This window comes from Leuresthes tenuis, unplaced genomic scaffold, assembly GCF_036924035.1.
Source record: "Leuresthes tenuis unplaced genomic scaffold, fLeuTen1.0.hap1 SCAF_5, whole genome shotgun sequence".
Taxonomy (NCBI): Eukaryota; Metazoa; Chordata; class Actinopteri; order Atheriniformes; family Atherinopsidae; genus Leuresthes; species Leuresthes tenuis.
In genome coordinates, this window is record NW_027325359.1 from 9,010,435 (window position 1) to 9,068,624 (window position 58,190).

A 58,190-nucleotide genomic window follows, 5' to 3' on the forward strand; every position below is an offset into this window, starting at 1 on the left:
GTGCATTTTACTGTAACATCTTAATCTGTGAAGTAAGTGGTAACAATACCACTTCCCACTAATTTGATTGCCCTGTAATTTCATGTTGGAATGAAGATATCAAATGCCTATAACAATTCATTATGAACATATTTCTCTCTTTTTAACTCCACCCAAACATTAATTCTAGGTTCAGTGTCTGTGACGGTCACCGGTCTAATTGAGACAAGTTAGGCCTACAAGATATTTAAAAAAAGAAAAGAAAAGAAAAAAAAAACGCTCCAGGGTAAAGAGATGGCGCGTGTTTGTCTTGTGGGTGTGTTCTCCTCCTCTGCCAACATTATTCGTCCATTTCACTGTGGATGTTCTCAGTGTCAGCTAAGTTTCCACAGTGGTGTGGCTGTGTGAGGCTCGCTGCGTGCCGGGGCCTGTTTCCTAAGCCTACCATTCTGACACACATAAAGGTGCTGCACATCCAGGCTTTGTGTCACGGATTAGGAGAGCAGATACATTGCAGCCACAGAGAAACGCACTGAAAAATGCTACTTCCGTTTTCCCACATACCCACACAGTTGAGGTGAACGGTAAATTCCTGGCGATATGACACAGACTTGTCAGACGTGCAGTGAAAGCATCAGCAGCTCTGGTTCGTGTTGGGAGTCGAAAAAGTGAAATCTAACACCAGCACATGACATGAGAAATGGTTTAAGAGATAATCCGGGGCGTCTGGGAATAATTTAACTAGCCCGACAAGTTAAGAGTTTTATCACAGAGCGGCACAAAAGGCATCCACCTCTTTCTAACTGTTTTTTGACCAAAGAACAGCACGAGCCATCAAGTCCAATTAGCACTGCACACTTCTAGCACGACCCAGAGGTTCAGAGCACTGAACTGAGAGCAGCAGGGAAGGATTAAGAGCCTCTGAAGCAAGGTAGTTAGAAAAAAAATACTGTAGGAATGGATTAGATATTTACACTAAACCATCTGTACTCAAAATTCAGTCATCTTTTGGAACTGATGAGTGTTTTATTCCCCCTCTTTGTTTTCACAAAGCTTTTATTTGCTCACTAAATAAACAGTTTTATGAAAGATGCTTTATTCTCTGCATGGTTGTATATCAGTCTCTGATGTATGTTTGCATGGCAAGCTTAAGAAACAGAACTTTAGAAAAAAAAAAGGACTTAAAACAGTGCATGAAAGTACTGATTAAGCAAGAGTAAAGATCGTTTTTGTCACCGCATGCACATGTCAATATAATGAATGATTTTTAATGTCTACACCAAATAAGCCTTTCTCTCCGATTTGTTTGCTTTGCTTTCAGTTGGGCTAATAAAAGCATGAATCCTGCAGCATAGATGTCAGCAGCGCTGTACGCCGCTGTGAGGCCTGTCTGTGCTCATCTCTGGATCCTCCAGCTCTCTTTTCATACAGCCTTCATGCTTTCTGTATCTGTCTGAGTTATCTCTGCCTGCTTTAATTTGAACCATTTGTCTGTGCAGTTCCATCTGGGCGCCGGAGATTTTTTTTTCTTACTCCTCATTGTGTGGGGGGGAGAAAAAAAAAAGGACTGACAGTCGCCTGTGTGAAACCAGGGCTTCGATTCTTTGTCAGCCTGCTGCATTGTGACGGAAGACTCTCAGGTGCAAAAAGCAGGATCTGATAGTTGAATGGACAAATATTTTCTGAATGCACATGCAATAGAAGGGCAGAATCTAAGAGACAGAGAGAGAAATACCTCACTTTTCTTTTCTTTTTTTTCTTTCCCCTGAAGTAAGCCCATGGGGTGCTTTGATGGGTGCAGGTTATAAGTAAAGATTTTAAGGTATGCGTGACATATCCGTGCACAGCTCTCATCACTATGGCTGCTTTAAATGTATTTGGAAATGATGTCAATCAAAAATGTTAAAGAGCGTCAGTGAAACGGTTTGGGCAGAAACCCCAGATTAAAGGGAGCACAAGTCTTGCCTATGGGAAATGACAGAATGGCGTTGGTTATCTTAAATGGATGATATATTTCAGATTTTCTCTGCAAAGGTTGCACTTATCTTTCCAAGAATTTGTTGATTTCTGGTTCCAGTATACAAACACACCTTAAAGCAGATCATACTTAAAGACGCTACAGGTATAATGTCTCCCGGCATTATTGTCTGTACTTTGTTTATTTTGGATTTATTCCCATCTCTGTGCCATGCGCCGTCTTATTTCCCTCTCTGATTTGTGTGTTAGCTCTTCAGATAAGAGACACGGTGTTTTTACTGCCGGTACCCTGGAATTTGCTGCAAAGATACAACTGGGACCACAAGTGCAGATCACCTTTCTGTGAAAAAGCAAGCGAGAGCAGCTGGAAAGTAAGCAAGCATATGTCAACCATCTGGAAAAGTCACCCAGCACATTTTGCATCCTCAGCACTGAGACAAAGGAGTTGTTTTACTGTATGAAAATCTTGGTTTCCCTTTATTTCTGCTATAAATGAAGCAGAAAACATTTCTCTTCAAGTTGGTTTAATAGTAATCGTTATCTGGCCTTCAGCCCACCTCTCATAAACATCATTTGATGTAAATAAGCTTAAACTGTGTGACCCAACTGGCCTTTGAGGTTCCCACTACACTTTGATTGTTCAGCACTTCCTAACAAGCTCCAACCGAGCCTCACCTGGCATAGATCAAAAGGTTGTGGGTCTTTATTTTCTCACTAAAGGCCAGAAAATTTGTCATTCAGAGAGGGAGACGCAGGAAATGTTCAAGTATTAATTGAAGAGGTTCCTCGCAAATGGTCTCCCAACAAAAATGCTAATAGAATTGCTCTTGGCTGCTTGTTACAGATGTGATGAAAAGAAACCACATAAGAGTTTTTAAACGCTGTTCATTTCCCATCTCTGCGCACTGACTCTGTTTATGATGTCAGTTTCAGAATATGAAGGAGGTTCCAGGTGCTGTTCAACCATTTATCAACAATTTCTGCACACTGACCCCACAGCAGACAGAAAGTGCAAGCTCGAAACCTCACAGCACCTAAACTTGGCAGGTTGCTAAAAGGAGCTACCATGATTTGTGCAAGGACCAGCTAGCTCCAGTTCAAACTCCATACCAGCTGCTTGGCAACAACTACAACCACTATTCTCTAGGGAGACTTCACTATATCCACATTCAATATATATATATTATAATATATATATACTCTATTCAACATCTATCCATCCAGCAAAACATTTGAGGGATTGAATATATTAACAGAAATCTAAATTGACCACTCTTAGACTAACGCATGGACGAATTAGAATGAAAGTAGTGGTAATGCTATGGCAAGAGTCCATCCTCAGACAAGCAAACAACGTGTGTGAATCATTTGTTTCAGTCAGGAGATGACTGAGATTAAAATGCTCATTTTCTCTGTGGTTGGGTAAAACTATGGAAACAAAACTCAAGGTACTAAAATGATGTTGGTGTTTTGCTGCAGGCTACAATCTGGATATAGTATATATCGATAAAGGTATAATCTGGAGTAACGGGGTATAGATTAAAGTTTTATCAAATATCAAGACATTACATGGAAGTGATTATTTCTACATGCACCTAAATAGTACGAACAAAATCACGGTGCTTTGTGACTCCATAAAAAATTTAAAAAAGGGTACGTATCTTTTCGGTTATGCAACCCGTCTGATTTTTGCCCAAGAGTTCTTGGCACCTCCCTTTCAGCCAATGCAATAAGTATATTGTATATAAAGCAGCATCAGATATTAAGGCACTACAGCGTGAGTGACGTTATAGCTTCCAGTAAACAGCTTTTAGGTTGGGACTGATTTGCTGGCTGGTTTAAAACAGTCCGTTTTTACTTCTCAACCATTTCTGCATTTTTACCCATGGAGACCCACTTGGTTCAGTGTGCAGCGTACGGAGCAGACAGCTCCAGATCAGCCTGAATCTCTTTCGATGTCTTACGTTCTGTTTTTTTCTGTACTTTACGCCAATGCGCACACACTTTGATGTGGTCCTAAGAGGCACTTCGCATTGAGTTTCCTCTGAGGGCCTCATCCTGCAAGAATATTCACAGATGTATGATTGTCAAACTTGATAACATTACAAACGTCTCTGCCGATCACCTTTTTTGATCTTTGAAATTTCTTATTTTATTTTTCTTTTTGCTACGAGCAATTATTAATAGTCTGAGACAGCGCTCTTATCTTCATAGAAAAAAAAGCTAGAAAAATTAGTCTCTTTTCATCCATAAAACCATTATCCATGTGTTAAAATATTCAGATGACACAAAAGTGGGTCATTTGCATTTATTTACAATGTAACACAATTCAAGGACTTTAGTACACAAAAAAACAACTTAAGTGCTCACCCAAAAGTGCGAGGTGCAATTTTCAGACTCTCCCTGGCTCTTCACACCTTCGATAAAGCTGAAGTGGCAGCTCCAGGTCCTTTCAGGGCACTGAATATAATAGCTATGTGCTAAGTGGATGGCTGGGTGCTTCCAGCCGACTAACAAGAGACAGCAGCAGCCTCGGGCTCTCCTGCTGGCAAAGACCCGTCAACGGCAGCGCCGGGAAAATTAGATTTCTCTGGTCACATTTTGAAATCTGTGCATTTGATCTCTAAAGAAACATCTCAATTGAAAGTGTTTGTAGACCATATTCACTGCTCCTTTATTTACATACTATACCTTTATCTGAACACGCAAGGCTTGTGCAAACACATTTTCTTGGATTTTCCGATATCTACATTCCATTTTGTCTTTCTACCCTCAAGCTAATTTGGCAAAGGAACACCTACTGTTTAACAGCATCATATGATTTTTTTTTTAGCCCACTTTTTAGGAGTATTGAATATATGACAGTACACAGGTCTTCTGTGCAGTTTTTAAATCAGTTCTTTTGTAGTCTTGGTTTTGCAGCTGAAGGTTTATGTGCCCAGACAGTTACAGTATGTGTCTGTTGGGACACACAAAGCTGTTTCTACGTATATCCGATTTGAACTAATAGATCATTTGTCATATAATTGAAATTTTACTATCCCAGGGAATGTTCCCGCTCAGTTTGCTATGATTGACACAAATGAGAGGAAATGTAGACAATCCAGGGGCAAGTAGAGGCATACAGACTGAGGCTGTCTTTTCATATATTAGTCATGAAAACCACCGTTCACTTTCACTTCTTTCCCCACACAGAGTTTAACGTTCACCATTCACGAACCAACTAGAAGCGGAGAGGTTGCAAATCACATGCAAATAATTCACACTGCACTAAACAAAGGGGAATTACACCAGAGAATATTTGAAATTAATAGACCTAACTTATGGCTCTCATGGAAAAAATGAGAAAGAGGAAGACAGTATTATCTTCCATTTCATGAAATTGCACAAATCTGTTATGACTGCACAGACATCTTACTGTGAGGTTAAATAGTGGCGACTTCTATTTGAGCTTTAATTAAAGTTTCTGGTAAGAGGGGCAATGTGCAAGTTGAGACAGAGAAGATAAAGTCAGCGTGGCCTGAAGGCAACATGACTCACGGATGTTATTTTGGCTCTTGTATAAGGACTTTTTTTTTTTTTTCCGGGGGGGGGGCTCGAGTCTCCTCCTGTTTCACAAAGAGTCATCAGTGAAACATATACAGGCTCCATCATCATTTCACTCCTCAACCAACACCTGACCAAACAGCAAACGCCACCTCCACTCTCTGGAGCCCAGCGCCCATTCAGCTCACTGTTAATTAAACTCACTGCACATCCAGCACAATCTGATGTATCTACATAGCAGATCAAACTTTTATAGCTTGTTCACCACCATGTTCTATATATGCATGTTCTTTTTTTTTTCTTTATGGGGTTTGATCCAATTAACCTGCTTCAACTGCAACAGCGGCGGCAGAAATTAGAGTATCATTTTACATTATACATGCGCAATCAATAACAACATCATTTAGCCCGGAGGTGAGGTCCACTGTCTCATAGGGATGATATTTATCGCCGAGACTTTTTCCTGTAATTAGACGTGCATGAGCTCTTCAATTACTCAGAACCCAAAGCGCTGACATTTCCACATCTCATTAAAGAACCATAGCACACTTTACAAAGATGAAGTGGACATGGCTGTGCGGGGGATATGGAAATGGGCGATGTAGCACGGTACAGCCCCGCTGTCCTCACTAATAATGGAGGCTTTTCTGAATCAGATAATGGGAAATAGTTCCTCTTTGGCCCGCTGTGGGGACAGCATACATCTTAACGAGCTTCAAATTAATCTTTTCTTTCAGCCACTACTGAATTCCACTCATCAACAGTTTTAAGGAGACTATGAATATTTCAAGATGAAAATCTTTTTTTTTTCCTCCCTGGCCTAGAATTGCAAATTCATTTCCCTCCAAAATATACTGGATTGTTGGATTGTACTAAAATCTTACTGACCCATGTTAATGGTTTAAAACTCCAATAAGAGTGCCTCATAAAATGTCAAATTAATATAAATCTACTTTACAGATAGTTAAGTAAAAATGTCAACATACAGTATATTCTGGTGGGAATAGCTCCAAACTACATTTGATGCTGGTCTTATTTTCTTTAATAATGAAAAGGAACTGGAGAACTGAAATGTGAAATTGAGGATGTGGGGTTAGTCAGAGGTGCTATTTTGGCAGGAGAACTGTGAAATCAATGTGTGTGGTCAGAGCAATAATGAGAGGGAGCTAAAGAGCAGCTGGGACTAAAGGTGATCCATTAAAAACTGGCAAGATCACAGTGCCATAGTGAAGACTTTCTGGTTGGAATGGTACAAAAATACATTTTCGCAAGTGTCACTATGATAAACGTTCAGGTGTTTGCTTGTGGTAGTCAACAAAAAAAACTCTTGGAACTCTTCTCAAATATATATTCACCGTGCATCTTGAAGAACCAACGTTTCTCTGCAGTACGAAGGCTGCAAAGTAATTTCAGGCTGCCAATAATCTGCCTCCACTTGCACCAGCTTTTTGCTGCTGGTTATTGTAACAAGACGGGGCAAAAGCCAGGGCAGTATGAAGCCCCTGCAGCTGTGCACACATGACAACACGGCAGGACACTAGTAAAGTTCAACAACCAAGCAGAAGAAGCCAAAACATAAAAGAGACGTGAGGAATTCAAGTCTGGCTGCTTATTTTCCAAAAAAAACTGAATCCCCAGACAGTGTGAGTAGCGTTCACTTATGATTCCCTGTTTGGACAGCATGTTGGACTCACACTGGGGATCAGCTTGTTGCAATGAAGTCTTCATTCTCCCTGTGTGAACCGTTATCATCGGACTGCATTTATATCTCTCCAGAATGGCTAAGCTGGGTTCAGATGAGGAAAACGCTGGTTCTGAGAGGAAAGTTGTCTTGTGTTGTATCTCTGCAGACACACGCAATGTCAGCCACAGGCATGTAAACCAAGTGCTGCTAAAACAGCTGTGACCGTGCAGAAGATAACAGAAGTATTGGTTTGAACAAATCGTCCATGTAGTCTGATTAATTAGTCCAGTATGCACTTTTTTTTCTGTATAATTTCAGCACCAGCTAAATGGGGGTGAAAATTGTCTGGGTACAAGGCAGTAGAAAACAAAGGAAATAGCTGTTGTAATGACAGTGGAGACGAATGTCGGCATAATGCCAATATTTTCATTATTTCCACAGTGAGAAGTAAAACCTCATCCAATTCTACACTCTTAATCTGAATATATTGATAGTCCTCCACTTTTTGTGCATAATCTCAGAAGCAGGAAATTAAAAGGGCAGCTGTTTTATTGAGATAAGCCTCCGTTTTCACTCATGCATTTATTGCATCTTACATGCAAATGGAGTCGTGGCCGCTCACCAACATGCTTTTTGTAAAAACCCCGCCAGGTGCTAAATTGTGATCATCAATCACAGTTTAAACCAGTTGTCCATTCACCAATGTTTCTCCCTACAATTTGGCCCGATGTGATGCGTCTTTCGTTGAGATTGGTCCGCTTTAGCAGCAGAGCTAATTTCTTGTCTTGCGGTCCGTGCACACTCTGTCCACTCTGCTCCACGTCTGGAATGACACAGAGCGCATAAATCTCTCTGGATCACAATGTGGCTTCAGAAAGGGGCGGAAAAAAAACGGAAAAACAGCACTCACCTTCTCTGCTTAAAATGAGAAAAGAGGTTCTGTAATGAGGGTTTACACATTCAAGTCTCTTCTTCTGTGTGCACGGACAGACCAATTTGCAAGCTGCCAGCATTCTTATTGTCCCAGACCTTTGGCACTAATTCTACACACTATCAAAGCTCCACATATCACCCCTTAATAGATTTTTTTGAATTCATGCTCACACCTTATTACCAAAGAGAGTGATGCTGGTTCTACAGCCTCTCTTTATACATGCCAATCATGTAAATGAAGCATAGATCTGAATCTGTTTGTATTTTCACTGCCTGCCAGAGGGACTCTCAGTGGTTAAAGCCATTCTAATTGATTAATCTATTAAAGAAAACAAACCTTTTATGGGTTTAACAATAAAAAACGCTCCTCAGTCACAATCGATGCATGTGGAGAATCTATGAGACGTGTTTCAGTTGAGAATACAACACATTATGTATGTCAGTTACGTGCACGGTTCCAACATAAATGGAAATCACTTCTTATTGAAGCCTGCCGGAGAGTAATAAAAGGCTATATTAGCATTGTTAGCAATGGGGATTTCAGTGAAAAGAAAGCAGAGCCACGAGCACATAGCTGTGTTAGCATAAGGTTTCTTCAAGGTCTGAAAAATTTCTTCAGATCGACCACATTTCTAAATAGGATCACCTGCAAGCGCTGTAGGCCGGTGCTGTAAATTCTTCATCTCTGAATTGAACGGTCCATTACTTACTCCTTTTTTTATTTTTTTGGACATTTTTTACTTTCTTAATTTCTCAGAGCACTGAGTGAATTTTTCGCTTGATAGATTACTTAAACTGTTAATTTTTTAGCTTAATAGCCGTTGTTATGAATTAATCAGCTAGCTGTTTCACCTCTGTTACAGGATAGGGTTGTGAGACCGTTAATCAGCTCCACATTAGACTGCGATGAGGGAGAACATTTTTCCAGGTGATATAATGATCCCAGGCAGTCCTGTCAACTCTTCCCGAGGCATTGGAGCACAAGGCCTCTGCCAAGAGAAGCACAACACACTGTGATGGGCTAATTGTTATGCAGCAGGAGCGCAAAAGGCAACTGGAAGGTCAGTTAGAGCATTATGATGTTTACTAATGCATGTCTGTCTCAGAAGTACTGCAGTAAATGACAAGTTTCCCACATTTTTAATCTACTCCCAGCATGCAGTCCAGCTGTTCGGAAGCACATTGTTTGTAAAGGGAGGGGATTGAAAAAAGGGAGTGAAGCTGAATCTGTGCAACTAAGATCACTGTTGATGTCCTTTCCCGTAAGTCACTGCTGAACGTCAGATGGGACAGTGAAGAAACACAACATGTGACACACTGAGGAGATCACCAGACAGGGAGGCAACGGCTCATCTGCATTTGCTGAAATTACAGAATGTGGTTTATGATTCATTCTATTGCAGAAATCGTGTAGAAATGTCTCATAATTCTGCATAAATCAGATGTCAGGCTTGGTGTGGATATGCAACTTTTTTGTTTTTTTTCCCAGTATTACAGGTTTGAGATATAGAATTTCCAGCTGGATCACAAACCTTGTAATCTTTTGTACATTGGTCTCAGGTATTTTCTGTTCTGCTGATTTTTCTTCTGTTTCTAACACTTTTCCGTGGAAAATCACTGCAGACTAGAGGAAATCAAAGAGGGCCCCAAGGGTGGTGGCTGAACCGAATGCTTTTTGCTAAGAACATGGCTGAGCGTTTATTATAAGAAAAAAAAATAAGAAAAATAAGAAGCAGAAACCAAGCTGCAGTGCACATGTGGAAAAAAGAAAAATCCAAGCATTTATTAATAAAGTGCCACGTAAAACAGGCCTGTCATGTTAACTTGGCGTAATACCTCCGCAGGACACGTGCACCAGCTGTGATTGAGATGGGGCCAGCATCCGGCACCTCCAAAGCCCTTCTCACCCTGGGGTGTCACTCTTTTATGTTGTTCCGTTACATCAATATAAAATATGCTGCCTCTCAGTGGCCATCAGGGGAGGACAGGGCTGCTATTAAATGAGTGGATTGTAGGGGTCACTTTCTTGCTGGATGCACAAAAGGATGATGCAACATGACAGCTCTGTTCAATAGTTCTGTGCAAATAACAGCTACTGATAGAAGGTGAAATCATGGGCTCATTAGGTAATGTCAGGTCTCAGACAGCTCTACATCAGCCTGGCAGGCAGTGCGTTTCCTGATCATTCTGGTGCTTCAGTCAGCTACGGAGAGTCACAGGAAAACTGGGGCATGGAGGGAATCTGTTATGTTGTGAAGGCTTGAAAAGCTTTAGAGCAGGGAGGGGGGTTGTGGTGGTATTTTCCTGCATGCAGTGTGATCCTAAAACACAGGTGCAGCCTCTTTGCGGCCCTCTTTACCTTTGAGCACAGCCCACCCCCTCCTCCCAGCTGCAAAGTGTTTGTCCATCTGATCCTCCATTAAATCCTGATTATTATGGATTTGTCTCTTTCAAACCTGTGATTTGCAAAGATGAGGAACCGATGGAGGTTAACTGGCGATGGATTTGTTTGTTGGTAATCAATGTGATGAATTAAGACTGCAGCTCCGCTTCACACTCAGTGAAAGGTGCAGAAATGACATCCAAACCACGATGCAACAAGAGTTTTCTGATGTGGAGCAGAGAAGCAGGCCCCTCCTCACCAAACTTCAGTAGAATGACATGTGTAAGCAGTACTGACAATGTGTGGATTTTGGTTTCAGCTGATTTTATGGGGTGGAAAATATTCAGCTAATTTCTGTTTGGCTTTTCAGTGCAGTTGCGACCTAATCTGCCAACCCACTTCTTTCCAAAGCGTCTGAGAGAAAAACTACGAGCAGTGTGACCGTGTGTGTGTGTGTGTGTGTGTGGTGGGGGGTGTGGGGGGGTTCTGAGATTTCGGGCTTCCATGCGGCGTCACGCAGAGTCGATCATTGTCTCTCTCACACTTTCTAACTAGCCATTTCACAACATCCAGACAGTGGATTGGGGCTGTACGCAGCAGCAGCAGCTTTGCCCTCAGGGTTCTTTTCTCTCCCCGTCGTCGACCATAACTAACAATTTGGATTCGGCACGCGGATGAGACCAATTACAGGACTTAATCTATCATAATGTCTCCTTTCCGATCGGCTGATAGTGAAATGAGTGAGGCTATGGCTGAGGGGATCCGCGTCCGCAGGGTGCGAGAAGTGTATTTTTAAATAACTGAGCACTTTGATTTGACTGCAGAGCAGACTCGCAGAAGCTGATCGCTAGGCATCATGTACAGGCTGGAGGACTTTACACTCAGAAAGCCGCTGAGTGCGTTTGATTTCGGATTACTGTGACAGACTTCTCAAAGAGGAGATTTTTTTTTAGGAGTCTGCTTCCTCTCGCTCCTGTTCGCTGTCCTCCGGGTTTCTGCAGGACTCCAGAGTCGCGGAGAGCCCATGCAGCCGCCAAGGTTGGTCGATTCTTGTTTGTACGAGACTAAATTTCAATGTATGCATTATTGCACGAGTTTCTTTAACTAGACTACAGTCAGTGTTGTGCTTTCCATACATGTCTACCTCCAAATATCCCTGTTTTTCCATATTTTTTTCGGCTTTTCTGCAATAGTAACAACCTGATCCACCAGTGTCACTCAACAAACTGCAACTGTACAAACTGTATTTGCATGCTCCACTTCTAATGCATACGGAAATACGCTGCTTTATTCACTACAATTCCTGGATTTATCATAGTAACTAAAAAAATATATGTAACATGCATTGCATAAAGGAGGATTTTCTCCGGCGCAGCGCAGCGGGACGAACGCGCCTGTTGGATGAAGGTTTTCACCTTTTAAATCCTCCATGCCTGACAGCCCCAATTAGACCAATAACCGAGCTGTCCATAAAGCTCAAATTTAATGACAGGTTTGCTTGTCCTCATAAAGCCATGTGCGTTTGTGTCATGGTTTGAGGCTTCATGTCGGAGCTCTTAACAAGCGCCATCTGTTGGAAAAGAGGGCCTGTCGAGGCAGATCTACAGAAAATGACAATTTAACACTGCTCGAAACGCACAACACCACCCCGGCACATTACTTACACTTTAACATAGGAAGAATCACAGTGTCTAAGCTGTGCTTGCCGTTGTTACCCAAACAACACACATTAACAGATGATTTAAGGGATGTAAAGCAGCTTTTCATGAAAAAAAGAAAGGTGATCACATTATACCCACTGGATGCATGGATATGTTTAATTATTATGTCATGCACAGCAAGTGGAGGGCAGAGTCAGACAGATGTTTCTATATAATCCCAATTGATAAGATTTTATTTGCTGAAATCAAACTGTGTGCTGATTAGTGTCTCTCCTACATTATCACTTTACAGACAAGAGGAGGTCTCAGCCTATACTGCTGTCACCCCATGAAGTCGCCGTGACAACAATTAGGGCCATGGCGACTGATCATTTTCATCAATGCTTATTTTGTTCATCTGTGGAAAAACATACCACACAATAGTTTAAGAACAGAAACGCTGCAGTCTTCAAATAGCTTGATTTGTCCAACAAGCAGTGGACAAGAATTCGTTTTCCAGTGACATAATCGTGAGATTTGGGGAAACTGGAGCCAAAGATGGTTTGAATAAAGGATTCAACCACTTGAACCAACTGTCAAAATGGCCAACACCTTTCAACTGTGCAAATTGGACATAGTGGCACAGCTCTGACTCGAAGTAGAGATGTCCCAACTGTGCGAGTAGCAGCAAACTGTGTAGAGACGTGTGCAGCAGAGCACAGCATACCGCCTACTCCTTAAATCTGATGTAGAGATGCAAGTACTCTGAGGTTTTTCCACCCTGCAGTGGACCCCAACACTTGATAAAGACGCCTACATCAAAGCCTTGGGGGTGTTAAAGGACAATTTCATTTCGGAGTTTGCTGCAGCCACAGTATCTCTGCCACAGTCCAAAAATATTCCACAATTCATCAAAACATTTCAGCGAGCAGCTTAGACCTTTCAGCTGCGCTCATTCATTTCAGATGTGAAAGCTTGGCATATTACTGTTGGAAGTAAGTCTGTACAGGGCCACCCTTGTTGAAAACATGTGTAGGCTCAGACCTCATTGTACATGAACATATCCATCACCCACGAGAGGGACAGCAACCACAAAGACATTCACCACTATGTGGAAAAATACTGTACTGCCAGCCACAAGCCCGAGTGCGCAGCCATCCGTCAGGTAGTATTTAGGGTTAAATGGCAATGAAAGGCAACAGTAATGTGGTATTTGTGAAATTTAACTAAAAAACAAAAGTTTTTAGTGGAGGGGAACAACAGCTGCATGCTCTTTTGAGGAAATGTTGTAAAAATCCATAAACCTGCAAGCGAAACTCATGTTCCAAGTAAAAACTCTAAAGTAAACAAACGGCAGGGATTCTATCAATCAGGATGAAATCCATTCTCTTATGGTTCTTCTCATTGATTCAGTAATGTGAATGTTAACCTGTTCATGCCTACTGGGCTCGAGTCTGCTTACTTCATAAAAACTGGGTTAAACTACAACAGGTTAATAAGAAGAATGTTTCCCTATAGAGCTGGAGGTGTCATCACAAACACATAGTTCATGCTTACAGTACTGTTCTGGGGTCATTTTTAGTAGTTTAGCAGTCTGAAGACAAGCTTACATCACACCACATGTACAATTTAATGCTAATTCTGATTATTAAAAAAAAGATTAAGGACAGATAGCCTTTCAGCTAATGAATAGTGTGAGTTTTGAGGTTATTTTGTGTTTCTACTTCACATCAAGGAGTGGCATTGGCTTTTTTTTTGGGAGGGGGGGGGGGGGGGTTGTGAGCTCATTGCCTCTAGAATTATAGCTGCGGCCCTGTTTCTTTCTGAACTTGGAGTGGCAAAAGCATTTCACTCCAAAAGCTTTAATTCCAGTATCAGACTTTCTTTATATTTACCTCCCTACTTACTATTTCTATAGTAGTTTTAACAGGATCATGCACACAGACAAAACGTTTAGCCCTCTGAAGCGAAAACAGCTTGATATTTTATCGTCTAAACTGTTATGATACAGCTTTACGTCACGTTTCATGCTAAACTAACTGGGGCTCTGCAGACCTGATTTTCACATCTCATCGACTAAACCATTTATCCAGGAAATAACTAGCTAATCATTCAACGAAGGAGGCCATAGTTAGTTGCACCCCTATTTATCTATTGATTTCTTTTGTTGTTGTTGTTGTTCTGTTCCAGCATTCACTGAAATGAGCTGTTAACATTGTGGTAAACATTAAAGCCCAAGGTGTTTTATAGCTGCATTTATCCAAATGGAAATGTTCTAGATGTCTTTGGCACCAGTTTGCACACATGGTCCACAGCTGAGGCCTACCAGAGAGGTCAGTTTAGCACCGTTTAGCATAGTTTAGACTAGGTGTACGTGTCGCAGGGTATATAAAGTCTGTGTGAAGTGAAAGTGAATGGACGTGATTTTTTTTTCTGTTTTTCTCCTCTATCCTCGTGTCTCCTCGCACTTGTTCAGTGGAAGCTGGCTCCTTTTTTCCCCCATTCCCCCACAATGAAGTTATTGTGTTGTATGCATCAAAACAAGCCTTTCTTACACATGGTGTTGTGGACGACCACTTCGTGGGTTGTTAAAAGTCGAACAAGTCCGCATATTGAGGTGTAATGTGAGACTTACAGAGAGAGGGGGGGGTGGGTTGTAAGGGGCAAAACGGGCAGCCGTGATTGGTTCAGTGTCCGCTGGCCCGCAGAGGCTGCGCCTCCTCGGCACTCCCTCCGCAGCCTGCCGAGCTCCGAGCCGTCCGCGCTGCACTCAGTGCCGCCTGTTAACGCTGCCGGAGCCGCTGCGTCAACTTTCATACCGAAGAGGGCAACAAAACAGCGTCTCTCCGGGCAGTGATGAGAAGACGGGGCTCTGGCTTCGGAACTCTTTCGTGTTTTTTTCTCCAGCAGGGCTGTCGGAGGCTCCAGCTAACTCTTCTCCACTGTTTTTTCCTTCATCCAATGTGAGCAGGGAGAGGAGTGAAGTGCGACCCCGAGCTGGATGGATGGTTATGGGGGAAAGAGGGAGACCCTCGGCGCTTGAAGTTTGCAGAGTCCTCGCCGTGTTTTTCTCGCTTTTCCCCACCGGTAAGACACACACAGCACCACTCTTAAAACCTTTTGCTAAAATCACAGCAGGCACGCCTCACGCCGACACACTGAGGATAATGTTAACTAGCTACAGGTGAAGTTGCAATCACAACTTAGCGTTAGCTAACTTGTAGTCCTTCGCGATGTTCGCTGTTTTATTGCTTTTTGACCGTGGCCACCAAAGTTGTCCGGCTCAACTACTGCTTATTCAGCATTTTTTAGTTAAATTAACAGTGAAGCATTTGGTTTGGTCGTCCAGAGTTGTTTTTGTTGGGGTCTGCAAATGGGTTCAAATACGGGTAAACGTGCTGTAATGCGACGGGGCGATCCGTGATAAAGATCTACTAGATTACAGCGATTATGGTGGTTTAGAGCTAAGCTTTAACCCGCAGGTGTTTCCACCAAAACTTTGGGGAATTCTACAGTTCCACATCACTGGCGATGATTGCTCTTGCCGTTGCATCGTAAGTTGGACTAGTTTCGGTAGTTTTCCCTTGTTTTCTTAGAAAAGGGTATTCTCGGGGGTGCTGCAGCTCTCCAACGTCGTTGTTTTTTGGGGGTGGGGGCATGCTTCAGCATTTCTTTTGCTCGTTGAAAGCAACTACTTTTTTTAATTATTTATTTAATTTTTTTTCAACGTTTACTTTATTTTTGCAGTTCTGTAACGAGTGTTTATTGATCCGGTATATTTGAGATGCCACAATGGGAAGGCAGCAGTTATATTTCGAGTGGGGACCAGGGTTGGGTCAGGTTACTTTAAACCTCAGTTACTTGCTTTTCGATTGGATAACCCCCCCCCCCCCCCCAAAAAAAAAAATCACATATGATCTGAATGCCTTTTGGTTGCTTTCAGTCCAGCACTGAACGTGCTACACCTTGTTCTAGATTGATTTTATTCTGGTTCAGTCATCTCAAAACATTCTCTGTGGAAATTAAATGCGTTTTGCAATCTCAGCATTTACGGATGGGGAGCTGATGAGGAGTAAAACTTGCTTTAGTGGAGAATATTTGAAATCCGGCGTGGATCAGAAAAACAGGCGGGCAGAAACGGTTCCAGCTGTACTGTCTTTGCAGCCATATTTTAAAGATGGCATCGAAATGTGATCAGGTGATTTCACACCTTCCCTGTTAACCTGGGCTTATTATAGCCACTCCTGTCATAAGGTGGCGGACTCTCAATTGGATATCATCTTGTTGCCACCCAGGACTGGAGGGAACGCCTGAGTCTGCTCACTTTAAACCCAACCCCCTTATCAGTTCCCCTCTTAAATCCCGTGCCGTCAAACAACAAAGTGATAACGTGCTGATAGTTGAGATCAGATTAGTTTATTGCCATCAGTTGAACAGTGGTAGTAAGTGCAGAGGGGTGCTGGGGTTAGAGAGAGCCACAGATTTCAAGAGTGGGACTTCAAAGTGTTCTGATGTGACTCTCCCCCTCCTCGAGACAGTTGGCGAAACAGCCTAAGCAAATAAATGCTTTATTAGACGAAGGTGATACCCGTCAGACACGGTGTTGCAGCGAGTGTCGCATCTCAGAAATGTTTGAGGTGGTTTTTTTCTGGGGGGGGTGTTGCTGAGAGTCAGTCGGAGGGTGTGTAAAAGCTGGAGATCTGCACACTAGCAGCGTTATTTATCAGTAAAAGTGCAGATTAGGATCCAGATAGAAGTCACCGGGTGTGAAAGGGAAGTACAGCGCTCTATAAATAGCATCATGCCTTACATCCAGGCTGATGCTTGGATCTGCTTTTTGCTGGTGTTTTTCTTTTAAACGTGCTATGACGCTCTTCATTTCTGATCAAAGGCTATCTAGATGGTGGACAAATTAAAGTGCGAATGAGATAATATGTGCAGAGGTCTTGGTTGCCGTTTGTCATATTGGTGGATTTATTTTATTGTATGTGAGAAAGAAGACAAGGCCACCCTTTAGCAACGCAGGCTTAAAGAGAAACAGTAATGGCTGCCTGTGCGTTCTCGTGGCTCTGCTCATATGCTTTCTGATTCCACCCTGACAGTGAGTCTGCAGTGCAAGATCCTCAAGTGCAACGCCGAGTTTTGGGCCTCCACCTCAAACCCTGGACCGGAGGAGGAGTATTGTGCGGCGGTGCGAGCGTACAACAGCTGTGTGCGCCGGACGGCTCGTACCTGCAGGGGTGACCTGACGTATCACTCCGCCCAGCATGGCATAGAGGACCTAATGAACCAACACAACTGCTCCAAGGAGGGGCCGACATCCCAGCCGCGCGGCCGGACCCCGCTTCCTCCTCCTCTGCCTCCGGTCCTGACCGACAGCCAGGAGCGCTCCGATGGCCCGGAGGTGTGCCACTATGAGCGCAACACAGTGCCGCCTAACTACACCCACTGTGGCTTCTTTGGAGACCCGCACCTCCGAACCTTTGGCGACGACTTCCAGACATGCAAGGTGGAAGGAGCCTGGCCGCTCATCCATAACAAATACCTGTCTGTGCAGGTGACCAACTCCCCTGTGGTGCCAGGCTCTTTAGCCACCGCCACCAGCAAGGTGAGGATCATTCTGTTGTTCCCGTGTGCTTGTTTGTGTGGTGGAAGCAAATAATCAGCCAACAAGGCAGTCTGTCTTCATTGAGTGCCAGTGTTTTGTTTTGTCTGACCTGCAGCCCGAAACCCGAAGGATGTCGGTTCATTACGAGCAAACTCAACCGGGATCTCATGGGCATTTCTGCTTAGAAAAAGAACATTAATGACGACTTATTATTTAGCAACTGTTGACAAATGTCTCAGGCAATTGGTTCCTCTGGTATGCGGTCAACAGAAAATGATCCAATGCAATTATTAGAATCAGTCGTGGGGCAAAAATGCTAAACATGCTCCAATATCTGAAAGATGGAGCTGCTTCTATATTTAGAATATCGCTCGTTTAAAAAAAAAAAAAAAGCTTGGGAACTAACTTATAGCCTTCCCTGTTTTTTACAAAGTGGTTGAGCTTGTATGCTTTATCAGAATGGGAATCACTCCGTGTTCTGTGCTTGTGCGAGTCTCCTCTTTCATGTGGTCAGAGCTGCAGCGGGGCTGCTTCTCTGTCAAGCTCGGGATGCCAGTTAGCGTTTGGACGACAACAGATGAAGAAGTCCAACCCAGCGCGAACACGTCAGGGATCCTGATAAGCCTTAGAAATGGCATGCTGCGCCAGAGCTGCATCAAATGTTAACACAAGGCTTCATTTTTCACTCCGGCTCAGCCCAAAGTGCAGTTTCTCTGCATAAAACTGCAGATACTCCTCCCCCCACATGATGAGATATTTGCTTTCATATCTTTATCACACATGATTATCGTTGTTTTGTTTCATGGTGTAGTGGTTAGTTTGGATGGCTGCCACGTCTTTCGGTAAAAGTTGGGGTCATGAGATAAAGTTGGCCCAGATCTGGCAAAGCTGAGGATCATAACTGAAGTGCTCAGATGAAGGTATAAGAGGACTTTGTCCTTAATCACGTTTGTAGAAAGCGCAATTTTCTGTAATCAAGGATTTCTTAATGACAGACTTATTAAGCATTTTTTTTACTTTTATAGTCATTCCTTTTTTTTTTCTATGTTGCTATTCTTGGAGGCGAATGAGACGGCTTTTTTGAGCCCGTGATTCTGGACAAAGGGAAAACAAAGCGGCGGCCTGTGCCACCTGTGCAAACAAGGCCCTTCTGGTAAAAGATCTGCATTAGCAGAGCGCCGTGTTGGTCCACTGCTCTCGCTGCAGCAAATAAAACCCGTCTTCGTCCTAATGGAGCGATAACAGAGGCTTCTGCCTTCTTTTTTTTTTTTTATTATTTGCTCTTATCAAATGGTTCAGAAATGAGCCGGGGAGAAACAGATGCTAAAGTAGACGGGTAAAGGGCAGTGAGACAGAACTGGTGCAACACATGAGTTGTCAAGCTAATAGAGAATTCTGCAGCCCCCCTACTTCCTGTCCTCTGTCTCTAACAAGCAGACACCAGAGTCCCCTTGGCTGTCCTCGTATTGCTGCTCTGACAATGGCTCATTGGTGTCCCATGAAACCAAGCTTGGAGAGTCCTGACCAGTCTCCCTTAATTAGCCACAGAGTATATCGCTGTGTCCTGGCCCGACGCCACTCCCTGGAGCATAGTTCTGGGGGTTCACAGGCAGGTTTTTCAGCGCTATGAATGGATCGTCTTTGTGTCTGCAGACTGAGGCCTGATTTTACATGGCCGGGACTCATGTTTTTTGAGGGCGTTTACCTTGGCCTCCCCCCATGTTGAGCCAGCCCTGAAATGCGACACTTAAGTGGGGTAGTGGGGGTAGACGGCACATATTAGCACCAACTTGTTCCCCATTGCACGAGTAAAAACACTTCCCTTTTTGATTTTCATGTTTACATTCACTGGAGTTTACTAAGATTAGGGACTCAGTGCGCGAGCTGAGACTTAATGTGTGGAGTATGAGCCTGTTACAGAGTTTTTGCATTTTTTGTGCTGATAAACTGTATTTTTCTCTCCTCCCGCAGCTGACAATCATCTTCAAGAACTTCCAGGAATGTGTGGATCAGAAGATGTACCACGCAGAGACAGATGAGCTCCCAGCTGCGTTTGCGGACGGCTCCAAGAACGGAGGCGATCGGTACGGGGCTAATACTCTGCGAGTGGTGGAGAAGGTTCCCGGGCAGCATGTGGAGATCCAGGCCCGATACATCGGAACGACCATCGTGGTCCGGCAGGTCGGGCGCTACCTAACGTTTGCCGTGCGGATGCCGGAGGAAGTTGTGAACTCAGTGGAGGAAGGTGACAACCAGGACTTATATTTGTGTCTCCACGGCTGTCCTGCCAACCAGCGCATCGACTTTAGGAACTTCAGAGCTCGCGTGGCGGAGGCCCACAGCGCGGGCCGGACCAGGAGCAGCACCGGGGCGCACGGCTTCACTTACCAGTCTGCAAAGGCCAAGTGCAAAGAGCGGCTTCCAGTGGAGGATCTGTACTTTCAGTCTTGTGTGTTTGATCTCCTTTCCTCTGGAGACATAAACTTCACCATGGCAGCCTACTACGCCTTTGAGGATGTAAAAATGCTGCACTCAAACAGCAAGAGATACCATCTCTTTGAAAATGATGCTCTGAGCAGCGCAGCAAAGCGGGGAAGAGATTTACCCTCAGCCTCCCTCCTCAACCTCCTCGCCGTCTTATTGTGGATTGTGTGTTGTGCAGTTCGCCTTTAGTTTGTTTACAACAATACCCTCGTGTTGTGTCTGTCCGTGAGTGTTAGAGCACCATCTCTGTCATACACCGGCTCCTCGCCCCCGCTCTGGCTCTCTGGGGCTCGCCTGCCGGCCATCTCAGCTGTGAGTCTCGTTTTCAGTCGTGTAGCTGTGTCCTGACGTCAGCCTAATGGAGGAAAAAACAACAAAGGAAAAAAAAGAAACAAGTTTACCACTCTCCCACCTATCATCACATGTATTCAGCTGGTTCATTGGAGTGGTCTTTGAAGGGAGCAGCAGTGAGAGAGCCCCGCTACCCCAGAGCTCAGGGTATCCACCTGGGATTAAATCCCACATTCTCATCAGGGCTGCATGCCTATGGGAAGCCGGACAAGATGATCTTTTGCAGAAAGAGGGGTTTGCTGATCCTCCCTCCCCTGATCCGCACGCTGGTGCAAAGCCAATGAAGCTCTCCGTGGCTCATGTGGCAAAGCAGGAGGACCTGACAGGGGCTTTTGTTAACCTTAGGCCAGAAGCAGCTCTATGTTTGATTAGTTTCCAGCTTTGGAAAAGCCTGAGCCTTTTGGAGGAAGCACCCAGCCAAAAGGATGTCAGAGCAGCGTCTCCAGTTGTCTGCTGTGGAGATTAATGGGTCATATTGTTAGGTTGTGTGTGTGTGTGTGTGTGTGTACGTATGTATGCATTAGTACAATATGTGTGCCGAATCCAGCATCTGTGGTTAATTTTGTGTGTTTGTGGGCGCAGGAGTTTCCAGAAATGAGATTTAAGGAAGAAAAAAAAGAAAGAAAGAAAGACAGAACCTCCAGTGGGAGAAGTCTTTGCCATGTCTTTGTGTTGCACCCAAACTTTCAGAAATACAAAAGACGAAGCGTTCCAGTCTGTTCAAACAGGCTCCTGCAGCCAAACGGCAAATTCCAGCGGGAACTAATGAAAATGGACTGTTTTCAGCTGCACGTCAGTTCCAGTGACACGGAACCGTTCCCTCCATTGTTTGAGCTGACATGTTGATCGGTGTTCGTGTTTTGAGTCTGTTGTGTGAATATAGCGAACAAGAAAGCAAAGGAACAAACTTCGATGGCACTCTGAGCGCGTACAGAGTGGCAGGTCAGCCAATAAGACGTCGGGTCTCGGCTGGACAGCGGTGTAAGTACAGCTGGTTTCCGCTGTAGAGATGCCACCTCGAGTCAGTTCAGCATTTCTACACTCGCAGTGTGCTGACCGAGCTCTCTGTGAGTAAATGATAAGCATATGTCTGTAAATGTGACTTCATGGCTTAACTCGTTGCCAAAGAAACACGCTCTTGTGCCAACATTTGCCTAACAGCTGAATCTCATCTTTCAGATGGTTTGACAAAAAGGTGAAATCCTTCACTGTATATAAGTCGTGTTTTGTGGGTTTACTTTTTTTTTTTTTTTTGCTAAGCTGATGAAGTACAGTAACGCATACTGTAAAAGCAAAACGAGTCCGTCTCTGCAGTCTCACCTCGACTTCTCTTGCGTTTCGTGTCAACACACGCTCCTCACTGCGAGAGCTTTGATGCTCGGCTCGGTATCTGTCCTCCCCGTGGACGCCGTTACCACTGGGGCCCAGTGCTATGGTCATTTCTCCTTTACACTGAAGTGTGTGGCAGGCCTTACTACTGCTATTTGGAATACATGTCGGTGCAGTTTGACAAGAACAACAACAAAAGACAAAAAAAATAATAATAATAGTCCTACAAACAGATGATTGTGGTGTTGAATCTTGTGTTAATAGATGTAATTTGTATTGTGTGTTTCACAGTATATTGTACATGTATTATGTGAGATTGTACATACGTTTTTGTGCATTGTCGAGTTTAAATTTGTATATCACCAGTTGTGTTGTGAATTTATCACTCCAGTTTTTGTACATGAGATGTTTTACTGAATGTGAACCCTTTTTTTGTTTTTTTCTTCAAAAGGGATTTATTTTATTTTTTTTCAAAAACATGAACGCCGCAGAACAGATTATTCCTCGTTACGGTTGGTTTATTTTAGAAGTAAAGACGTGTTTTGTTGCACATCACACCTTGGAAGCAGCCCACCTTCACTAGAACGGAGAAAGTAGGAACAGTGTGGCGTGGCGTTCATGTTCTTGAGTCGAAAGCACTTTATTATGTTTTGCATTTAGCTCTTATTTTGTTCGACGTGCGATGGTTTGAAAAGAATAAAACGTAGCTGAATTGGGGGGAGCTCAAACGCTGTTGTATGTAAATCTAATGTGGTCCCTCGTGCCCGCTGTTTATAATGTAAGTTATTTATTGAATAAAAGACGGTGTCTTGTTCATGAGCTGTCCCAGCCTCTCGTGCTGTGTTTTTCTGATCTGCGGTGCTGCACTGCCCCCTGCTGTACGAACGGGGGATGAACGGGAGCAGATTCTGGGGGAACTGAGCTCCTCTTTGACACGAGTTGAAGACTCCCAATAAGAAGCTGATTCAGAGAACTTTGCAGGAATCAGCTGCGAGAGACTAACAGTTTGTATTAACATGAATATCACTGATGCACATGGAGTACATTTATGAACCAAGTGATTGAACCAAGTGGGATCAGCTGACTGGCAAGGTAACGTGGTGCTCCTGTTGATCGCTGATTGGTCCCATTTGACTGTAAATGGCAGTTAACCAATATTTACGACCACTTATGGTAGCTGATATTACTTCGTTATGCAGGCTCAGGTCCAAAAGACTAAATATAGACACGATTTGTACTGGGACGGAGCCATTTGAATCAACGCCAAAGTGGAAGTAGTCAAACTGACGCCGAGTTTCTGCGTAAAGCAGGTAAAGGTGATCAATTCGTTCCCTAGATAAGAAAGAGACACATTTTTAGCCGGACGAATCTTAAATTTTGAGACGAGCCTTAAACTCGAGGAATTTTGTGTCAGCTAGTTGACACAGCAAAATGACAGATTTCTTTTTTTTTTCTCTTAAATTGAGCGCAATGAGAGGGAGCGGGAGCTCAGCTGTGCTATAATCCTCACGCCACAAAAATTTGACAAGAGTTACTTTCTCACCGTCTGCACCGCGTAAGAAGCTGAGGACCGGCCCGGCTCTCACAGAGTGCGTTTGGTCCCCGTGGCCCCATGGCTGGCTCAACTTTCCAGGGCTCCCTGGCGCACGTCACTCATCCACAGTGATCCTGCACAGGTGGGACGATATAGATATACATGTATAGATGTATAGCCAATAAAAATGTTTCATTACTTGAGTGTCTTTACACAGGATGAGACCCATTAGGTGTAAGTTTACAGAGTCAGAGATAAGGAAAGGAATTTCATTGTGTAGCAAATTTTATTACATATGTCCAAACATATGTACAGCACATTTCTCATGAAGAGTGGTTTTGTCACAAATATAAATTATTTAGACTTTCTTACAGAACATATAATACAGGAACTGTTGCTTGCTTTACTTGAAAGTGGGAAGAAAAAAAACAAGTTGGCTGTTCACTGTAACAGGTCGATTAAGTGCCCCAGACAACACACACGCGCGCGCACAATTCCTTTATATTAACGTTTATAACGATAATCCGCCCTTCTGGAAGTCACAGAACCAAACGAATAGCCAGAGTACATGGTCCCTTCTCCGGATTCGAATTGAATTATGAGCGAATAGGTACGTCAATACACATAAATAAGGCACAAATGAAGCAGCTTTGAAGGAAAAAAAAGAAAATATTCATCATCAGGACAGGAGCAAGAACAGATTTGGCACAGAAGGAGTGACTATAGGTGATACACTGTCAAAGAGCCACTTCCCGATAGCTTCTCAACCTGCAACAGCACAGCCGCCTGTGTGGGCAACAGAACATTTGACCCGAAACCAATGATTAAGGAAAACCACGATTTAATGAGCGCTTTTATTATGTGGAAGAATGGGTGATTCAAAGAAGGGACAGAAGTACCATTCCCAGCCATCATAACACTGAGTCAAAAATAAAGGGTTGTTCCAATTCATAGTGTTATCAACCTTTGCTCACGTTGAAATAAATACTGCTTAGATGATTTCAGTCTCATGGATCCTGCAAAGTGATTACAGTGAACAGAGCAGGAAAGGATTTATTACAGCTACAGTTACAGAAATCCTTATCCGTTCTACACACGACCAACGGGAAATTTGTAAAAAGCTTTTCGACAGTCCTTACGAGTGTGTACAGATGGAACACACTGGCTCGTTCAATCAAGTTTCCCAGCGATTCATCCGTTGTGAAACTCCCGTGATTCGGTTCGGCTACATCAGAGTCGTTTTCGTGGTGCAAATGACTACACGTTTCACATTGTATTGTTCCAAAAAAGTCTTCGAATGACATCGTTTGCAATACTCAAAGCTAAAGACAAAAAAAAACAATCATAATAATGATAATGTCCATGTCATGGTTCCTTTGGGAATAATCCCATACATTTACCATTCAAAAGGCCAAAACCTTCAGGCACTTTTAGGGCTGAGATCGCTCATCAGTTCGTGTATCCTACATTTTCTTTCTAATAGTCCACGGGACTAAGCATCCATAGGCAATCCACTCAGTCTTACCATGATAAAGTGATGAGCCAGTTAATTGAAATGTTGTTTTCAGTTTCGTCTCTGTTTTTTTAAGACGGACGGAAAACAAATTCCCTCCTTCAGGGTACAAACCCCTCACAGCCACAGTCGCTGGGAGAAGACAGTCAGATAGTTTGGTTTTGCTGGTAAAGAGAGTCCATGTTCCCTTTTCAACAGTGAGCTTATTAATGGCAAGTTCACACTTGTCCATCAGCAGCATCACGAGGCTTTGACCCTGGACGAAACACTCGGGTCGGTGTCTGAGCCTGTGCAGGCAGACTTTTATGTCTTCCTGCCGATCCAGTTTGGCTCGGCCGCGGCGTTGGGCTCTGCGGGCCGCTCTAGTGGGGACCGGGAGTCCTGGGGAGACTTCTGAGACTGCGGGGAGCGAGGGTCCAACAGTGGAGGAGGTTTGTCAGGGTGGAAGGGTCTGCTGTAGTGCTCCGGCCCGGTTGGACCCGCTGGCCTGTGCTCTGGCAACCTCCGGAAGTCCTGATGGGGGGCTTCACTTCCCTGGTGGTAGTTGGGACGGAACTCGTCAGGACGTCTTCTTTTGGGGTCCGGATGCCTGAAAAAGATCATTCAAATGTGACTTTTCTTTTTCACTGAGAGGGAAATCAGAGGGAGCTCTTACGGTGAAGACATGAACCAGCAGCATGCAGCCCATCACTTTTTGTCTGAGTGTGACAACCAACATCCTGCTGAAATCAAGAGATGCATCGCCCATGCACATCTCACTATATAATGATTTACATAGTATGGCTGCAGATGTTTGAGTATTTGTTCCCATGTGCCAACAGATTTTTAGCTCAACCCCACCTGCTTTGGGGGACTCACCTGTCGTAATAGGGTCGGTGACCCCTGTGGTCTCGGTCATTGCTGTACTGATCGTAAGGCCGTTTCCGAGGGGAGCTATTGTTACGGTAACCGCCTGAGCTGCGATACGAGTCTCCGTGCGGGCGCCGGTCACCGTAGTGATCCTTGTAGCGATGGGGGTCGTACGGATGATGCCGGTCTCCCTGCCACGGCTGGTTGCTGTTTCCCGGATAGCTGTATTTGCGATCCCTCTGCCAGTCTCCTCGATCTGTAATTGAACATTAAAGAGTTCATTGTTAAATGACCAGCTGTTTTTGGATGATCTGAGAGTGCTGCTGTCAGCTAGTGAACATCGAAATAAAAATCGGTCCATCCACACGCACCGTCGTTGCCAAAGTGGCGTTTGTGAGCCGTATTGTACGGTTCCCTGTGGTGTCCGTGCGGTCCGGACTGAGTCGCGTGAGACGCAGATTTGGAGGACGGCTGAGTGCCCGTGGAGTCTCGACTGGAACCAGAGGCCTCCGGCCTGAATGATTTTACTCTTCCCGAGAGGTCTTCCTTCTTCTTTTGCTCCTTCTGGAAACGTCGCAGAGGGATTTTTAGTGTTGGCAAACCGTGGCGGGTCGTATCGACTCAATGACCCTGCCTGGCAACTTACCTCTTCCTCGTGTGATCGCTTCTTCTGTGCCATTTTGTAAAGCTTGTGAAGCTTCCTTGCGCCAAACTCTGTGAACTTAGACACAAAAATCCAAAGGTTCCTGCCAAAAAAAAAAGAAAAAAAAGCTGAACAGGCGAGAGTTAATGCGAGTTAATGTGATAAAGCTAGAATTGGCTCTTTTTTTTTTTACCTTCGCCATATTTTAACATGTTCAGGGTCGTTGTAGGCTTTAAGGCACTCTGTGATTCGGTCACCGATTTTCAGCAGGCATGAGCGAGTGTGCTGGAGCTGCTCCTGGTCGGACAGACCCTCGTCTGGTTTGTCTAGCTGCTTCAGGGCCTTCTTCACCGGCCTCATGCGCTCCTTACACTACTCACAGAAAAAAGAAAGAAAAAAAAAAACTCTTAGTAGAATGCTTTTCACACAGAAAAAAAACATTACACCACACAAACTCCTCTGATTTAAATCACTGAAAAGAGCCGCAAAGGAAGCTCACAATACTGAATGTCTCCTGGTCAAGTTCATCGTCCTCCTTCCCTTCGATGGGAACGGGCTCAGATCCGGCCGTGATGTGCACTGGACCTTGATTCTTCTTCCCTTTGGCTGCTTTAGCCTGAAGACAGCAAAGCAGTTAACCCACACCTGCTTTTTACACCTTTTATTTGCATTGTTTATCTCGCTAAAATTCTAAAAAAGTATACTTTATTAAAAAGAAAAAAGTAAATGTGTAAATGTGAGCATTTTCAGGTCAGGTCTACTGTTGTTGGATACCTTCTCTGCTCTGGGCTTGGAGGCCTTCTTTTCTTTGTCCCCATCCTTCTCCTTTTTAGGTGTTCCCTGTTTTTCTTTGTTCTCTTTGTTATCCTTTTTCTTTTGTCTCTTCTTGACGTTGGGCTTTTCTGTTCCATCATCCTGCTCACAGCACAAAGAAACGGCGGGCCGTCACAATGAGGGCCGCAGTGCTATTTGGCACCTTAATAAGAACCTCTATTACTCAGTATATAAATAAAGATGAATTCTGCTCATCAGTCATAGCATAAGCTACATTGAGACACATGAGATTGCACATTCCCTCGCATGTAATATAGGCTGTGAAAGATTTTATGCACAAGCATATGCTACCCTTGACCTGACAGACTGCGTTCCACTGCAGAGTGTGACTGACCTTAACCTCGCCCTCTTCTGAGGGGTTATCAGACAGCCGGGGGGAGGAGATGTCATTGCCCTGCTCGTCTTTGAGGACCTTGCTCTCCTTTTTCACCCGAGGCTTCCTCTTCTTCACTTTCACCTTGGAGGACAAAGCCAGATGAGCAAAGAGGAAGGTTGCAAACTCCACTGCGGACAAGTTGCCCGGTGAACACGGCCATCATACCTCCTCTCCCGTTTTGGACAGATCGGCGTTGTCCTGTTCTTTTTTAAGCAGCTTCAGGAGATACTCCGCTCTCGCCTGCAACTGCTTCGCTTGAGGCTTCTTGCTTGTGTCATCCGGAAGAATCTGTGCACAAGTAAATGAACGTCAAGACTGCTCCATTCATCCCCTCGCACACCAGACTTGATGAGAATGACAGAAAAAAATTTAACTGCAAGACCCAACTTTTGCTCATCAGAAGTAGACTCAGAGGTACATTTCTAAAGTCTTGAGATGCCAGTTTGAGGCACCGTGCTAAATACTATGAATACTTGCCTTATCAGCGAGTTTGAGGTCGGAATCAGTCTTGATCAGATCCCAGTTGCCAAAGCCATGCTCGTAGATGCCGAGTAGGAGCTGGATGTCATCCTGCAGATCCCAGTCTGCGTCAAAGTGAGCTACTTTCACCCTGCATGTAAGACTGAACCTGGAAGGAGCAGAGCGTGGTCACATTTCATCTCAACACAGATGAGCCTTTTCCGAACATCTCGACTGCAAAAAGATACAAAAGGTGTGCCCTCTTGTATTTACAGAGGCATCTTACTTATTTCTCTCAGCAGGGTTGGAGGGCACCACTTTGTGCAGCGGCTCAAACTCCTCCTCATGCTGGATGATGGACTTGGCGTTGACTTGCACTCCTGAAATCTTGATATTTATCCCACGGCGCTTCCCAGGACCTTTGGCTGGAATAACATCACGTGTCATTCTTCGGGCAAATGCTGAAAAATGCATTTTTTTTCCCCTTGTGAAGTAAAAAAAATGAGAGCAACAAACCTTCAACCGGGTTCTCTTTGAGCTGCTCCTCGTGCTCCTGCACCGCAGTCACACAGCTGGTGTGAATCAGCTCGCCAAGTCTCTTCAGGTCCGCTATGGACTTGTCCACCAGCTCAGAGTCTCGGGCAATGGCCTCCAACCTGGACACGAGATGCAGGTTTGTCAGAAGTTCTTGAAAAGTGACCAACGTGTTCAACTGCTTAAAGAACAGGAAGGAAATCCTGAATCTATGGATCCGATTAAACAATAGGCCTACCTTTCAAGGGGAGATCCAAACTTCTTGTATGCCTTGATGAACCTGTTGATAAGATAATGAATGCACTTTTAATTATGCTTGTGAGAGAAACTGTGTTTCACCTTCCTTCTCTGTGGAAAGGAACAGCGAAATACCTGCGGATCTCTGCATCGGTGAAGCCCTCCACGTTGTTTTTGCGAGCTCTGGGTCTGCCTCTCTTCTTGGGCTTCTTGTCGTCGTCGCTGTCATCAGTCTCGCTGTCTGAGCCTGAGGAACGGTGCTTCAGCTTGGAGCCCACATCGCTGTCGCTATCGTTGGGCTGGGCCTGAAAAACGAAGGATTGGTTGATTCTGTTACTTGCCTGTGTGTACGGGTACATTAGGTGTGTAGCGGGGAACAGGGTTGGGAAAACAAGATAAAGCATAAAGAGACATTTTAGCGCGCCACAAACCAGTCAGATCTAATTCTAATGAGGCCCGGCGGGGTTAATCGGGGGCATTTCGTACCCGCTTGTTAGAGCTCCTGCTCCTGCTCCTGGGCAGCATGAAGATATCCTCCATCTCCCGCTGCTTCTCCTCCTCCTCAATTTTGCGGCGCTGGTCATCAGGAATGATGTCATCCCATTCCCGGATGGGCTTCTCCTCAAACTCTGGACTGGTTTCTTCCATACTGGAGAAGTTGGCAACCTGCAGAAATGAGTGGAAAAAGTGGCAAAAAAGTTTAAAAAAGTGTGACTAAGACTTGAAACTCCATCTGTGTCTGAAAGACGGCGGTAAAATATGCGTTTGAAACCAAACAAAGCTGCCTGCAGGGACCTTAAACTGTGACAGAAGCTCATCTGTCGCGTTGGAGCCTTGGTCGCTTTCTCTCGTTTCAGCCAACCTCAAGATCTCATCGATATCCATCTCCTGCGGAGACAAGACATTCTGGTTTATTACTGCAAATATGCAACAGTGCAACTGTCAGAGCACACCAGTGTTCCCACGATGCGTTACCTGCGGTTCAGACTCCTCTCCCTCCGCCTCTTTGAAAAGATCCTCCGCACCAAACTTGAGAATTGCCGTCAGTTCTTCTTTATTGAAAGGGTTAGAACTGGTAAAAACAAAAAAACATTTCAGAACATTTAACACACCACTAAGAAGCAGGAAAAAAAGCTGATTAACAGAAAAGGTCACGTTCAAAGTCCTACTTTGTGTTTCCTGAGTTGCTGTCCAGAACAGTTCGGCCAGTGGTGTCCATTCTCTGAATGACAAGATGGTCCAAAACCATCTTCTTCTTCGCCCTCTCGATGATGTCCTCCTCCACCGTTCCTTTTGTGACGAGTCGATAGATATTTACCTGCGAGGAAACAGCAAGGATTTCTCTTTTTTAATACAACGACCTTTCCGCTTCGGCAGCTCGTCCACAGTGACAGCCACGAATTACCTGCTTCTTCTGTCCGATCCTGTGAGCTCTTGCTTGTGCCTGCAGGTCATTTTGAGGGTTCCAGTCTGAGTCAAAGATGACTACGGTGTCTGCCGAGGCCAAGTTTATACCCAAGCCTCCAGCTCTGGTGGATAACAGGAAGCAGAAGTCCTGAAAAACAGCAAACATAGTAAAATAGGCGAATCAGTGAATATAATTCTTTGCATAATTTCCATCTTCCCCACCCGTAAAAGAGGTGGAATTGATTATCATTTGTGGGAAGTGGATTTTATAACGATATAGTGATCAACTATACAATAAAAAATAACCGTATACCGTATAATAAATATATATTTTACTGCAACTTGACCAATAATAGCAGCACAAATGTCGTAAGGACACATACCTCAGAGCCTTCAGCATTAAAGTGGTCGAGTGCTTGCTTTCGGATTTCTCCCTTTATGGAACCGTCCAATCGCTGCGGAGGAGAAGAGCAACATGACAAATTCACCCTTTAAAACATTTCCCGAACAGCGGTCTGCTACGACCCCGGCATCATCCAGCTTTAAGTGCCACGGTGCTCCGACGCGGACGGGCCACAACAGCCGAATGCAAACACCAGTTCAGCAACAACAAAACAACCCCAGTCGGGTGACTTGCAGAAGTCCAGCTGGTCTCCGGCAGAAAATAACTTGCTGATATAAATAAACGCATGAACTCTAAGCCTGCGTGCGACAACGCTGACATTCGATCCTCATCTGAGACTAATCCGTCCAGCGCAGCGTCCAGAAAGCGCTTCACTGTGAACACCAACAAAACCCAAGAGTCAAAAAACCGAGGCCCGTCTCTGCCAAGCGGTTCTGTTCTGTTTGGACGTGCTAATAGAAAAGAAAGCATCACCACGATTAGAAGGGGACATGACAGTATCCTTTGGGTGTTTATTCCAAATGTAACACCATGCTTTAATATTCCATCAGACGTCCTTTTGTGCATCTTTAACTAAACTGCCTCAGAGACGCATCAATGCCCTGCTTATCCTGGAACAACTGTAGACCGCAGCATCCCTCGGAATAACTACAAAGAGGCTCTCGCAAAACATTGTTTTTAGAGGGGAAGTGAGTGAAGTCAGAAATTCAGCCTCAAGCCGTGCAAACCGTACCTGAAATGGATACCGTTTTTTGGCCAGATATTCAGCCAGAATGTCCAACATTCGGACCATCTGGGAGAAGATTAGGACTCTGTTGCCTCTTTCTCGGAGCCTGGTCAGCAGCTTGTCCATCAGCACCAGCTTCCCGCTGCCCCTCACCAGACCCTAAAACAAGCAAAGCGTAACAAAAAGGACTGAGCGATCTGTGAGAACACACATTGGAGAATATGGTCTCATATGTGAGGTAAGAGCTGTGCAGAGGAGAAGCTGGAAGCTACAGAGGATTCGCAGGGAGACATACCTGCAGGTGTTCCTGCACTTCAACGTCTACGTCCTCAGGCTGTTTGATGAGGAAGCTGTGGTTGCAGCACTTTTTGAGCTCCATTACAATGTTCAGGAAGCCAGAAGAGCTGCCGCGGGTGCCTTTGGAAAGAGCTTTATAATTTCTTGTTAAAATCCACCTGGAAGAGAGAGGGAGCAGAGAATGTGGCTGCGGAGGTGAAAGGAAAAGAGGGAGGCTGCAAAAATGCCACCAAAAGACGGAGCGTACTTGTAAAATTGTTTCTGTTGCGCCGTCATGTCGACGCGAAGGATTTGTTCCACCTTGGCGGGGAGAGACTTCTCGACGTCTTTCTTGACTCGCCGGAGCAGGAAAGGCTCAAGGACTTTGTGAAGACTCTGATAACCGTTATCCCTTCCTTTCCCGTGCTCGTCCTCAAAATCCTCCCAGGAATTAAACCTGCTGAAAAAAAAAAATGCTTTAAGTGAACTGGAACACAAACTCTGCTTCTCTCTGGGACAGTTCTAAACGTGTCAAGCAGGACGTACTTATCGGGCATGAGGAAGTGTAGCAGTGACCAGAGCTCTTTGAGGGAGTTCTGCAGCGGAGTGCCAGTGATGAGGAGTCTATGGTTAGACCTGAACTCCATTAACGTTTTGTAGAGCAGGGAGTCATCGTTCTTCAGCCGGTGAGCTTCATCCACACCCAGAAACGCCCAGTTAATGTTCCCAAGGACCCCCTGGAGTCAAATGTTAAGAAACTAAGTGACTATTCTTCCTGCAGCAAACCGACAGAATGAAACAAGGACAAAGGCTCGACAAGAATCCCACCTTGTCCTTGAGCAGAATCTCATAAGTGGTAAGAAGCGCATTGAAACGGATTCTCTTAGTTTGATGGTTCACCCACTCGTAGTCGCGGATCTGTGCAGAGAAGGAAAAAATGACAATTCACGCTTGTGTCGCAAACTTCGAAAGGACCACAGGGGGTAGTTCCAGTCTAATTCAACCTACTGTTTTTCTGCTCATGACGTCGCCGATGTACACCACCACATTCATGTCTGGTGCCCAGGTGTCGAACTCCCTCTGCCAGGAGGTGAGCGTGGACAGGGGCACCACCAGTAAAAAGGGCCCGTAGAGCTGGTGCTGGTGGAACAGGTAAGACAGGAAGGAGATAGTCTGGATGGTCTTCCCCAGTCCCATCTCATCCGCAAGGATAACACTATTACACCTGAGAGAACAAAGGAAAGAAAAGAGGGGGGGTACTTTACGATTGGTGGTTTCTGCAGCTCGTCTTTTTCAAATGTAGCGCCTCGTGACATTCGTTGACACGGTACCTGCACCAGGAGTGAGCCAGCCAGTTCAACCCATCCAGCTGATAGTCTCTCAGTTGAAGGTTCTCGTCACCGATGTAAGACGGCTGTTTCTTCAAGGCAACAAACCTCGGCCTTTGCTTCAAGACCTAAAGCGATAAGAGCATTTCTTCAGTTCGGACTTGATATTTGGGATTAAAAGTTAACAGAAAATCTGCGTCCCTTTTGGTCCGACCTTGCAGTCTTTAGAGGGGACAGTTTTGCTGGAGTTTCGGTTTGTGAAGCTGTCTATGCAGTGCTGGAACTTCTTTCTGACCAAAGCTCCGTCCTCCCAGCTGCACTCTGCATACGGCAAACCCATCCACTTGCATAAGTACTCGGGTTCATTCGAGGACGAGGTCTTGTGACTGTGAGCTGTTTGGAGGGAAGACAAATAGCAGAATGCCAAAGAGTGTTAAAGCACAGCAAAGGGACATTCGACACTCAAAAAGCTGTGGACGGATGGTGGAAGTGTTGGATAAAACACTCACATGGGAATTCAACAGATCCTGGCATCTTTCCTGTTTTGGTTGCTGTTCGAGATAAAGTTGATTTTAGCACGACATTCGTTAAACAAAATAAGATCTGCAGCAGCGAGATGACGACGCCTTACCGATGATGCGCTCCACAAACTGAAACTGTTTGTTCAAATCAGCTGTGAGCTCCTGCTGGCAGTTATGATATTCTATGTCCTCAGGAGACGCCCTCCGCAGCCTGCGAACACAGGGAGAATTTCAGGAGAATTTCAGGAGAATTCCAGGAGAATTCCAGCGAGACGACGCACTAAATAAAAGCGTCGACACAAAGCAGAAGTTCCTCACCATGAATTCAGCTCGTCGTTTTTCTTCTTGAAGTTGTCCAGCTTCTTCAGGCCCTTGACTTTCTGTTGCGTCAGAGAATCTATGCTCTCCCATGTGTTGTGGATGTAGGACCAGCCCTTCCACTTGATCAGATACTGAGTCTCTGCCTCTTCGTTCTCAGGATCAAAGCCCTCGCTCGGGTCCCCGTTTTCCTCCACAGCGTACACAGTGGTGGAAGCTCCGATGGCTGGAAGAGCCAAAACGGTCACCTCAAAGACGGCACAGAAACTACGACGACTGACAAGGTTTGCAGAGCAAAGAAAAGTGGATCACCTCCTTTTTTGCTGTTCCTGGTGTCGATGACTTTCTCAATGGTCTCGCTGTCGTCGTCCTGCTGCTCCTCACCGGCATCCCCCGTCATTTCGATCAGGTCGTCGGAGTCCGTTTCAAAGTCGTGTTGGTCCTCTTTATAGCTGTAACGTAACAGCAGGGCAGCGCAAGCCTCGTGTTAAAACCACGTCTAAAGGGAACGAACACCCACGTGTACGAGAAGGTGCTAAGAATACCAAACACTGTGTCCACCTTTTGACTTTTGTGGCACCTCTTCTTCGAGTCTGCCTCTTTGGAGTGTCTTCCTCATCGTCGTCATCGTCCTCTTCATCATCATCCTCTTCATCGACGGACGACTCCTGTTTCCTGGACTTCTTTCCTTTTTGAGACTGCTGCTTTTTGAGCGTCGAAGATTTGGTTTGAGGTCTATGAAAAAACAATGAAAAACAAAAGAGAAAAAAGTCAGGCGCGGAAACACAGACGCTCAGAGCAACAAGAAGACACGCAGACACGCTGACGGATGGCAAATTAATTTCTTTTCACCATCAAATCAGGCTGCAGGATTCGGGTCGTTACTCGAAAACAAACAAACAAAAAAAAAAAAAAAAACGGGAGGAAACGTGTCATCAAACAACAGCTCACACAACATGGAACGATTTGGGGATGACCCCCTGGGTAGCTGTCTGATGGCCAGGCTTCGCTACACTCTTACCTTCTAGCAGGAAGTCGTCTGGATCTAACTTTTTTCTCTTCCTGCTCACTGTCTGTACTGTCGGAAGCCTCCTCCTCCTCCTCCTCCTCTTCCTCCTCTTCATCATTTGAGTCATCATCTTTCCAGATATTTCTTTTAACAAAGAAATGCCACAAGTTCACCCTCAATGGCCCATCACCACTATTTCTCCTAAAAATCTTATAATTTCATTTAGAAAACAAAAGAGAAAACACTGGCCGTAGGGTGCTCAGCATGACCCAATTCAATCAGGGATAAGCCACTGATCTGACCACTCAATTTTGACTTAAACGTATCACATCACCTGGCTGGCTAGAACTTACTGAGCCCATTCTGAGACAAACAGATACCCATTTACAAATAGGCTGGTTTTTTTTTCATGGTAAGATTCACAGCATGAACACTGATCGGCTACGGAATGACACAGACACGAACGGCACAAAGACTACTGCATGGTTCAAGTGCCAAACAAAAAAATAAATAAATGAATAAAAAAATCTCATTGACAATAGAGGTCAGTGTCTCACGGCGGAATTAAAAGTACTGGAAATAATAAGGTGCTGCGACATCAAATAAATTATGAATGGAAGAATAGTAAAAGAAGAACTCGTCATACGTGTTTGCAGTCTCCGTACTTACTCCTTTTTCTTAGACCGGGAGGATTTTCTTTTGGGGCTCTCACTCTCGGAGTCGCTGCTTCCCTGTGAGACACAGCAGCCGTTTCAGTGAACGTGCACTACACCACAGCCGCCACTAGGTGGCACAAGCGGCTCGCAGACATTCAAAGACATTCAGTCTTTGATATTTCTCCGCTCACCCTCGAACCTCAGCCATACCAGCTTACCTCAGCTCCTATGTTGAGACGGGCAGGCTCCTGCCTGCTGCGGTTCGACCTCCTGACGCCGTACACATCTGGATGTTCTTCCCACATCTGCAAGCAAGAGAACGAGATTTGTGGATTGCCATGTGCACGTGCCGTTCCAATTCCATCCTATGTTTGAATTTCCCTGCCACAGGACTGCCGCTGACCATTAATGTGAAGTTACAATATGGCTGCGTGGGGGTTTTCACGGGCCATATCCGCGCGCATCGGTGTCAAAACTTTGGTGGGTTTAAACAGCTTCTCAAATTACGAATGAGCCAATCAAACCCCAACTCCCTTCATTCTGCAAGAGTAGGGTGTCCCTGGGTAATAGCCATCTAGCCCTTCAGCAGACGTATGACGTGCCATTTTGATGGCTACAGTCGATGACCTCTACAACTTGATCCCTGGAAAGAAAACGAGCATCTACAGCGCCTGGATGGATGCAATATGGAGGGATAGGACCAAGGGCTGAATCACAGGGGAGCAATTAAGACACAAAAGCGCTTTATGGCAGCGGGTAAAGAGATATAAACATAAATAAACAGCTAAACTAGCATCAAACGAGAGATTGTACTTTTTTTTTTTTTTTAAAACGTGCTTTTCTAGGGATTTCTTTATCCAGCACCATTAATAATTTTAATGATTTGCGGTCTCTGTTATCTTTTGCTCACCTGAGGCCGTCTAAAAATATATATATAACTAAAGCAGTTTTTAGCTAAAACGTTCTACTTTTATTGCAATTTATTACCTTTGTCTGTGTTCATGGACAAACTAAGCTAATTGTTAAGATGCCTTGAAAACAAATGACATTATAAAAATATGTTTAAAAACCAACTGAGACGGAGCTGAAGTCTGACAGTTAAATGTTGCCCTTTTCTAGAAATGTCTTGCATGTCACACCCTCTTAATCGCATTAGGAGTCCAGGTGCACAAAGTGAGTTCAGTCACCCTGCATTATCAGAAAGGACCTGCAGTCTGCTTTAGAAACAGTCCAATGACCTTTACCTTCTTCACATCAGCCAGGAGCTCCTTCTTCTTGACTGGCTTGTCTTTGACCTCCGCGGCGTTTTGCTGCGATTTTGACTCGGCCGACTCGCTCTCTGACTCGGAGCGACTCTCTGACTCGGAGGAGCTGTTGGACTCAGAGTGGCGCACTCTCCTCCGCTCACTGCCATGTTCGCTTTCTGACTGACTTCCTGACTCGGACGCGGAGCGGTTGGATTCCTCTGAAGCGGAGTTGCTGCGGGAAAAAGAATGCGTTACTTTTTTTTTTCCTCCCCCCCTTTCAAATTTTGCAGCGCATATGCTGATATTTGGCGTCTGGCGTGTGCGTTAATGATCGAGACATCTCTCCACGGGCCCCAACGAAACCGCGAGCGCTTGATGGCATGAGTAATTAGAGACTAGAAACCTCATTACATCATGGATCGCGTTTCCTCACTCAACTAACAAGCTTATTTCAACCTCATTCTCTCACATGCCCATAAATCCTCTTACAGTCACTTTGGAGAGACAGAGATCACACACATCCGTTTTCCCAAATACATCTGCTGAAAGCTGGGCCAAACCCTAAAATAACCAGCCTTTATTTTGTCCACACAAAATATTGACCTTCGTTAGAGTCGTTCTTCTCTGCTAGCTGTAACGCTATGAAACATCTATAAATAAATGAACTTGCTCAATCTCTGAAAACTCTTTGAGAGAAATCAAGATTGAAGACACGTGAGCAACACACTGCAAATGTAAGTACTCTTACTCCCAGTTTAAGTGTATCAGCCTATATCCTCATTAGGCAGCAGATAAATGAAAGGCAGATCAATGACTGGAAGAACAAGGCCATTCCTTTTTAACCTCATTATCTTATGACTCCTTATCACATGCTGGATGTTAGCTGACAGAAGCTGAACTTAGACCTCAAGAAGTTTGGGAATTGGGAGGGAAATCAAATGTGTGTGTGTTGGTGGGGAGGGAGGGAGGTGTCAGATTTATTTTAAGCTGCAGAGGGGGTGCAAATCAAACAGTATTTCCCTCCAGCTTTCAAATTCAATTTCTTAAACAAAACATTTTTTATGATACCTTCCTTAAAAGTCTGCAGGATAATAAATCAGTACTGGTGGGTGATGTGAATGTGAAGAAACCACAGGATCAAATGCCCTGCTTAGGATACAGTACCTCTTTTTTAACACACGGGGTCGCTGGTGCCTCAACCCAGGAACGAATCTGAAGGAATCGCTGCTTCAACAGAACGGTTTTGGATAAAACGAAAGCTTGGACCCCATAACATTTCACACCAACTATACATCTATAGAGATGTTGCAATCTGTTAACCACCACTAATATTTTGTTGATGCTCAAACAGACTGATTACAACTTTGATAAATAACCATGTCTGCATTTGCAGTTTATCATACCAATGAGAGGAAATACAAATCGACTGGCTCAAACTACACAAGTCTATTTATTGCATCTTAAGTGTTAAAGTAACTCGGATAATTCGTCTGTGCAATAACCTGCTTCTTTAATCCAACTCGGAAGTACTCGGTTCTTTCTGCTTTAAGTGAGGTCAGCAGTGGGCGGGACACGGAGAGCTCAAATTTCTATTGGCTAGGACGTTGCTATGTGAAAGTCCAGCCTATCACGACAGCGTGTGTAGGCTTTAAAGGTCTGGGCTCTTCCTGTTCCTCCTCTGTGTAGTTCTGAGCAGAGTTTTAATAGAGACAAGTGAGTAAGCTGGGCACACAAAGCAAGGGCCATTTTGTGACTCTGCAGAGACTGTAAATGTCCCTTTGCCGACATGCAACATCACATAAAGTCACTGGATGTTTCTGATGCTCCATCTGCTGATCTGAATGCCCACAGTGCTAATGTTTAAATGTCACATAAGTTACGCTGCCATTACTGCAGAGGACACATTACACTCTGCTCAAAATAGTAAAATGGCTGCCATAAGATCCCACAAAAAACTACAAATGTGATGTAACCTGCTGCAGTGTACACTCAGTAAAACACTGAAGGTGATTATCTGCATTTACTGTCCAAACTTCTGTTATTTAAATAGAAAACACAGCAGTCTACTGAATGACAGTTATATTCACTTTAATAATGTGGCTGAGACTGAGCTTAATTTAGGAAACAGCATCAGTAAAGCAGATACAAACATTTCTTTTATATGGCTTGTCACTTCTGAGCCAGCATTCCTGTATTGTCCTGCATACCATTCAAATGATACAGTGTGGGGACATCTTTATTCATCAGTGTACGTTGCCACTTATTTTCAGTGGGCTTTAAGACACCTGAGGAGGATAAACACATACTGTTGTTTAATAAGAAGAATACTTTTTAAATGATGTTACCGAGTTGAAGTTTCCAGACTAGTGTGACTTCAAAAAAATTTAAATAGAAAGAAATAATCTACGTCAGAAGTGATAAAAATGAAGCAAAATTGAAACAAAAACTAACATTGTTCAGCTGCAGTATCACAAACATCAAAAAGGTTCAAAACAAAACCTTCAGCTAACATCCATCTCCATATAAACACAGAATAATCAGTACAAAATGTGTCACAAGTTAATATGGTAAAAAGGCACAATTTTTCTTTGTAGAGAGCACCATTCCTGGAAATAACATTCTTCACAAGTGAAATGAATCATTAAGTCTAACGTTCACAAATAAGCACCGTTAAACTCTATTCATAAAGCCTCATAAACCCAAGGTGAAAGAATAACATCTCCCAGGATAGCAAAGTTAAAAATGTTCTTGCATCACGGTGTCAAGTTTCACTAACCCTGTAAAAACAGGACAACTTAAGGATTTACAATCATTAATTTATTGAAGATTTAACAAAACTATTTAAGAGTACTATTCAAATACAAGGTGTGCAAAAAAAAAAGAGAAAAAAGAAAAGCAAAACAAACCTGATCATGTGAAACTTTGCAACTTGGTGAAAACTTTAAGCACAGGTTCAAAATGTAAAGCAGAAAGTGACTGAAGTGCAGCCACTTGAAAACAGACTTGAAGAAACCCCACAGGATGTAAAACATCAAAACATCCAAAACACTGAAAGTGTCCACAACAAGGCGAGGTAATGTTTGGGAAACATGTCACCCAGACAACAACGTTGATAAAAATGGTGCATTGCAGTCCCAAATTGTAAGGCAAGGTCATGTAACATTACGGCGACAGGACATCCAACACTTTGCATTTAGTCTTTTGAGATATGACACGGGACAAATGGGCTTTCCCTGTGGTCTAACATGTACATCTTGTGGGCAGAGATGTCTGAGCACAGGCCTGAAACCTCGGTACAGAGTGTCAGAAATGGTAGGAAAATCAGGGTGTGGCTATTAAACAATAGCAAGGTCATTCATGACACTGGTGAACTTCTGCATAACGACGTCGCAAATGTAACACAGGTGATCAACCATGCTCGACAGGGTAAACAATCAAACCAGAGATCAAGAGGGTAGGAAAAAATAAATAAAAGGATCATACCTTGATGCATTGCTTTGAGTCGATCCCTCATCCTCTTGTTTTTTACTTTTACTCTTCATCATCGTGGTGTCGTGAAAATCTGATAAGGTGATATTTTGTCCTGGTATTTACTGTCAAAAAGTTGTGGAGGAATCATGAACTATCGTACAAGTCCCACAGGATTGCTTTTGCTCAGGTGGCAGATAAAATCCAGGCGTTGCGACACGAGTACAGAAAACGGCATCAAATCGATGGATTTGAGGATCATTATTTGCATCGCAAGTTCAAGCAGAGCCAAGAAAAATGACATGTGAAATTACTATGTTAAATATCCACCGTGTCTTTCAATATTGTCTTCGGATCAAGCCGCATGCCGTTAATTTCAACTGCGTCATCACATGAAGCATTAGAAAAATAATATTTGCGGATGAGAAAATAAGTCAATTATGCATTACACAATGTAAACATATCAATTCAATGTGAAGAAAGGTGCTAGTCTATACGTGAACGATTAGATTCTCGTTTGCTCTGTCGCACTTTAAATATTCACCCGACTCGGATAAAAAAACAAACAAAATGCCGTTAAAACAATAACGTAATAAATTACAAAAAAGAAAAAGCCTTATTTCAAAAAATAACTCGTAGGCCTTTACAGTCAACATCGACTGACAGGCTCAGAGCGAGAGAGGCGAGCAGCAGCAGCACGCTAAAAATGGAGGCGCGCCATGGCTGCCAGAGCCCAGTATGGAAAACAACGACAAGCACTCCGCCAGCACAGACGGCTCCTCCAGCTCAAAAATTCAGCCCAAAAACCACACAAAACGCGCATAATCCTCGTTAAAACACGTTCGCACAACAGCAGCCTTCACATTTACACGAGAATCAAGCGGTTTCGGTCGAAAAACAAGCAAGACACACGGTCTGACTAAAGTCTATGGCACCCTTCCCAAGGCTCAGCCGCCATCTAGAGCTCCTTCCCTGCTCTGAAAGCTTTGCCTTTGATTGACGTTATTTCCATTTACCCCACACTCAGGTGATGTCTAAGTCCCACCCCTTTTATTATGTTTAAAATGACTTTTGGATAAACTTACAACTTTATTCGACCCTAAGGAACAAGCCCCAAATTAAAATCTTTTTTCTCCATTAGTAAAGGCATGAATAGTGAAAGGCTGTGAAAGTATATATTTTGCACCAATTGCATCACTTCCTGCTCAGACAGGAAGAAGGACAAGTAGCAGCCATTTTAGAGAGCCTTCCAGGCTGTGCTTTAGAAACCATTTCAGTTCTGACCAAAACCATCTGCATGACTATTATTCACATGCTTGTGCATTAATTCAGATTTAACAGTGAAACGGGTTAAAGCAAAGGAGAGCATTTTCAATCACCGTTTTCACCGTTATCTCATCATTCAAGATGATAAGTCCCAATTTTCGAAGCAACACCAAACAAAAACAAAAAAAAAAGTCCCCTTCTAAGTTAAAATATCAATCCAGCACGGAAGCCGGTGAAACTGACTCGGATGATAAGTCTTTCTCGTTATTGGCCCAAAGACAATGCAAACCAGCTGAATTTGTTGCTTAGATGACGTGAAATATTTGAACAAACCTCTCAGTTTTTAGTACAAAAACGTGAACAAAACATTACGCCACATATACTCGTGATTTTTCAGGAGGATCAGCTAATGAAACAAAGCCAGGGATAAAATGCGAGCACATACACTTTATTTAAAACAACATTTGAATATCAAATGTACAAAGGCTGATTTTTTTGTTTCCCAAAAACAAAACAGTAACAAAAAAAACAAAACAGCAAATTTTCAACGAGTCCAATACACAGCCAGAATAGGTGTTCCAGAGTCCACGTTGCGGTCAACAAAAAAACAAAAAGTACAAAATCCAAACGTCAAAGTCCAGTCAGAAAAAGGTTTCGTCTTGTCAAAATTTGGCTAACTGCCAAATCGCTTTCCGTCTTCACGTTAAACAACGCCGTCTCCACTTCAGCAATATCCAGTTGAATGGGGTCTTGATAGGATAAAAAAGAAGGAAGAATTGTAAGCCCACAGTGCAACTGAAATGAGTAGATTCACTGACCAGCAGTTTAAGAAAGCATGCGAAACTAGACAACAGTTTAGCTACATATGGGGATAGCTTTCAGTTGCATTAGCGAGCGCCGCACAGGAGCATGTGATGCTATGAAATGTTAGCATTCGTATGAATACAAAATTATAATAAAGACCTCATTTGGCAAAACTGTTACGTACAAATAAACTGTCGTAACGCATTGCATCAAACAATACATTTGGTCGGGTTTGCAACCCAATTTGGATCAAAGTCGTAAAAATGTCAGCGCAGAACTTTTATATTTATTTCTAATATACATACTTCCGAATCATATCATCGATAGATTTGTTTAAAGGCTTCGCACATGAAATACATTAGCATCAAGTTCCACGGCGAGAATGGTAGTTCTGTCCAAGAAAACAAACAAAAAAAGGTCTGTAGAAAGGTTTGAGGTGAGTTTAGAATTAATTACCAAAAAAACAGCCTTGGCTGAGGAAAAGTGTTAAAAAAAAAAAAGGAGCAAAATAAATGCATCAACTGGCCAGCAGGGGTGAGTAGTGTAAACAATCGTACCAAAGACACATTCGTTTGGTGTAAAACGTGATTACACAACAGCAGCAATATTTGAACAAATCGCCTTGAAAACATGAAACTGGTAGGCGAGCTAACGACGCTATAAACAAAATGAGTTCCTTCACCTGAATAGATTGTGCCTACGTGAATATCCAAATACCTGACCTACTGATGAACAACACAGTAGCATCTTCTAACTATTAAAGCTGTTTTTCCGACAATGTTAATTTTCATTCATCTACTTTTTAACATCGGTCAGAATATCTCTTGTAGCTCTTAAGGAGAATCTAGATCAAATCTAAACAATAACACGATAAACAAACTACAACAGATTTAGGATAAAAAAATAATTAATAATCAAGACGGAAAGGCAGCAGCTTGTGAAGTGCCACTAGGAGGCAAGTTACAGTGATGAACTGAGCCTTTGTTAATGCTCTCCATCTGCTACATTTACCTGCGCTGCTAGCCTTTAAAACTCGATAAGCAAGAAATATTCCATATAAACACGATGGGGCGAAGTTTGCTAAAAGTAAGCGTTCGTGTGTTATACCCTCAATGGATAAAAGACAAATAGAATCTTCTCTTTTCTAATCTTTACACTGGACTTGTGAGTAAGACTTGGGTAAAAGAAGTGAAACTTACAGAGACGTCTTCTTTTTCTTCAGAAGTTTAAAATCTTGTCTGCAGTCTCATGTTTCCCCTGTGAAAAAAAAAGAAGGAACAATGAAGGACTTTAGATACATAAGCTCCACACAGAGATGACCAACAAAACAAATGGGACTTGTTCAGCTCGTTGTTAGTGTTTCTGTTCCGTTTTTAAGCTGCCATCGATAAAGGAAAGCATCAAACAGCATTTACAACCAAACAATGACTTCAAGGTGAAAACTCCGTCAAAGTACCGTCCCTCACACTTCCGCAGTAATAAGTTCAAACTAAAAGGTTGTGTTCATTACATTAAATGAAATAAAGATCAAGTCAATTTAAAGCCCAAAAACAGATCTCGCTTCAATCTATAAAGAATTACTACCATAAGTTTGTTTAGAATAGTCTTTCACTCAAGACCACAATTTTAACTGATTTCTTAAGCTAACAGCCTTAAGCTTAAATTGGCATTTGCTGATCAATGCCAAATAAATATTTAATCCTAAAGATAAGGTAACACAAGGCCTTTTGTAAGTATGGAAAACAATACAGTGTTCTAACACTGTAAACTAATAATATTAATCGTCAATGAGCATCATTGTTATTGTTGGTATTATAAGATTAATGCAACTGTCTCCCAGGAAAAAGGAAAGACAATGTCTATAGTATCTCTAAACTGGTGCTTGGTGCAACCAAACACCAGTTCAGGCTTCTTAGGGAAAGTAAATTCACACTTTTCATTTAAATAATTAATATTCTTGACTCTATGGTGTCACCTTAATGTTTTGTTTTTTTTCTTTTAAAAATGGGAAAGTGTTTTGCCAACCATAAAACTTTCTTAAGTTCCTCTTGTGTATTTTCTAAAGCTACTTCCTACACTTAAGAGAAACAAGAAAAAAATAAAGACCAAAGATATCCATGCTAATGCAGTATTTGTGGAAAAATATCCATCCTTCTGCAACTTCTAGTTTGTGTCAGTCATTACTTGTAGCCTGAAACGTTATAGGAAAAGTTTCGAATGATGTGAAATAAAGCGTTATATATCATTACGTGTCTAAGAGATGGATTAAGTTACGGTGTGTCACCACTTGTGTGTGTATGATCAAAGTCTGGGATTTTGGCCTCAGCCACCTTGTTTTCTGAGACAGGAATCTACAAACGAGGGTTTGTTCCAAATGAGCCTGCGGACACTACGCAGGACAGGCTTGTCAGTCATCGTAATAAAACCTTTAGAAAGTAATTCCCTCTAAATAGGTAGATAATTAACACAATTAACATTGTGTTATACTGAAGATGTGAAATTAGCTGTCTTTTGTCACTGTTTTATTAAACCTAGATTACTGACAAACAGTAAAAAATACATGCCTGATATAAATCCAGGTATGCAAGTTTTAGATTCTCTGCCCTGGATAATTTGCATCAAAGGTTTTCATTTGTGCACAACTTTAGTGTGAAATTTCAATATCAAAGGCTTAAGTGATGAAAATAGATTTGCATAACAAGAGACTTTATTTTACGGTCTCTGAAGTATTATGGGACAAAGCTTATGAGACATGAAACCAAACTCAATTCTTGCCAGGGGATGGTATCCCTCTGCTGTGGCTCCAGGTGGCTAAGTAGGACAAATATGCGATATTACCCCAATTACTTTGCCTTGGTTTCATTTCAGCTATGAGAGAGCCTCTACTTTATTGTGCTGTTACTTATGTTGAAGAGACTTTCTCCTCTATTTTCTGCTTCAACAAATATTTTCATAGAAACGATCCACAGATCCAAGTACTGCCCCCCAGAGGGCAGAAGAGGAGAGACAGGTAAAGTAAAGATAACATTGCTAGGGGATATAACTCACTATGCTATTTCAAGGTCCGATAAAAGACTGCGCAAGTTTTTCGCGTGGAGAAATTGACAGCAGAATGACAGACTTAAGTTTTTGAATGATGACATGAGAAAATTGGCAACGGGTAAACTTTTGGCTGTTAGCTTGACACGGACCCACCTCCACTGTAAACTACTGTCGTGTTTGTGCGACACTGAACCGCCTCCACAGTATACTACTGTCATGTTTGTAATACTGACCCGCTTCCCCCGTACACTACTGTCATGTCTGTAAAGGTTAGAATGGGGAGTCGAAGTTGATGCACCACTGACGTTGCAGTCGCACAGTATATTTTGCAATGCTGACATGCCGACTTGTTACTTGAAAGCAGACACATTGATGAAGCTCTAAGCCGGTTCTGTTTCAACAGTATGATCGAGTAAAGGCAAAAAGCCTGAACAGTACAAATGTAAATATAAAATGTAATGCAGGCAAATGGGGAGCAGAGGCAAAATGAGGAAAAAAAACCTAAGTTTGGTTGCTTGCCATCCACCGCAACTAGCTTGTCTCGACTTTGTGACACTAAAAGTTTAGAAATGTTGTCTTTAATACGCTTAATGAGTGCGAAAACAGTTTTTATTTTTAGCATATACCAATAATACAAAAATGAGTAATAATGTTTCAACATAAACAACAAAGTTGCTTTGCAGGTTTGCTAGCAAGAGTAAAAACCATCACGAATTTGTTCAAATATGGCAGGTTTCTGCATATAATTGAATGCTAATTTTATCTAAATATAATTACTGGAGCTTAACTGTTTACGCACCCAACAAACTGCATGTAATAAACAATGGCACTAATTTTGAAAACTTTCTAATGATTTTCTCTAATGATTAACGTTACGTTTGACATCATGTTTCATTTTAATGTCTAAAAAATACTAAGAGACGCAATGTATGTTTACGTATGAAAGTAATAAATATAAAGATACATTACGGTAAGATAGTTTCAAACTAGCCAAGCAAAATGGGTCAACAAGCATCAGGAGCTGGTTCACTAAATATATATATAATTTATACGCACTTTGTTGCTACATCATACACTAGGGGGCAGTGCTGTCCATCCTTGAAGCAGCATAATACAGCGCAACCTTTTGAGCCAACACATTTTAAGAGTTCAATGCTCTGCTAATATGTAAGGAATATTCTATCAGTCTTAAAATAGTACTTACAAGTCTCCAATGCAGCGTGAATCACTCAAGTTCTTCGGCTCACAGTGGCTAAACGTCAAACCTTTAAAATAGAAAAATAACAATTCAGAATGGGAATGAGACAACAGCCCACCCTGCTGGACACTTGTACATAGCAGTAACACCAAAGAAACTCTTACGGCTGCAAAATATAGCTTGGTTAAGTTTAAACAAAAACATACCATTTAGAGTCGGTGAGACGATCCTCTTTTTTTGACGACGTAGTTGGCAAGACAACAAAAGGAATACCTGCGAAACACCAAACAAAATTATGCTAATTTTTCTGGTTGCAATTAAAACCTGATCTTATGTTGGCACGTGAACCAGTCATAAATAGGCTCTTTGCACTTAATACCTATCAAAGATAATTTCTGAACCGTTTAGGGGATCGTTTAGATATCAAGAAATTAATAAACAAGTATCTGCATATCTAATCATGCAGATGTTTTATCTTTATGTGTCTGAGTGGCTCAAAATGTGACTAAATCTGTCTTAAACCAAGACATTCATTTGAAAATAGCTAACAGGAGACATTTTTTATGTGCAGGGTGGGACTAATCCTTTGGATTAAAATATATAGAATAAGATTCAAATACATAACAAAACAAAAAGACTACATAACATCTACTTTTAGGATGTGTAGTATTGGTCTTCAAATGTGTATGTTTCAGTAACCTTGTCTTTGAGGCTGAGAAAAATCAAGATTATTATTTTTTTCTTTATTTAATTATTTTACAGTGTTTAGGAAAGCATTTAGGATTTCAGCAAATTCACATACGTGTGATGAGCATTTCTAATGTGAAAATATTTCATTACATGTCTTACTTTAGTAATGTGACTTAAATAAAGAGATTTTATGCAAATATTCATATTACATCTCTATTCAGTACCTCAAAGGGTTAAAAGCCAACACCCTACTTTGAATTTCGAAGTATATCCGAGCTTTTAAAACATACAGAGTCTTGAATTTATATTCAAGTTAAGTCTAGTTTATGTATGGTGTCAGCAATACAAGGATTCTCCTTGTATTTCATATTTTGTGTATTTTTACAACTTCTCACAATTTATTACTTTTATTTATAAACTGTACGCATTAAGCATGTAATACTTCCATAAATCCTATAACAAACTGCATTTGCATGGTCTGTGAGAAGATAATGAATAAAACCATCCATTTTTTTAGTATTTTCTTACATTTCAATTCGGTGAAAAGTCTCAAAAAACGAATACACTGAAAATTAACAAAAATGTATTTAAGGTTGTTGTGTTGATGTCTACCTGCCTCAATACAACGTTTAAAAAGCGAAACATTTGCTCAGTTTTGTGGGTTTTATCGAGTAAATTCAGACAAGGGCATTTGCCCTTTCAAGGACAAAGCAAATTTTAAATGCGTAGGTAGAAATAACTCCAAACTATTCGAGAATAAATATGCTTGTCCACACATGAACTAAGTTAACTCAAAACAGAGATACCAAACATGCAAAAATCGATCAAACAAAACACAATTCTAAGCCATTTGCACCAAGTAAACTGTTTTCTCTGTTCTTCGCTGACAACACACCATGGCCATTTTTACAACACTGCGCCTAACTGTCGTTCTTGCCACCATATTGCCTTGCGCGCCAGATTCATATTTTTCAGCGAATAATGTATGGTTACTTGTCAGTTCTTACCCATTTCTCCGGTCGTGTCTATCCCCCGTCGTCTGCCGCGGTCTGGGTAGCATTTTTGACCGATTTTCGGGGTTTTGCTGGGTCTTTCACCGCCATCGCTGCGTCTCTCATTCTCTCCGACCCTCCCGCCTCGCTCCTCTGCTGCGTGTGTCCTCCTCTCCGCCTCTGCCTGAGCTGATATCCTTCAGCGGCTCTGCCCACCTTCCTCTCAACGTAAGCCAAACTCCACTTCCTCTACAGCCCCATCTAGAAGTAACCTCCAATCCACGAAAACTTTTCTTCAACGAACCTGAGCCCATCAGACTACTCACAAAACGTTTTAATAAAGTATAAAGTGACGTTTATACAGAATAAAGAACAGTTAGCCATGTTAGCGGTGCTCATAAAATCAAGCTAAATTTGACCTTCAGTGCTACTTGTTGATGTGATATGAGGAAACACAGCTGTTTTTAGAAACAATGCCTTCTATCTGTCCTATTAAGTCGTCCTTGGGTCGTTTATGTGTTTATCAGGTGGTAGAACAACATACATTGTGTTGTCTGGGTTCCCTTTGTGGTGCTACACGAGAAATATATACACAAACAGATGTATTTATTAGTGTTTTGTAACTTTTGTTGATCAATTCAGACCTTCTCTGCACCCTTCAAGATGCTTTTAGAAAATAATGTATATTATTTTTGAGCTGCTAATACATAGTCAGCACCATGATAACAAAAATCTAATTTGTATAAATTGTGAGAAAAATCTGTAAGTGTGTTAAGGAGTCGTATCCAAATTGTGATTGTATTTGCATGCAGTGTTCATAAAGAAACCTTGTTATAATCCTTGTACAGGCCGACATGCTCTTCCAGCATTCAGGTTTCAGATCGCGTGTGTACAGTTGTATCTGATCCAACACAGTCGGACTCAGGCTTTTTGCTCTTACCACCTAAAAGTGTTGAGAAACCCGGGCAAAGACCTGCCCTCTTTAGGAACTCAAGTGGAATCCAGGCTTTTCAAAAACCTGCATAACACCAGGTTTCTGAAAGCAGATGAAGATGTCGACATGTGTAACATGTGACTTGGATGATCTAAAACTCCCAACATAGCCAGGATGTTGCATGTCAGCGCTATGAGGCTCATTTGTGGAAAGATATGGCACGAGTAGATTTTCCTGTTTGTGTCTGTAATGCTTTAATTTCAAAACTACAAGTTCTCATTTGCAAATATGAACTTCAGAAATGGAAACTTACATCTGTTTCGGTGTTAAGACTTACTTACCAAGCACAGCATAAATGCCAGATGCTTTAGAGAAGCCCACCCTGCCTGTGTCAACATGATAAAATCAGTAAAGTTGGGCCTATAACCAGCTGAAACAAAGTTTAAACAGTCAGTTGTCTAATGAAGGAAGAATCAAACTTGGTCAACTTTGGCTGATCAGCCAGTGCAGCCTTTGTTGGACAGTCTATGGAGCTTGTGATATGCACTCCACCCCCACCACTAGCCAATGAGAGCCTTACACACCACCGCGCATGGGCCTCGCTGTGGAAGATTTCTTTCAAAAGATCTCCAGCCTAGCAACAGCAGTGCCATGCAGAGTCATTGCACACCCAGAGAGCACAAGTGAAGGCAGCACAGCCTTATATTGACTGTGTGACTCGCGAGCAGGGTTTGTATGTAAGGCTGTTGAAATCCAAAACTATGCTATCAGAGACCGAGAGCCGCAGCAGTCGATGTGGAAGCACCGTCTCCCTTCTAAGATCACCAGCATGGTTTAAATGAAAGCAGTTTGTTGAATGTGAGGGGCTCATTGTTGCTATTTCTGCTCCATGAAAGCAGGAGCTAATTTAACAAATCCTAATAGTTCAGTTTTATTCTTTGTGTTCTTGATATTGTGTTTGAGCTATCATTTGACCGCAGCTGATTTAAAACAATGTGATGTGATGTTTAGGGTACTGTTTTGTTTTAGAAGTGCACATTCAAGAAGGAGAGCAGCAATCAGAGCTTTATTGGCTTCGTATTTGCAATATAGCAGACTTAATGTGTACACTAAGCTATATGCTCACGCAGTCGTGATAGAAGTGAATGACGGAAATGTAATAATTTCTTCTCCAAAGGACAGAGGGGTGTGTCTTGTTCCAATCACAGCACTGGGAATAGGAATGTTTGCATTCATGGGTGTTCAGTTTCACATAAAGGCATTTCTACCAAGTGTTATCTTACTCTGCCGAAACTCTATGAGATGACTCAAGAGCAGGCTTTCGTGTGTTTTACTTTCACTTTGGTCTCTTTGTTCAACAAACAGCTTCTGAGAGCTGAATTATCAGGTTGAACGTCTAAATACCAAAACATGTGGGGCAAGCTTCAAAATCAACACCATGAAAACAAGGGGGGGTGTAAATCGACATGGTAAGGTCGGTGCATTGAGAACCGACTTAAAGCACTGTAACACAATCATATCCATCACAGCCTGAGCTGAATGTCGGTGCAAAGTTCAAACCAACCTGTGAGTGACGACACAACTTCAGATTTCTATCTTTCTTTGTGAAAACCAAGTCACGTTTGAGTGTTACAGACCCAACATATGGCCAATGTAGAGGCATCTATGAGTGTCCTTTAGTGCCCGTGATAATGGATGATCTTCACTTTGAGGCCTATTTAAGATCCGAACATTTCTGTTATGACACAACCTCTGTAGAAGAAACATGGGTTTGAAAGTATTCTCTAACTCTAATTCTCCAACTCTAACTGTGGTAACTGAGTAGCTCTAACTGTGCTGAGTATTGACAGTTGGTGGAAATTGCATGCATCGTTATTTTGTGCTGCCATCTGGTGGCCTTGGATAAGATCAAATGGCCCTTGTTTGCAGGGAAAACTGTAGAAGGTCAGCACTCTGATCACCGACCTTAAAGAAATAACAGGAGACACAAACACCGAACAAGCAGAACTGGCTTTTGTTTTCATGCAAAACTGGACCCAGCGGGGTTGTACGCTGTATTAAATTCTATCTGATGCATATGATGTACAAAGCTACAAGTTCCATTCTTACGATCAAACTGACTGTCAGTAGATAGTCAGAGATAGATATTGGTTCCTTTAAAAAAAACAACACAAGTCTTCTAAAAATAGAAATGAACTAAACTGTGATCATCCTAAGACAAACTCAAAGACAGAGACTGGTTTTGTGTGTAATAGATTAAAGGTTATCACCGGCACTGATCCACTGTTGGATTTTCCCTGGAATCTGCGGTTGTGACTTGGGAGTCTGCCACCTTTAGAAAACTGTGATGTCTGCTATGGCCCATGAGCAGACAGAGAAATGCTGCCTTTAGGTGCTGTCAGAAATCTGTAAACTATGACCCCACGTGTGTGTGCAAAGGGTAGAGGGAAGCCTTGATTGAATAAACCGTCGATCCTGGAGTAAAAAGCAGGAGTATCAAACAATCCAATGGAAAGCCAAAGACTGGGACTGTCTGTTCAACAAAGGGAACAGTGCTGTGACAAAAGTTTGGTGTGGCGGTTATCTCCGTCGTCTCACAGCATTTCCATGTAGAGTTTCCATATTCTCCCTGGGCGTGCGTAGGCTCTCTTCCTCCAAAAACATGCATGTTAGATTTATGAGGGATTCTAAATTGCATGGATAAATGTATGTGTGGGACTGCAATGAGCAGCTGGAGGGGATGAATGGGCTGTATTTGGCTTTATTAAAGTAAATTTGAAAACGTTTTTACACAATCTTAGTTTTGGAGCTAAAACCACGTAAACAAACAGCGGTAAATATAAGGATTCTAATATATATTATAAGACCTATGTAGACTGTACAATAAAACACACAGATCTCAATGACAGCAGCCAAAATAACAACAGTAAGGGCTTGTGAACAGTTATATTGTTGCTTCTTAATGTTTTGATTCCTAACTATATTTCCACAGGAGTGGACGCTGGCTGTCTTCGTTGGCAGACAGTTTTTAGGTCGGTGTATTAATTGAAATCTTGAGGCACATTCCACTAAAAAGGTGTCAGTAAACTTTAGCTGGCAAAACAGTCAAGTCAAGCTGCCGACATCCTGTTTTAAATGGCAGCAACTCTGTGGACATTAGGATGTACGTGACTGACTTGAAGGCACCACAAGCCCACATAATTCCCTTCTTCAGCACCAGGAACAGAGGGCCAGCCTGCAGAGCTCTTCCGGAGGTGGATAATCCCCATCTCTACACGCAGTACTAATACTGTCAGGAAGGGACTGCCATAACTCACCTTCAGGGAATCACATTCTGGAAACTAATGCAATTTGGGACCAAGAGGTCTGCTTTTAAGAGAAGATTGGACAGGCAGAGAAATGGATATTTCCGCCTCACCTTGTTTACTGTGTAAAAAGCCAATCTGACACTGATAAGGCGATTGTGTATAATGTGACAGCTGCTGCCGCGTTCATCTCATTGGGAGAAACTACAGAAGCTCCTCGTTCGCGTAATTTTTTTTTATTTCAGTTTCAGCACCATGGCGGCGACGCACAATTTGGCTTTAACTTTTATAGCCGCGGCTCTTTGGCGGGTCAGCGGCGAAATACCAACTCTTCTATCTGCGACGCATTTGAATTCAACATCATCATCATCATCCACCACCAGCCAAGACGAACTGACGAGGAACGCCACGGATGCTGCCGTGGGATCCCGGATTTCATCTCTCATGACGCATCTGCCAACTCTGAAAAACATTGTCATTTTCATCTGCGTGTTAACAGCCGCTCTCATCACATGTCTGGTCATCAAAGTGATCAGGTAGGTTTCCCTCTGACAGTTATGATTGGTTTTAGAATAACGAGTCACGGATTCGTGGACAGTTTAAATCTCACCGTTTGAGCGGAAAATATATTTTATGGGGGCGCGCGTGGTTGTAGCCTCCATCTGGGGCCTGTTTATCATGTTCCCACGGGGATCTTTTATGTGGACGCACTTAACCCATCTGTGGTCTAAGATGACAGGGTTTCACGTAGGTTTATCTTTCATCTGATTTGTCTGCAACCTGTAAATCGTCACTAACTAGTCGTCACCGAAGCCGACTTCCCTGTACTCAAACATGAAACAGGGAAAACCAGTGCCACAGTCAATAAACTGAAACCACATAAAGTCTGGCAGTATGGATAATAAACGACTCATTGATTGTCACAATTGCTTTTACGCCAATTAGAGTATAATGCATTATTCTTGTAAGTGAAACAGTATTGGATTAAAAACCAACCTGAGCATTAATACAGTTACTCAAACTCCAAATTTAGATGAAACCGCTCCACCATGATGAATTGGGACTACAGCTGAATTTCTCCCCACGTGTTCTCTTCCCCACAGATCTGGCAGGCGAATCAGGAAAACCCGAAAATATGACATTATAACTACACCCGCCGAGCGCGTTGAGATGGCCCCACTGAATGAGGAGAACGAGGATGAGGATGACTCGACCCTCTTCGATGTCAAATACAGGTTTGTTCTGCTTGGATGAGAAGTTCGTGCAGCACATCTGACGTGTTATTGACTCACCAAAGAAAACATGTCCATTGCTTCTAACTCTTCTGGCCAAACAAATGCAAACCGAACTGCACAGAGAACGTTCTGCACATGCAGAGAAAATAGGCAGAGGAGTTGACGCTGACCATCCTGAAGTCTACTAAGACAATCCTAAAGCGCAAAGTTGTGCAGACAATGGTCATTCTTAACTAAAGGGAGATATCTGTGCTGCACGTGGCCATAGAGTGTTTAATGTTAAATGTTTGGCTCACTACAGCAAAGTAAACCTATAAGATCAATTGTATTTTGTTAATCTTTCTGTTTTATTTTTATTCCTTCGAAAAACTGAAGTTTTTATAGTATTTCTGTACCCAAGAATTGCCCCGTTTCATGCACTTGCACTATAACGTTTCCCCTCGCTGCCTCTACTCCTCTTACTTGGCACCACAGTTGTGATAAAATGTGACCGGCTGGATGTAAAGCAGCTTGTGAGTCTGCTTTGACTATGACACTTTGCAGATCATTTTCCTGCCTTACTGAAGCAGTTGTAGCTCTTCCTGCTTTTGACTCTGCATTTACTCCTCTTCAAATGAGCTCTTGAATAATAGTATTTGGTACAAAACCACTATGATCGGTTAGAGTATGCCTATGAGGGATGTATTTTTTAAACAGCTTTATCTTTTCAAAGACACATTTTTACTTCAGCGCCAGTGTTGACATTAGGTTTCACCCTTCCGTGCTTTCAATTGTTCTTTGACACACAAGCACTTCCTCAAAGGAAGATATGACGTCCTGTTTACCTGACATTCCTGACTTCCAAGTCAGACTGGACTCTGTGGGGGGAGAACATGCTTCCTCCTCATCATGTAGTCCGTTGCCACACATCAAACATTGTGGCTTAACTCTGAACCCTTCTTGTCATTGCAGGTGAATCCCAACGCGGACATCGACGTTTTTTCGAACTCTTGGTCTACTCCTCAACTCAAGTGATTTTCTGTATTTTTGTGCCGCCACTGGAAGTCTTATCCTATCAGCGACTTATGTTGCTTGTGCATGGCTTTTATCTGTGTTAAAGTGACTGGCGCCGTACAGATATCACTGTCTGCTGTCTTGTGAAGGCTTCTGTCATGTGATCCGAATAACCTGCTCAGTTATTCCCGGTGATATACATGAGCAGCCTTCATATTGTTACCTCATACACCATTTAACGATCAGATTCTGGGTGGTCTGGAGTTAAACCTCTCCTTTACACAACGAATTATGGTATAGAAAGGACATTTTCTTATCGTCATTTGGATAGACTTTTTCATTCATGAGCTCCAGTCTGTTGGGATGAGGAGTAAATAGAGAGAACCAAAGTCTGCCCGTTGGCCATTTTTTTATAAGGAGGGGTTAATCAGTGTTGACTGAATAGTTAAAATAGTTAATGAGAAAACGGATATTGTGCCGAATACTTTTATTAACTCTAAAACTTGCAAAAATCTAGTGAGTTATAGCAACTGATTTCCTACCTACTAACCACTTTATTGTACATATATACTGTTAAAGGCTATTCGTTCCTTTAAGTGTGGAGCGAGTGTGATTTTTTTTTTGTTTTGTTTTACTATACATTGTTTCAGTTTCGGCCATACTTTGCTGCCACATCAGCTGAAATTTTAAGTTTTCAAAATTTGACTAAAAGCTCAAGAATACTATCAGGATGCTTTTTTTTTTTTGTATGTCGTTTGCTTTGAATGTAAATGCTGAATTCTGTGCTAATTAAGTGTGTTGAACTGTGACGATTTAATTTGAGCGCCAAACCTACGACCAAGCAGTTATCAGTAGCAGGTTTGCAGTGAGTGAGCTGTACAACGTAGACCCACGTGTGTTAGTTTTGGAGTCAAGACAAAGTCACATTTGTCTGTCAGAGATGATTACCAAATTGGATATCTCTTGTGTCAAATAGCAAATGAACAGCCTCTCGTGATGCAAGGCCTCCATTGTTAATGTTTAACAATGGCTGAATGACATTAAATTGGATTTTTCTTGGCTAAAAGTGCTATTTTTACATGCACTCAGAGCTTAGAGAAAGACTAACCAGCTAAGTTTCTCAGCATGTGTTTTCTTTTCTTTGACTGAGGCCCAAAATTGTGTCTTGCATAAAATGATCAAGTCAATAATAAAGCAGCTTCCTGTTAAACTGATGTCTTTGATGAAAACCTGATGTCTGAAAGCACAGTAACAGGCTGGACAGAGGCCGGTCAGGCAGAGTTTTGTGACTGACCTTCTGTTTTAGTCCATGCTGTTAACTGATCGCGCACCATGCTCTGCTGATGACCTCCATCCCTGGTTCGGTATGAGAGGAAAAAAATTAATATAAGAGTCGCAAGTGACTGATGTGAAGCCAATTAATGAAAAAAAGAACATTGGGAGTTTTTTCTGTGTTCAAAACAAAGTTGTCAACCTTTTCAGAGGACTGTATGTGTGTATTGTTACTGTTGTGATATGCAACAATATGCAGAAGTGTGTGCGAGTCTGTGTGACGAAGCCACTCTGAGAGTCAGACATATTTTTGATACGATCTTCCTGAGTGTACCTTCAGCCAACTGCTGGCACTTTCTTGTGTTTTGCATCAGCCTGTGACCACTTATCATATCATTGTTGTTACCTGTTTAATTTTAGCAAATGCAGATCCATTTTTAAGCCTCTGTTATGTGTTGTCTCAGGAGAGTAACCCTTGTTAATGTCTTTTATTTCATCCCGAGCTGTGTGTAAAACCATGGAAAAATCCTGCCTGTGTAAAGATGCTAATTGTAGACTTTTATTAGCGTGGAATCATCTGCTACAGAAACTTGCTCTTGTAAAATGAATCAAAATCGTTGCTGTGAAGACACTGAAGCAAAACAAAAAAGGAAAACAGTTACATGGTTAAACTGTCTTGGACGTTTATGGAAAACAAGTCTGACACAGATGTGCTGTGCACCCACTTCTGTTTCCACCTCCTTAAAAATGCCACTGAAAATAAAACGGCTTCCTTTGAAGTGTTACATCTTTAAAGGGAGAGGCTTGAAATCTTTCCCACGTTTTTTTTTTTTTGCCACTAAAAGTACATTCACACTGTCATAACAGCACAGTTCAAGTGTCCAAGCGTAGTTTCAAGTATTTTACAAAAGTTTAAACATGTATGTATATGTTGTATCCACTTAAGACAACCATGCAAAAGCTAATATTTGCTGGAACTCAGACAATAACAGATGTGAACATACACTGAACATGAGAAAAATAAGAAAACTGTACAACACAACCCCCACAGCCTTACTGCAGGGTCTACATGTCAGAAGGCTTTTCTAAAATAGTGGCAAACTCCAAATTCTGTGTTAATGAACCTAATAGTATTGGTCACAGAAGGTTTCTATTTTTGTGGAGCTTAGACGAGCATTCACAAACAAGCCTTTCTTTGCTGCAGACTGCTGACGTCTCTATTACAACTTTCATGTCTATTCTTAACTTAACTGGCAGCGTAATAAGGCCAACATGCAAGTCAACAGGCGCGTCCTGTCAAACAACACTTTCATGGACGAATCACATGGCTGGGAAGCGCGTGAGAGACAACTCGTTTAGCTGCGGAGCGCGTGGAATATTTCAAATGTTTCTGGTAAATCTCGTAAACGGCGGCATTTTGTTGTGGAGCAATACCCAAAGTGACTGGCAAAAAGCCAGACGTCAAGAAAACTCCTAGAAGTCTTTTACCGAAGGGTACAAAAATATCATCCAAAAGCTATTTTGTTTTTGAAGAAAATCAGCGTCGTAACGTCCTGAAAATGATTATGAGGACTTCAAAACATTCCTGCAGGCCTACGAGGAAGTGTTTTTGCACATTCTGTATCATTTGATAACTACATTTCATAACCGTCAAGACAACTATGTGAGAACTCTTCTACCTTTTCTATTCTATTAGGAATAAATTGGATAAACCCTGAACATTTTCATTTTTGAACATGTGAGTGGTCCATTTTTAAATGTCAGATTGTTTTGAGAATAGGCACAAAACAGCGGCAGCTTAAATTAAATCTACAAATACCTCCATTTGCTACTATATTGGTCCAAAACTAATCCAAACACTCAACACAAGTATCAGTCATACGTCACTCGGAGTAAATGGAGGCGAACGAGCCTCCAGGTCTCCTCGATTTCAGTGTCACTGCGCTGAAACTGTCGTGGCTAAAAGGTAAAGCACATCATGGGGCTTGCTTTTTACAAAGTTTGTAAAGTAATCACACACACACATTCATTTTAAAATGCAAAGCTCCACACTGCAACTGTCTGACCACATTTCCAGTGCACAAACTGGACTAGTGCAAAGTGAGTTTACCGTTGGCTGAGTAAACGTTCGTGTGTGAACAGCTGCAACACTCCTTTATCCTCACAGGAGTTAAACGCACCTCGATGTGCTTTCAATTCCTTCACT

General features: G+C 42.7%; 3 protein-coding genes across 4 annotated transcripts; 2 read left to right on the forward strand and 1 right to left on the reverse strand.

Moving 5' to 3' along the window:
• The first annotated feature begins 11,026 nt into the window (after positions 1-11,026).
• On the forward strand, positions 11,027-22,728 carry rgma (repulsive guidance molecule BMP co-receptor a). The gene is made up of 4 exons (XM_072385808.1): positions 11,027-11,540; positions 15,114-15,229; positions 17,245-17,750; positions 19,722-22,728. The coding sequence occupies exons 1-4, from the start codon at positions 11,527-11,529 to the stop codon at positions 20,421-20,423; spliced, it is 1,338 nt and encodes a 445-aa protein (XP_072241909.1). The 5' UTR covers positions 11,027-11,526; the 3' UTR covers positions 20,424-22,728.
• A 987-nt stretch (positions 22,729-23,715) lies between these two features.
• Positions 23,716-50,171, reverse strand: chd2 (chromodomain helicase DNA binding protein 2). 2 transcript variants are annotated; one of them, XM_072385802.1, is made up of 42 exons: positions 48,261-50,171; positions 46,770-46,836; positions 46,570-46,630; positions 43,523-43,580; positions 40,269-42,268; positions 36,783-37,017; positions 35,757-35,843; positions 35,552-35,613; positions 34,895-35,026; positions 34,435-34,608; positions 34,186-34,325; positions 33,874-34,099; positions 33,666-33,766; positions 33,544-33,585; positions 33,249-33,427; positions 33,038-33,162; positions 32,715-32,931; positions 32,535-32,624; positions 32,253-32,443; positions 31,975-32,163; positions 31,726-31,885; positions 31,437-31,589; positions 30,684-30,755; positions 30,299-30,448; positions 30,063-30,211; positions 29,869-29,965; positions 29,689-29,781; positions 29,380-29,559; positions 29,029-29,198; positions 28,895-28,936; positions 28,639-28,778; positions 28,409-28,547; positions 28,141-28,291; positions 27,829-27,951; positions 27,622-27,744; positions 27,228-27,368; positions 26,953-27,069; positions 26,647-26,825; positions 26,457-26,556; positions 26,182-26,374; positions 25,820-26,066; positions 23,716-25,550 (listed from the first exon to the last, which is right to left on the reverse strand). In XM_072385802.1, exons 5-42 carry the CDS (start codon positions 40,328-40,330, stop codon positions 25,265-25,267), a joined length of 5,457 nt encoding a protein of 1,818 aa, XP_072241903.1. In that variant the 5' UTR covers positions 40,331-42,268; positions 43,523-43,580; positions 46,570-46,630; positions 46,770-46,836; positions 48,261-50,171; the 3' UTR covers positions 23,716-25,264. The 2 variants fall into 2 exon arrangements, with proteins under 2 accessions (XP_072241903.1, XP_072241902.1); XM_072385801.1 differs by having other exon boundaries at positions 31,975-32,166.
• A 2,227-nt stretch (positions 50,172-52,398) lies between these two features.
• Positions 52,399-56,799, forward strand: fam174b (family with sequence similarity 174 member B). Its single transcript, XM_072385811.1, has 3 exons — positions 52,399-53,020; positions 53,588-53,719; positions 54,671-56,799. Exons 1-3 carry the CDS (start codon positions 52,740-52,742, stop codon positions 54,672-54,674), a joined length of 417 nt encoding a protein of 138 aa, XP_072241912.1. The 5' UTR covers positions 52,399-52,739; the 3' UTR covers positions 54,675-56,799.
• Positions 56,800-58,190: the final 1,391 nt, after the last annotated feature.

What these genes read in the sequence shown, in the direction of transcription:
- fam174b (XM_072385811.1), top strand. Translation starts at nt 52,740, where the DNA reads ATGGCGGCGACGCACAATTTGGCTTTAACTTTTATAGCCGCGGCTCTT. An exon ending in CTGGTCATCAAAGTGATCAG is followed by an intron (nt 53,021 to 53,587) that starts GTAGGTTTCCCT and finishes TCTTCCCCACAG; the next exon opens with ATCTGGCAGGCGAATCAGGA.
- rgma (XM_072385808.1), top strand. An exon ending in TTTCTCGCTTTTCCCCACCG is followed by an intron (nt 15,230 to 17,244) that starts GTAAGACACACA and finishes CCACCCTGACAG; the next exon opens with TGAGTCTGCAGTGCAAGATC. An exon ending in TAGCCACCGCCACCAGCAAG is followed by an intron (nt 17,751 to 19,721) that starts GTGAGGATCATT and finishes CTCCTCCCGCAG; the next exon opens with CTGACAATCATCTTCAAGAA.
- chd2 (XM_072385801.1), bottom strand. Translation starts at nt 40,330, where the DNA reads ATGATGAAGAGTAAAAGTAAAAAACAAGAGGATGAGGGATCGACTCAA. An exon ending in AAAAACGGTATCCATTTCAG is followed by an intron (nt 30,756 to 31,436) that starts GTACGGTTTGCA and finishes TCTCCTCCGCAG; the next exon opens with CGATTGGACGGTTCCATAAA. An exon ending in TTAATGCTGAAGGCTCTGAG is followed by an intron (nt 30,449 to 30,683) that starts GTATGTGTCCTT and finishes GCTGTTTTTCAG; the next exon opens with GACTTCTGCTTCCTGTTATC.